We start from the raw sequence: 71842 nt of genomic DNA on the forward strand, positions 1-71842 counted from the left end.
GATGAAGCTGCCACCTCAGATCTGCATGACTCTGCCCCAGCCTCAGCCAATCTGGATGACTTAGCCACATCTGGAACACTGGACACCTGAAACACTGAGGAAGAATACACAACAGAAGTAGACAGTAGGGAGCACAGACTGGGGAGCAGACACAAGAGGAATCACAACTTCAGATTGGGAAACTGACACTTGGGCGGGCCCCAACAGGACTAGCTGAAACAGCTCCACCAACCTCTTGCTGCCCCCCACATTCCTCCTCCTCCATCCTCAGCAGTTCATCCACCACCTCTGGCTGATTATGGAGGGCCTCAGGGCAAAGGCTATAGGGGTGACCTAACTTTTTACAGAGATTACAACACATACTATTGCAGTCCTTTGCAACATGCCCTAAGCCCTGACAGAGGGAACATTTCTGCACAGAACATGAGCTTGAAAAATGCCCCTTTTCACCACAGCGATGACACAGCTTTGATTGCCCTGCATGAAAGGTAATAATCCTGTCACAACATATAAAGGCAGACAAAGGGAAGTACTTAACAACATTACCCGTGACATACGGTTTTACTAAAACTCTCCTTCCTCCAGTCCATATCCCCCTATCATCTACAACTTTCCTCAAGTGGGCTTGGACATCCGCATATCTCCCCAACCACACCACCAGATCCGCAGCAGGAATGGACTCATTATGTACTAGAATGGTGATGTTCTTGTATAATGGCTGGTGAGAGACTACTTTGGGTGACAAACCTGCCCATCTTCGGGACTCCTTCCACCTCTTATCATACCTCTCCCAAAAGACATCTAATCCTTCCGCCTTGACAAAGGAGAGATCATACTCATTATGACCCAACTGGGCTGATAAGGGTACAAATCTCCTCCACTTTAAAACCCATCCCCAGAATACGGTCCACCACATCTCTCCTATGTGGGGGGGGGGGGGCCTTCTCCAGTCCACCTCAATTGGACCACATTACAGCGTTCAAAGGAGCTACGAGATGGTGTCAGATTGGCCTGACCTTCACTCACATCACTCCTAGTGACCGCAGAATAACTGCCCCTACTCACCCTTGGGACAGGTGCAGCCAGTGCTGCAGCAGGGGAAATAATCATACTCCTTGCAACATCCCGCACATCACTTTTAGTTACAGACCTCTCTTTAGATAAAGTGGTAACAACATTATTGTCAGGAACAGATGGAGCAGAGACTCCTGAAAAATGAAATATTTACATTACCCTTGGTAATTCTTACTTCATTACCAGTAACTAAAGGGTTACCAACAGTGGAGATGTACTTATCAGCACTCTTCACAGCATAGTCTGCACACCCTTCACTGGCTTTCTGTACACAGGTGGGAGTCTCAGCCAGGAGATGAGCTTGCTCTCTGCTGCCCTCTACTGCACCATCCATAGGAACTACATCTCCATTATATTGTATAGGCAAGTCATGAACAAAAACAGCTGCTTTTCTGTCACCCGTTATTTCAAAGGTTTTGGGGGAACATCATTATCCTCTTCTTCATCTTCAGATGATCCAGACACGGCAAGCTTGCAACCATGTAAAGGTGATTCCATTTCTGAAATTAACTTTAGCATACCTGCTCCCTTCACTGCCCCTGCTGCAGTGACAAGGGCACAGAACTTCCTTGGCCCAATGACATATTGCTAGTCAAAACATTTGACTGCTGATCACCCGCAGCCTGTGTGCCAGAGCTTTCTCCACTATCTGCAGGCATACTGATATTTGCCATGGGATGCAAAGATTTTCCAGCGTGCTGGCCAGAAACACAGTCCAAGCCCACAGAAACGTTTTAGCTTTTTACTGACCTTGGTTTCTCACACTCTGTTGATGCCTGCCCTCCATTGGACTCTATGGGCCCTCTGCGCATTGCACGGAAGCGATCATCGTTGCCATACTTTCCCTTGAAAGCACCACTGGTGTCTTTCAATGGGGCCGCCACAATCTTAACACAAACCTTCTTTCTGTAGGCTGCCAGGCTTTCACCTTTAGCTGGGCCATTTTCCAGGTCCTCAAGCACTGGTATGGGAGGACCGGTACTCTGGCCATCTGGGGGGATCCTCCCCTGGGTCCACCCCAGATTCCTGCATCCACTCTGGGTATAGGGGGTAATCAAGCTCCCTGGATCAGTAGGCCTCACTGGAGTTCAGGAGATCAGCAGTAGTGCAGCCACACCCTTTGCAACTATAACAGCTTCAAGTCTTCTGGGCAAGCAAGGTCCATAAAGACATGGATGAGCGTGTTTTGGGTGGAGGAACTTGACTGGCCTGCACAGAGTCCTGATGTCAGCCCAAAGCAGAGGAAAAAGAATACACTTGATGTCCCTGGGATAGTGTACAGCTAGTTAACTAAATAATATTAATGGTGAACTGGAATTGAGTCCTGTATAGATGGTGGGATCCGGCCACTGTTGATTGGACAGTCCAGATATTCAATCACTAGTGAAACCAGATAAATCAGAACTAAAATAAGGTACAGTCCCGGAGAAGGTAGCAACTGAGGTCAATGGCCTCAAATCAGAACAGGCATGGTATTGACAAATATGAAACAGAATTGTATGGATCACTGGTCCGTTCACCCAGCCATGGTACACAGGGAATGTAGATGTTCAGGCAGGTATCTGGATGTTTCCGTGAAAGTCCACAGGTGGCTAAGTGTCATACACTGCATGGGGCTTTAACAACTGGAGTATTCTACTGCCATCTATTGTTCTGGGTGGTCTGCCTGGAGGTTCTGCTGGACGCTGTATAGTGCTGTCGGTTGTCCCAGGAGCCGTCCTATTAGCTTAGCCAAAATTGGCTGCTGCTGACTTTAAACACTGTACTGCGCATACGCTGGCGTGATGCAAAGCGTCATCGGTGACGAGAGAAGCGTCACCATCGTGGTATTAGGTCCAACATGTTTCACCAAATCAAATGGGTTTTATCAAGGATGGGAGTGGTTAGTGGTCAGCATCTATTTATACTATTCATATGCAGCACATGCTTAAAGAGGAAGTAAACCCTGATGAGTTTACTTCCTCTTTTTTTCCCTGCAAAGGTAAAGCATAATGGACTACTATGCATCGCATAGTAGCCCATTATGTGTCACTTACCTGACACAGGAGCCAGCGAAGTCGCCGCTGTCCCCTGTAGTCCGCCGCATCCATCTTGCTGGTGGCGTCTCGCAGCTCCGCCGAATGACAGCGGTGAAGCCACGATGACGTCACTCCCGCGCATGCGCACGGGAGTCGCGTCTCGCAGCTCCGCCGCTGTCATTCGGCGAAGCCGCGATGACGTCACTCCCGCGAATGCGCATGGGAGTCGACAAATGCGGCAGCTCCATTCTTGGAACTGCCGCGTTTAGTGCTCCTGCGCGCCGCTGTCTACGGCGCATGCGCCGTAGACAGCGGTGCCCATTTTCGGGCAAATATCTCCTAAACCATATAGGTTTAGGAGATATTGCTTGGACCTACAGGTAAGCCTCAATCTAGGCTTACCTGTAGGTCAAAGTGGTTTGTAAGGGTTTACAACCACTTTAATTAGGATTTGCTATTCACAGAGCCGCCACTAGATGTCAGCCTCCCATAATAAACACCACACAAATTTTACTCTGCGGCTGGTCAGAGGCACTCCAGCAATTATATAGTCATATATCCACATTCTAAAATAGTTATTTATACTATAAATTGTATAGGGGTCGAAATCAGGAGGGAAAAGAGTAAACAAAGGGTACCATAATCATTAAAAGAAAAGGATGATGATAATGAAGTGATATCAATCACAGCAATTTATAGAAAAAAATGCCAGTGATCAGTTCCTGATATCACATCAAACTGTATACTTGGAGGGTATTTAGATATCTCATTTTGAGGAGCAGTAGGTTTGCAAATGTCCTCATCATTCCAGAAAGGGGTGAAAACGACATTCTGTGTTTAAACCTAGGGGTGCAAGTGTTTTGAGGCTGAATATCCACATTTTTTCCTCCTGCAGCAGGATGGTATCAAAATCACCTCTACGTGATGGCAAATTAAGGGTATAAATCCCCTTATTATTTATTTATTTCAGTTACTTATATAGCGCCATCAATTTACGCAGTGCTTTACATATACATTGTACATTCACATCAGTCCCTACCCTCAAGGAGCTTACAATCTAAGGTCCCTAACTCACATTCATACATACTAGGGACAATTTAGACAGGTTCCAATTAACCTACCAGCATGTCTTTTGGAGTGTGGGAGGAAACCCACGCAGGCACAGGGAGAACATGCAAACTCCAGGCAGGTAGTGTCGTGGTTGGGATTCGAACCAGCAACCCTTCCTACTGCTAGGCAAAAGTGCTACCCACTACACCACTGTGCCTCTTAATTCTGATACCCATTGTGCTACCTCCGTGGAAATCTGCAAAGTGCAGTGCTAGTGGGGACATATCTTCTCTTTTTTTTATTATGGTTCTCCTTGGCTGAGTTCCTTATATTTCTCAGATGTTCAACAATGTGAGTACAAAGTTGTCTCTTGGTTTTACCAATATAGTATTTTTTATATGGACATTCCAGCATGTAAATCACTCTGGAAGTCGCACAGTTGATAAATTTATTAATACAAAAATTAACACTCTGATTTACATTGGTGAAGACTGCTGTTTTCTCCACAAACTTACACATCTGGCAGTTTCCATATGCGTACAACCCCTTAAGGGGGGGGGGGGGGGGGTAAGTCAGTCAATTTGTTTTTTCTCTGGTATATTCTGAGTGGACTAAAATGTCTTTAATGATGCGGGCTCTTCTGACGACCAATTGGGGATGAGGTCCCACAATATCTGTTAATGTCAGTGATTTTGAGAATATTCCCTAGTGCTTTTGAAGGATATTGTTGACTTGGTCCCATTGCGCCCTATAGGTAGCGATTATCCTTAAAGGGTTTTTGTTGGATATCTTTTGGGTCCCCTGCTTGCTAGTCAAAAGATCTCCCCTATTCTTCTTCCAGGCTTTTTTACCTGCCCTTTTCTATACCTTTATGAGGGTAGCCTCGATCTTTGAATCTAGCAAGTATCTCACCTGCCTCTCTATGGAAATAAACATCGCTGGAGCAATTCCTGCAAAGTCGCAGGAACTGGCCCACTGGGATTCGCCTAATCAGATGATCAGGGTGATGACTAGAGGCCTGAAGCAACGTATTTGCTGCAGTCGGTTTTCTGAAAGTACAGGTGGCTATTCTATTACCAACTATAGACATTTTTAAATTCAGAAAATAAATTGTCTGCGGGTCCACCACATGGGTTAGTCTGATGTTCCCATCATTTTTATTAAGGGCCGAAAGAAACTCTTAGAGATGTTCCTGGCCATCCAGCCATACCATAAAGATGTCATCAATGTACCTCAGCCAGGTAAGTACCCCACCTAGATACTTTGGCATCTGATAAACCATCTCTAGCTCCCAGAGGCCCAGATGGAGACATGCATATGATGGAGCCCATGTTGCTCCCATAGCTGTACCTCTAGTCTGTTGATAGAACCCCTCTAGGAACTGGAAATAGTTATTGGTTAAAGCTAACTCCAAAAGTTCCAAGATGAACTTGTTCTGTGCCCCAAAATTAGGATAGGTTACCTCCAGGAAGGAGACCACCCTGAGGCCCCAGTCGTAGGGTATCAACGTGTATAAAGATTCCACTTCGATCCCATGAGTAGGGCCCCAGGAGGGATCTCCAAATCCCGTAATTTGATAAGCACATCACGAGTATCCCTGCACATAGGATGGCAGCAGAGTAACCAGGGTTTAGATAAATCCATCCATGTATCTACCCACTCTCTCAAGAGGACCCTTGATTGCCGAGATGATGGGTCTGCCAGGTTAATCTGTGAGGGATTTGTGAATTTTTGGGATTATATAGAAGGTGGGATTGTTATATTCTCCCACCCTCAGATAATAAAATTGCTTCCTGTTCAGTAAGTTTGCTTTATGGGCAAGAGATAGTTGTTGGCTAACCTTAACAGCCAGAGCAGGAAAGGGGTTTTGTGAGATTTTGATAGGTGGAGGTATCACCCAACTCTCACCCATATAAATCACTCAACAGCAGAACCACGTTACCTCCCTTAATACTGCTCTTGACTATTAGGTCCCCTGCCTTCTCCAACTCAAACCAGGAGAGATATTAAGCTCTCCAGGGCTAGTTTCTCCTCCTTATCCTCAGGGGTCATAAGGTAGTGAACCATCATTAAGAGAAGTGTCCCTCTGACCAGCATGCCAGACTTGAAAATAGCTTTACGTAGAAATAGGTTTATATCCTTATATACAGTAAATTTGCCCATAGGTGTTTCCAGGGAGGACAGTCCTCTGCCTAGTAATTGAATATGTCTTTCCTCAAGTGGAAAGTTTGAAAGATTAATTACCCGCACTGTACTAGGGGACATTGGTAGATCCACAGTGTCCATTTCCTCTGTTTGGTACTGTGGGTTCTCATCTGTCTCTGACTTTTCCCCTGGGTGTTGCCTCCCCCTTCTCTTCCTCGTGCTCCTATGTCTAGTCTCCCCTCCTCTTTGGGAAAATCCCCTGGGGGTCCTAAATTTTCTGCTCTAGTCCCATCTGTGTACACAAAGTCAACAGTTCCCAGTGGGCCAGTTCCTGGAATTGCTCCAGCGATGTTGATGTCCATAGGGAGGCAGGTGAGATGCTTGTTAGATTCAAAGACCAAGGCTATCCTCATAATGTATTGAAAAGGGCACGGCCTTCCAGCATGTAGAGTGATCTACATGCTGGAATGCCGTGTAAAAAATACAATATTGGTAAAACCAAGAGACAACTTCATACCCACATTGGTGAGCATCTGAGAAGTATAAGGAACTCAACCAAGGAGAACCATAATAAATAAAAAAAAAAAAAATTTAAGATATGTCCCCACTAGCACACCACTTTGCAGTTTTCCACGGAGGCAGCACAAGGGGTATCAGAATTAAGGGGATTTATACTCTTAATTTGCCATCACGTAGAGGTGATTTTGATACCATTCTGCTGCAGGAGGAAAAAACTTGGATATTAAGGCTCAAAGCGCTTGCACCCCTAGGTTTAAACACAGAACGTTGTTTTCAACCTTTTCTGGAATGATGAGGACATTTGCAAACTTACTGCTCCTCAAAATGAGATATATAAATACCCTCCAAGTATACAGTTTGATGTGATATCAGGAACTGATCACTGGCATTTCTTTCTATAAATTGCTATGATTGATATTGTTTCTTAATCATCATCCTTTTCTTTTAATGATTATGGTACCCTTTGTTTACTCTTTTCCCTCCTCATTTTGATTCCTATACAATTTATAGTATAAATAACTATTTTAGAATGTGGATCTGTGACTACATAATTGCTGGAGTGCCTCTGACCAGCAGCAGAGTAAAATTTATGTGGTGTTTATTATGGGAGGCTGACATCTAGTGGCAGCTCTGTGAATAGCAAATCCTAATTAAAGCGGAGGTCCGTCCGTCCGTCCAAAAAAAAAAAAAAAAAAACCAGCAGCTACACATACTGCAGCTGGTGGCTTTTAATAATTGGAAACTTACCTGTCTTGGAGTCCAGCGATGTCGGGTGCTGCCGTCGCCATTGCGGGTAAGGTTATCTGGCAGTGCGCGAGGCCTGCTCTTCTCTCCTACTGGCCCAGCGACAGGGGGAGGAGGGAGCCCCAGCCATGACGTCGATATCTGTGGCTGAGGCTTCCGGAGGTGGGAAAGGATATATCCTGTCCCCCCGAAATTGTCGCAAAGGAGGGGGGGGGGAGGAATCAGATGAGAGGAAGTTGCACTTTTGGGTGGAACTCTGCTTTAAGCGAGTGCTGCATATGAAGAATACTATAAATAGATGCTCACCACTAACCACTCCCATCCTTGATAAAAAAACAAAAAAAAACATTTAATTGGGTGAAACATATCGGACCCAATATCATGTCATGCCAGTGTATGCGCAGTCAGCAGCGGCCATTTTTTGGCTAAGCTAATAGGACGGCTCCTGGGACAACAGACAGCGCTATACAGCGTCTAGCAGAACCCCCAGGCAGACCACCTGGAACAATAGATGGCAGTAGAATACTCCAGTTACTAAAGCCCCATGCAGTGTATGACACAGCAGACCATTGATCCATACAATTCTGCTTCATATTTGTCAATACCATGCCTGTTCTGATTTGAGGCTCTTGTCCTCAGTTGCTAACTTCTCTGGGACTGTACCTTGTTTTAGTTCTGAATTATCTGGTTTCACTAGTCATTGAATATCTGGACTGTCCAATCAACAGTGGCCAGATGCCACCTTATACAGGACCCAATTCCAGTTCACCACTAATACCATTTAGTTAGCTAGTGGTACACTATACCAAGGACCTCAAGTGTACAGCCAATTTCATCTTTACCCTTGCTTATCCCCCCAGGCGCGCGGGGTGGGGGGGGGGGGGCTTTTTTGAGCACCAATAACTGGTTAAGCACACTGATCAATGGTGAGATTCACCAGGATCTGTGTGCATATTATTTGATATTCTTTGTACTTTATTAGGTAGCTCTGTAGTGGGTATTTTATGCATGCACTCTATGTGACGTATTTGTTTTTTTAATTAGACAACGTTGTCTTTTTTTTTTTTTTTTTAAATGAGCTTAGGTGTTGGTGATGGGTACTTAGTGTTTGTAATATATACAATCGATTATATATAATATATTATATTTTTTCTACTCTGGGAAAGTGGTCATTTTTTATTAAATTTTTTTAACACATTATGATTGCTTATATCGATGAATTTCATTGGTATAAGCAACCTTTTTTACTGAATGAAAGTGATTCAGTGTCTTTCGATGTGATTAGCCAATGATAATGACATGGTAGAGATGGGCTGTGATTGGCCGTCTGTACCACGTGATCAATTACAGCTAGCAACACAATTGTATACAATGGATGGCATGAAAGGAAGCCATCCATTGTTTACAATTGTCATATGATCTGCTGGGATTGGTCACATGATTCTGGCAGTGGGCCAGTATAGTAATCAGTCATCAGCTGTGTCCAGTGACAGATCCCACCACCACTTGCCCACATGAGCAGCGCCTTCTGAGAGGATGTGCGGCCATTAATCTGCTATAGGCCAGGCAGGAAGGTGTTAAAAATAAACCAATGCAGTCACCACATGTAGCTAATATTTTTGGTTTGGGGGTCAGATACACGAAAATAAGTGAAAATTGGCAGGGTATACAAGCTTCGTCATAGATGGCCATGAAAGGGAAGTAGATTCCCACCCCGAGAGAGGTCAGAAGTTGCATTAATCCACTAGCACTAATTATGGAATACCTCTTTAACCACTTTAGCCCTGGAAGATTTTACCCCCTTCCTGACCAGAGCACTTTTTACAATTTGGCACTGCATCGTTTTAACTGACAAATTGTTTGGTCATGCGACCTTGTACCCAAACAAAATGCGTCTTTTATTCACCCACAAAATAGAGCTTTCTTTTGGTGGTATTTGATCACCTCTGCGGTTTTTATTTTTTGCTCTGTCACTCAATTCACAGAGCCTTCTGAACTACAGACAGAAAGAATTATAGGGACACAGTCGGTACAGGAATCACAACTTGCAGGCAGAAAGGTATATGTATTATAGTCCGTAGAAATGAAAGTAAATTAAAAGAAACGAGAAGCTAAAAAGCATGCAGGGAATACAGAATTTGTGAAAACACATGGTCAGCAGACAGGCAGCGCTAACCACGCGAAAGGAGATTTTGCAAGTAAGCTTACATGGGATCGTCAAAAATAAATGTTTGTATTGCTATCACAATGCTGATTTTATAAAATGAAAGTCAATGCTGTGACTGTAGATCTACTTTAAAACTGTGCATTACATAAATGCTCCCTATGTCCTTAACCACTTAAGGACCGCCGCATGCCATTGTACGTCATTACAATGGCATGTACAGGCACAAGCACGTACATGTACGTGCTTGCCTTTCAGCGGGTGGGGGGGTCCGATCGGACCCCTCCCGCTGGATGCGGCGGTCCAGTTCGCTTCAGGAGCGATCCGGGATGAGGGGATGGCCGTTGGTTTGTGGCCATCCCTTCTCGATCACTCCTGGCGAATGAGAAGCTTCCTCCCACTGTGTATTGTATACACAGGCAGGGAGGAAGTGATGTCATTCTCCTCGGGGCGGTCTTATTGACCGGACTACGAGGAGAAGACACAGTAAGTCTGCACCAAACACTACACTGACACTAAATAACACACAGGCACACAACCCCCCCCCCCCCGATCGCCCCCCGATGTGCCCCCGCCCCCCTCCCAGTCACAGTGTCACTGATTGCAGTGATCATTTATTTACTGATCATTGCATTCAGTGTCAGTTGTAAAAGTAAAAACTGTCAGGGCAGTTAGTGTTAGGTCCAGGGTAGCCCCCTACCACCCCCCAATAAATATTTAACCCCCTGATTGCCCTTAGAGTTAACCCTTTCACCCCCTTTTGCCAGTGTCACTAAGCGATCATTTTTCTGATCGCTGCATTAGTGTCGCTAGGTAGCTAGTTATTTTTTTTAGGTTCACCGCCAGGTTTTTATAGCGCTAGGTACCCCGATATACTACCCAATAACGGTTTTAACCCCCCGATTGCCCCTAGTTAACCCTTTCACCCCCATTTGCCAGTGTCACTAAGCGATCATTTTTCTGATCGCTGCATTAGTGTCACTAGTGTCGCTAGGTAGCTAGTTATTTTTTTAGGTTCACCGCCAGGTTTTTATAGCGCTAGGTACCCCCATATACTACCCAATAATGGTTTTAACCCCCTGATTGCCCCTAGTTAACCCTTTCACCAGCGATCACAGTATAAGTGTCACTGGTGACGCTGGTTAGCCAGTTAGTTATTTAGGTTCCCCGTCAGGTTTTTATATAGCGCCAGGGACCCCCATATACTACCTAATAAAAATTTGAACCCCCTGATTGCCCCTAGTTAACCCTTTCACCAGTGATCACCGTATAAGTGTTACGGGTGACTCTGGTTAGTTAGTTTGCTTTTTATAGCATCAGGGCACCCACCATTTATTACCCAATAAAGGTTTAACCCCCTGATCACCCGGCGGGTGATATCAATTAGGTTTTAGGGTCAGGGTCTGCGTTGCCGCAGGCAGCGCTAGGTTAGTGCCAGTACCGCTAACACCCACGTGCAAAGCATAAACCTCCCGTAGTGGTATAGAATCTGAACAGATCAATATCTGATCTGATCAGATCTATACTAGCGTCCCCAGCAGTTTAGGGTTCCAAAAAAAACGCATTGTTAGCGGGATCAGCCCAGATACCTGTTAGCACCTGCGTTTTGCCCCTCTGCCCAGCCCACCCAAGTGCAGCATCGATCGATCACTGTCACTTACAAAACACTAAACACATAACTACAGCGATCGCAGAGTCAGGCCTGATCCCTGCGATCGCTAACAGTTTTTTTTGGTAGCGTTTTATATTTAAATCCGGAAGGCAGTGCTTGGTTTTCGGGGTCCCGTACGTGGATAGGCTCCCAAAAAGTCCCCCACATGTGGTATCCCCGTACTCAGGAGAAGCAGCAGAATTTATTTTGGGGTGTAATTTGACTTATGCCCATAGCATGTGTGAGCAATATATCATTTAGTGACAACTTTGTGCAAAAAAAAAAAAAAAAAAAAAAGGTAATATTCCTGCAACTTGTGGCAAAATATAAAATATTTAATGGACTCAACATGCCTCTCAATAAATAGCTTGTGGTGTCTACTTTCCAAAATGGGGTCATTTTGGGGGGTTTTGTGTTATTTTCGCATTTTATGGCCTTCGAAACTGTGATAGGTAGTGAGGAGTGAAATCAAAAATTTGCACCCTTAGAAATCCTGAAGGCAGTGATTGGTTTTCGGGGTGCCGTACGCAGCTAAACTCCCAAAAAGTCCCACATATGTGGTATCCCCGTACTCAGGAGAAGCAGCAAAATATATTTTGGGGTGCAATTCCACATATAACTATGGCATGTGTGAGCAATATATCATTTAGTGACAACTTTTTGTAAATTTTTATTTATTTTTTTTTTTTTTTTTGTGTCATTATTCAATCACTTGGGACAAAAAAAAAATATTCAATGGGCTCAACATGCCTCTCAGAAATTTCCTTGGGGTGTCTACTTTCCAAAATGGGGTCATTTTGGGGGGGGGGGGGGGGGGGTTGTACTGCCCTGCCATTTTAGCACCTCAAGAAATTAGATAGGCAATCATAAATTAAAAGCTGTGTAAATTACAGAAAATGTACTCTAGTTTGTAGACGCTATAACTTTTGCGCAAACCAAAAAATATACGCTTATTGACATTTTTTTTTACTAAAGGACATGTGGCTGAATACATTTTGCCCTAAATGTATGACTAAAATTTAGTTTATTCGATTATTCTTATAACAAAAAGTAGAAAATATATTTTTCTCAACATTTTCGGTCTTTTTCCATTTATATCGCAAAAAATAAAAATCGCAGAGGCAATCAAATACCACCAAAAGAAAGCTCTATTTGTGGGAAGGAAAGGACGCAAATTTTGTTTGGGTACAACATTGCATGACCGCGCAATTACCAGTTAAAGCAGTGCAGTGCGAAATTGTAAAAAGACCTCTGGTCCTTAGGCTGTTAATTGGTCCGGGGCTGAAGTGGTTAAGAAACCATTTTAAAGTTTTCTGGTACACAAATTAGTAACATTTCTTTTTAAGTCAACCGACACATACCGCCCCTGTTAAAATATGTCCTGAGCTTCTAGGAACCAGAGACATCTGGTAAAAAAAAAAAAGGGTTAAATAAAATGTATACCTACAGTGCCTTGCGAAAGTATTCGGCCCCCTTGAACTTTTCAACCTTTTGCCACATTTCAGGCTTCAAACATAAATATATAAAATTTTTATTTTTTGTGAAGAATCACCAACAAGTGGGACACAATTGCGAAGTGGAACGAAATCTATTGGATTTTTTTAAACTTTTTTAACTAATAAAAAAATGAAAAGTGGGGCGTGCAAAATTATTCAGCCCCCCTTGCGTTAATACTTTGTAGAGCCACCTTTTGCTGCGATTTCAGCTGCAAGTCGCTTGGGGTATGTCTCTATCAGTTTTGCACATCAAGAGACAAATTCTTGCCCATTCTTCCTTGCAAAACAGCTCGAGCTCAATGAGGTTGGATGGAGAGCATTTGTGAACAGCAGTTTTCAGCTCTTTCCACAGATTCTCAATTGGATTCAGGTCTGGACTTTGACTTGGCCATTCTAACACCTGGATACGTTTATTTGTGAACCATTCCTTTGTAGATTTTGCTGTATGTTTGGGATCATTGTCTTGTTGGAAGATAAATCTCCGTCCCAGTTTCAGGTCTTTTGCAGACTCCAACAGGTTTTCATCCAGAATGGTCCTGTATTTGGCTGCATCCATCTTCCCCTCAATTTTAACCATCTTCCCTGTCCCTGCTGAAGAAAGGCAGGCCCAAACCATGATGCTGCCACCACCATGTTTGACAGTGGGGATGGTGTGTTGAGGGTGATGAGCTGTGTTGCTTTTACGCCAAACATATCATTTTGCATTGTGGGCAAAAAGTTGTTTTGGTTTCATCTGACCAGAGCACCTTCTTCCACATGTTTGGTGTGTCTCCCAGGTGGCTTGTGGCAAACTTTAGACAAGACTTTTTATGGATAACTTTGAGAAATTGCTTTCTCCTTGCCACTCTTCCATTAAGGCCAGATTTGTGCAGTGTACGACTGATTGTTGTCCTATGGACAGACTCTCCCACCTCAGCTGTAGTTCTCTGCAGTTCATCCAGAGTGATCATGGGCCTCTTGGCTGCATCTCTGATCAGTCTTCTCCTTGTCTGAGCTGAAAGTTTAGAGGGACGGCCAGGTCTTGGTAGATTTGCAGTGGTCTGATACTCCTTCCATTTCAAAATGATCTCTTGCACAGTGCTCCTTGGGATGTTTAAAGCTTGGGAGATCTTTTTGTATCCAAATCCGGCTTTAAACTTCTCCACAACAGTATTATGGACCTGCCTGGTGTGTTCCTTGGTCTTCATGATGCTCTCTGCGCTTTCAACAGAACCCTGAGACTATCACAGAGCAGGTGCATTTATACAGAGACTTGATTACATACAGGTGGATTCTATTTATCACCATCAGTAATTTAGGACAACATTGGATCATTCAGAGATCCTCGCTGAACTTCTGGAGTGAGTTTGCTGCACTGAAAGTAAAGGGGCCGAATAATTTTGCACGCACCACTTTTCAGTTTTTTATTTGCTAAAAAAGTTTAAAATATCCAATAGATTTCGTTCCACTTCACAATTGTGTCCAACTTGTTGGTGATTCTTCACAAAAAATTCAAATTTTATATCTTTATGTTTGAAGCCTGAAATGTGGCAAAAGGTTGAAAAGTTCAAGGGGGCCGAATACTTTCGCAAGGCACTGTATATATTCTTGCTCTGAATACAGTAACCAAACACAGTACCATAGTTATTGATGCCAGTATTTATTCTTTATTTCAAGCATTAAACCAAACATATTCATTTCTGAGCTCTATTGAAAATTGTGCAGGCACTCTTCATTAAATAGTGTGTAAGTTTATTTAATGCATTAAAAAGAGAAACTTATTAAAACTAGCTGTGAGGCTGAATGATGTACAGATGCCCTTTCCACCCGGAAGACAGGATAGTATAGAGTGTGTTGATCAATCTGGCAAACCAATATATTGACAAAGAAATTGTGATTGGGACAATGACATTTAGTGCAATTTCTGGCAGTAAAAGGAAACTGGGCCCTACAACTGGATGCAGACCATGTTTGGAATATCAATCTCCTGATACAGAAAATGGTCAGATCCCCCAGATTCCGGATAAGGTTGTGCGGCTGTATCTGGAAGAAGGGGGCACTTTAAAGAAAAATAATTAAATAGACTGTATATAATGTACTGCGGCCATAGTTGGCTGCAAACACAACCTCCATCATAGACAGGCCAATGTACAATAGCTACTGGCACGTTCTGGTGCCTTTTCCCTCAGTGTTGCAATACATTCATTTGCCTTCAAATCACAGACTCCAAAGCATAGCGACTGCTTTGCAGATGCCAACGTCATGATAATTGAAATAACACAGGCCAGCAAATGTCAGGGACGAGAGAGCCAGAAGTCCACTATTGGCCAGCTTGATCTTGGTATCTCCATGAACATAGTCAGTCAGTACTTGTCCAACACCCCTAAAAAAAATTAAAAAAAAAAAAAAAAAATTGGAGGTAGATATATATATAAAATATTCATACACACACATTTTTCTAAAATACAAAGCATGGTATATTTACCTGATCTGTGTAATGGTATTTAACCACTTAAAGAACAAGGCTTTTCTGGATTTTTTTTTTTTTTTTTCTTTTTTTACAAATTTTTGCTAGAAAATTACTAAATGTATACTTTTAACAGAGACCATAGAGAATAAAATGGCGATCATTGGAATATTTTATGTCACAAGGTATGTGTGCAGCAGGTCTTTCAAATGTTTTTGGGGAAAAATACACTTTAATAAAAAAAAAAAAAATAAAATCATTAGTTGCCACAATTTTTTTTGCATAATGTGAAAGATGATGTTAGGCCAATTAAAGATACCCGGGGGGGGAGTGACCGGATGTGTGTGGAGCGTGGTGCGCAGGGTGCGCTGTGAGAATGCAGAGGGGCTGATGTGAGTGTGACGCCGCCACGCTGTCTCCTCCGCCCTGAGATGTAAGACGCAGCCCGTGAAAGATCGACGTAAGCTGAGGGAGGTACCAGGCTGGAGCATCCAGGGTGAGCCTCGAGGCATTGCGAAAGAGCACGCCGAACACCGCCGGGAACGGCCAAGAGTTACAGACGCCAGCCGAAGCTGACCGAGGATACTCCGGATAGCTCGGATAAGTGCAGGAGCGGAGACATGGCTATATGCTGACCGCGGTATTCGTGAGTACCCCCGTCGGGGGAAAATAGCTTAGGAGGAGACCTCCAGTGGTGAGGGCAAGTTGTAATTGAGGTACCCGGTCCATAAATCATTTAAGCCTGTTTATCTGATGTTAAGGGAGACGAGGCAGCAGGATACAGGTTACCATCTCTTTGCCTGGCTATCTTTATATTTATTTCTCTCTCCCAGAACTGTATGGAACTGTATGGTGTAAATGCCTATATAGGTACCTGTCAGCTGCTCGTCTAGTGTGGTCTCCCTCTGGAACGCAAGAACTCTTTTACTACCATTTAATGATACTCCAGTGGTAGGCTTTAGAACACACTCCTGCTTTTTTTTGTTTTTTTTTATTTGAATAAGATATAAAGAAAGTAACGGACGACACAGCAATACATTTTATTAAAAAAAAAGGAAGGAAAGCGAAAGAAAAGGGGGAAAAAAAAAAAAAAATCTCAGATTATACTATATTTATCCGTAAATAGTAGCCTGTAAGAGACTCTTTTTCCTTTCCTTTTTTTTTTCCCTCTCCTTCCCCTCTTTTCCCCTTTATGTAGCACGAAATTATAACTACAGCCGAAGGGACTTAATACCCGGGATCTCCCAGATTACCTTTTGGGTTTCACCCGGGGAGGGGGAACCATCTGTCCCTCTGTCCCTGGTCTCCCTTTATTTGTGTTTTTTTTTTTTTTTTTTTTTTTTTTCTTCCCTTCCCGGGGTTTTTTTTTCCTCCTCTCCCTTTCCTTTCCCCCTCACCAGCTTGGATTTAGACGGGGGGATTTCCCCCTTCTTGCAAAAGTTAAAAAAAAAAAAAAAATGTCAAGACAACGAGGAGAGGATCAGTCGCAGCAGGAAGGCACGGGGTCACAACATCTCCGCTCTTCTAAAGAAAAGGAAAAAAATAACCAGGCAGCAATCACAGCTGCAGCAAAATTGGAGCGATTTGTGCATACCCCGGTTCAAACTCCAACAAAGGGGGGACAGATGGTACAAACTAAAATTCAACATGGGGGCCCCACTGATAGAAAAAGCCAAGGCCAATCGGCATCTTTGGCCATGACAGTATCCGAATGTAAGGGCAAAAGTAGTAAGAGTCAGCGGGACACCCATGGCGACTTGGACCCAGCTGTGAGTAATGGTACATCGGAGGAGGAGGCCCCAACATTGAAGGATGTTCTGCAAGCGGTAAACGCATGTAAATTGTCCTTGGGGGAGCTGGCAGTTCAGTTTACAGGAATGAAGGAGGAAATATCACTAGCACGCCAAGATATTCAAAAAGTAGTTGAAAGAACAACGGTGCTGGAAACGAGAATAAGTCAAGTAGAAGATGACATTTATCCACTACAGCTGGAAGTTAAGAATATGAAAAAACAAATGGACAGCTATGCTACTAAACTAGACGAATTAGAAAATAGATCTCGTAGGGATAATATTAGGATGTTGGGGTTGCCCGAGAAATGTGAAGGCCCGGACGCAATAAAATTCCTGGAGTCCTGGTTTGTAGATACGTTTGGAAGAGAAGGGTTTTCACCATTTTTTGCGATAGAAAGAGCTCATCGGCTCCCCTTTAGAGCCCCGCCGCCTGGAGGCCGCCCTAGACCTATGTTGTTGAAGCTCTTTAATTACAAAGATAAGGTGACACTAATGCGTAAGGCGAGGGAAATGGGGAATACTTCCTTTAAAGGTTCAAGGATCTCATTTTACCCAGATTACTCCCCTGAATTGCAGAGACGCAGAGCGGAATTTCAGGCAATTAAAGCTACCCTACAGCAATACAAAGTAACATACGCACTGCTATACCCAGCAAGATTGCGCGTGATGACCCCGGAGGGGGCACAGATCTTTGAGTCAACCGAGACTGCATTACACTGGCTGGAAGTTAATAAGGAGTCTCTACGGAGTAGCCAAGGGGAGGGGGAGGGTAGATAGCGAGGGAGAGGGGAGGTTACAAGGAAAGGAGGGGGAGGGGAGGGGGAGGGGAGGGGAAGGGGAGAAGGAAAGAAATTTACTCGGTTTTGGAACACGTGTGATGGGACGGGGGGGGGGGGACAGCGGGGACGGTGGTTGTGAGTGTGAGCATAGGTGGGGTATGGATGTTACGGTCACGGTAAACCCCTTAAGGGAGCACCTTGATAGGTGGAGGGCAGGGAGGGAAGGTCGGGTAGCGGGGGAGGGGGGGGTAAAAGGGAGGGAAAGGGGAGAGGGGTGGTTTGGGGGTTGCTGGGGGGCGGATAGGGCGGGGAGGGGAAAAATGTTTAAAGAAAATCACGTGAAGGTAAAACATGATTATAGCACGATAAACGCACAGCAGAATAAGATAAATAAGATAAATAATATTAAGTTATGCTACTGGGTAACACATTTAAGGGCTAAATTTAAATTTAAATTTAAGGCACAAATACAAGTACACCAAATTTGGAAAACTTCATTGGAGGTGAAATCGGGGTTGGTGTATTTATTGAAGAAGGGTACACTGGTAGGGTTTACGCATTTCAAGTTGTATATACAATTGTGTTATTTAGCTGTGTGGAGTCCCCCTCTTCTTGGCCTGTTTTTTCTCTCACCTGATTGCATAGATGACACAGGCTAAAATTCTTAATGTTGGGTCCTGGAATGTGAGGGGCCTGGGTACCCCAGTAAAAAAGGCGGCAGTGTTTGCTGTGTTGGAGAGGTTCGATGTGGGGCTGGTCTGCCTGCAGGAGACCCACCTAACAAATGTGTCTAAACTACAACTGAACAACAGGAGATTTCAACAGCAGTATCACTCAGTATATTCCTCTTATTCAAGAGGGGTGAGTGTGTTAATAAAAGAGGGGGTGAGCTTCTCCTGCAGGCAGGTCAGCATTGACGAACTAGGTCGCTATGTTTTTTTATATGGTAAATTGGAGGGTAGCTACTGCATCCTGGCAAATATATACATACCCCCACCGTTTAAAATGGAGGTTGTATATAAATTGATGGAATTTATTGGGGATAAAGAAAGTATCCCGATTATAGTGCTGGGAGACTTCAACGAAGTTCTCGATGTAGATATGGACAGATTTCCCCCTAAAGTGCGACCCCGGGGTATGGGAGAAACTAGATTGAGTTTTTTTTTTAAGGAAATTGGGTTAATGGACCTGTGGAGAGAGAGAAATCCGAAAGTTAAGCAATACTCCTGCCTGTCGGGAACCTACGCCACCCTCTCCAGAATAGATATGGCATTAGGAAACACAGAGATGGCACAAAACGTAAGAGATATAGAATATATGCCCAGGGGGATATCGGACCACTCCTTGGTAAGGGTAGTATTAAGCACAGGGGTGAAAAAAACTCAACCGAACTGGAAGATTAGTCCCTTTTGGTTGGAACTAATAAAGGATAAAGAGGAAGTTATGTCAAAAATACGCGAGTTTATCGGTTTTAACGTGGGTACCGCCCCAATTACCGTAATCTGGGATACCTTAAAGGCCTTTCTTAGAGGTACCTTGATCCAGCAGGTAGCAAGGATGAAGCGAAAATCCAGGATGTGGGAGGAGTGTATTAGGAAGGAAGTATTAGAGGCGGAAAACAACTATGTAAAGGATCCAACCCCAGAAAATCAAAAAATATGGTTAAACAAACAACAAGGTTATAAGACAGCAATCATAAAAAAAGAAGAAAGTAAACTAATTTTTTTGAAACAACGGTATTTTGGAGAAGGAGAGGGGGTGGGCAGACTGCTTGCTCAGCTGGTAAAAACAAACGCCCCTCCCTCAGCCATTACTAGCATCAGAGCCCCAAATGGGGAACCGACCCAAAGGGGAGAGGAGATAGTAGAAATATTCGGGAATTTTTATAGGGAGCTATACCGATCACAAGGAGCAGGGGAAGAAGGGGAAATAGATAGATTTCTGCAAGGCCTGGAAATGGTGACTCTTACCCAGGAGGAGAGGGAAGTATTAGATGCCCCGATAACTATTGAGGAATTACAGCAAGCAGTGGCTGGGATGCCCAATCAAAAGGCCCCGGGCCCGGATGGACTCCCGGTAGAAATATATAAACATTATGGAGAATTGCTGCTCCCAGAGTTACATAAGACCTTAATGGGTACACTGGGGGAAGGACAACTGCCTGACTCAATGACGGAGGCAACTATCATTGTGATCCCCAAAGCGGATAAGGACCCTCTGGAAGTGGCCTCATACAGGCCAATCTCGTTATTAAATACGGATGAAAAAATCTTGGCCAAGGTACTTTCAAATAGGCTGAATCATTTCATCACAAAGTTAGTACACCCTGACCAAACGGGATTTATCCCGGGAAGGTCTACTAGCATGAACATCAGAAGGACTTTTTTAAACATGCAGACCCCCTCAGAGAATATAGGGGCAAGGGCTATAATGTCCCTGGATGTAACAAAGGCCTTTGATAGCCTGGAGTGGAAGTATCTTTGGCGTGTGCTAGAGAAAATAGGTCTGGGCCCTTCCTTTGTTGGTTGGGTCAAATTGATGTATAACGCCCCAAGCGCTAGGGTAAGGGTTAATGGCAGGTATTCTGAAAAGATCGAAATGAGCAGAGGGACAAGGCAAGGTTGCCCGCTGTCCCCTCTGCTCTTTGCGTTGGCTATAGAGCCATTGGCAATAGCGATTAGGGAAAGCCCCGGGATTAAAGGATTTCAAGGAAAGGGGGAGAGACAGGAAAAGATTGCCTTATACGCGGACGATGTCCTACTCTTCCTGGGGGATACGGGTCCGTCATTGAGTCAGGCAGTTACCTTAGTAGAGGGCTTTGGAAAATTTTCAGGATTGGCCATAAATTGGGGGAAGTCTGAGCTGCTCCGGGTCGACCCCCTGGATGGGGCGGCTGCGCCGGGGGGGATACAGGTGAGGGTGGTAGATGCTATGAAGTATCTTGGTGTATATTTGACAGTGAACCCTAATCAGTACATCAATAAAAATTTAATTCCACTGCTGAATAGATTTAGGTCTAAGTGTGACGTCTGGAGTAGGCTGCCGTTATCTGCGACGGGTCGCTCCAGCCTGATAAAGATGATATGGATGCCACAATTGCTATATGTCTTACACAATGCACCGGTATGGATATGCAAAAAGTGGTTCAAAAAACTGGACACCCTCTTCCGGGAGCTTATTTGGAAGAAGGGCACAGCCCGGATACGACTCCAGACGTTACAGTTACCGTTAGATAGAGGAGGTTTGGCGGTGCCACACCCTAGGAATTACTACCTGGCGGCGCAGCTGCAGCATCTGGCGGGTTGCGACTCGGAGCAGGGAAGAAAGTTAAGGGGAGGGATCAGGATGGTAGGAGCCCCACACGAACTTGTGGCCGAGGCCTTGGAGGCAGAATCCTTTCAGCACAGTAACTCTGTAACTAAGATGCTGGGCAAGATATGGAAAACGGTGAAATTAAAAATGGGCTACACTGGGCTGCCAGAATTTACACCACTCTGGGACAATAAAAACCTACCGGAATTATTTAAAATAGGTAAGATTAAAAGGTGGGAAGTGGAAGGCATAACCAAATTGATCCAACTCTACGACGGAGGGGCCCTAAGAACATTCCCGGACTTAAAGCAGATCTATGATATACCCCAACAATCATATTTTAGTTATCTACAGGTGAGACATGCCTTAGTAGCACAGTTCGGGGGGCACACGATACGGTGGGATAAAACACCCCTACTTTGGAAATTACTTACAACGGATAGGGCAAGTGGGTGTATATCAGAAATTTATAACCAGCTAGGTATGAACCGAAACCTGGAAGTTGATCACCCGAACTTAAAAAGGAAGTGGGAAGAGGACATAGGGGAAATATCAGAGGTACAGTGGAGGAGAATAATGGAGCTTGGGCCGGTGACGTCGGTCTCCCCCTCTCAAAGGATCTCACATTTGATGTTAATACACAGGGCCTATTATACACCCAAGAGACTATGCCTGTTTGGCAGGAGAGCCGACGACAACTGCCCTAGATGTCGGGGACAGGGGGACCTTCTCCACATGATGTGGCGCTGCCCAAAGTTATTTTGGTATTGGAGGGAGGTGGTGGACACTATTAATAAGATCTACGAGTTAGAATTGGTAATGAACCCGATCCTGTGTGTGCTGGGTTGTAGACAGGAGCGGAGAGAATCAAAAAGTACTACAGCGGCAGTGGTACGTTGCTTGTTCCAAGCACGTAGGCTGATCGCGCAAAGATGGCAAGCTGAGAGGGCCCCGCTGGTGAGTGAATGGACCCAAAGTATTAATGAATTAGTATGGAAAGAGAAGACACTATATGTAAAGAGAGGGAATTTTAGAGAGTGGAAAGAAATCTGGAGGCCCTGGATAAATGAGATGGGTTATCCTATTGATTAAAAGGAATTAGCAGAGGGTGATACAGGTGTTGTGGTGGTGGTTTACCGTAATTCTCGTGCTTATGTGAGGGAGGGGGGAGGGGGTGGGTTGGGGGGGGCAGGGGAAGGAGGGGGAGGGAGGAGGGGATTGGGGGGGGAGAGGGGAGGGTGGAAAGGAGAATGGGGGGAAAAGTTGAAGGAGTAAAATTGGGCTGTTGTTGTTAGTTAGTTTCTTTGTTTTTAGAACGTTTTGTAACCTTTGATGGAAAACTTAATAAAGAAGATTGGAAATAATCATTATAAGCCACGATGATGAGGAATCATGCTGAGACATAAATGAGCTGAAAGGTGATTAAGTCTCCTGCATAGGATTTCTGATGTGGAAAAAAAAAAAAAAATAAATAAATAAAAAAGATACCCAAAATGCCATGCTTTAAAATTTGCGCACGCTGGTGGAATAGCGACAAACTTCGTTACTTAAAAAACGCCAAAGGCGATGCTTTAAACATTTTTACAGGTTACCCGTTTAGATTTAGGGGTATTGCGCTAGAATTAACAATCGTGGCGATACCTCTTGAACACCGTTAAATATGTGGGTGTGACTTATGTATGCTTTCTCTTCTGCATGCAAGCTCGATGGGATAGGACACTTTACTTTTTTTTCTTATATTACACTGTCCCTTTTATTGTATTTTTTTGATCACTTTTATTCCTATTACAATGAATATAAAACATCCCTTGTAATAGAAATAAGGATGACAGGTCCTCTTTATTGAGAGATCCGGTGACAAAAAGACCCAAAATCTTTTACCTCTAAAAGCAAAAAGAAAAAAAATTTATTTTTGCATTTTTTACTTTTTTTTTTATTATTTGTTTTGGCCCGAGAAACTAAAGTGACGTCAGGAGTCGATCTGGTCAACCAAGAGCATAGAGCGGAATTGACTTCCTGCCCAGCAACGGCCACATCGGATAGCTCCCGGGCTTGACTGATGGGTCTGGTAAGCCCAGAAACAATCTTCCAAAAGTGATGCTGCGGCGAATCCGCCTGATGGACCATTTTTATCTGACGCAGAACCAGCCATAGTAAAAAAAAATAAGACCAGGCAGCTTGTTGCTGCCAGAACAAACGTCAAAGTAATGACATTTTTACAATGGGCCAGTCGGCAAGTGGTTATTAAAAGGAGAAGTCCAGCCTGAGATTTTTAGGTTGGCCTTTTTCAGCGGAGATCGGTCTGAAGTCCGCTCTCTGCTGATTTCACTGCCATACGTTGAGGCACCGCGTCACCCCAACTTCCAAGTCTGGATTCACCAGCTGCCTTAATTGATGGCAGTTCAGTCAGCCTCTCCCCACCCCTCCACAGCTCATCGCTCCAATAAGCATGAAAGATCAGAGCAGGATCGATGCCGACTGACATTCAGCATTCAGTACGATTATGCAAAAAACAAAAACAAAAAACATACATACTTCTCTTTTAACAGAGTGGCCCCAAGCCTCCTATTCTGGGTTCCCCTTTCAGCGCACTAAGCTCCTCCTCTTCTTTGTGCAGCACCATAGCAAGCTGCTTGCAACAGGGAGCATATGTGCAGGTTCACTCCCAAGCCAGGCTGTGTGCATCCAAAAACACACAACACACTGGGCAGCTCAGCCCTGTCCCCTGTCCCCTGCCCCCTCCTTACAGGGTTTGGTTCACAGTAGCAGGAGCCAGCCGATACTGGTTGAATTTCAATTAGGGATGCACCGAATGGGTTTTTTGGTGCCGAAACCGATACCGAAAATGAAAAATACACTAGGCCGAAAACCGAAACCGATACCGAAAAAATAGTTTTTAAAAAATATTTTTATACAGGAGATGGTCAGAGACTGCGGACTCACAGGGGAGGGGACTGCGGACGTGGTACAGGAGATGGTCAGAGACTGCGGACGTGGTACAGGAGATGGTCAGAAATTGCACACATGATACATGATACAATTGATACAATGCAGCCAGCCAGGGACGTGGTACAGGAGATGGTCAGAGACTGGGGACGTGGTACAGGAGATGGTCAGAGACTGGGGACGTGGTACAGGAGATGGTCAGAGACTGGGGACGTGGTACAGGAGATGGTCAGAGACTGGGGACGTGGTACAGGAGATGGTCAGAGACTGGGGACGTGGTACAGGAGATGGTCAGAGACTGGGGACGTGGTACAGGAGATGGTCAGAGACTGGGGACGTGGTACAGGAGATGGTCAGAGACTGGGGACGTGGTACAGGGGATGGTCAGAGACTGGGGACGTGGTACAGGGGATGGTCAGAGACTGGGGACGTGGTACAGGGGATGGTCAGAGACTGGGGACGTGGTACAGGGGATGGTCAGAGACTGGGGACGTGGTACAGGGGATGGTCAGAGACTGGGGACGTGGTACAGGGGATGGTCAGAGACTGGGGACGTGGTACAGGGGATGGTCAGAGACTGGGGACGTGGTACAGGGGATGGTCAGAGACTGGGGACGTGGTACAGGAGATGGTCAGAGACTGGGGACGTGGTACAGGAGATGGTCAGAGACTGGGGACGTGGTACAGGAGATGGTCAGAGACTGGGGACGTGGTACAGGAGATGGTCAGAGACTGGGGACGTGGTACAGGAGATGGTCAGAGACTGGGGACGTGGTACAGGAGATGGTCAGAGACTGGGGACGTGGTACAGGAGATGGTCAGAGACTGGGGACGTGGTACAGGAGATGGTCAGAGACTGGGGACGTGGTACAGGAGATGGTCAGAGACTGGGGACGTGGTACAGGAGATGGTCAGAGACTGGGGACGTGGTACAGGAGATGGTCAGAGACTGGGGACGTGGTACAGGAGATGGTCAGAGACTGGGGACGTGGTACAGGAGATGGTCAGAGACTGGGGACGTGGTACAGGAGATGGTCAGAGACTGGGGACGTGGTACAGGAGATGGTCAGGGACTGGGGACGTGGTACAGGAGATGGTCAGAGACTGGGGACGTGGTACAGGAGATGGTCAGAGACTGGGGACGTGGTACAGGAGATGGTCAGAGACTGGGGACGTGGTACAGGAGATGGTCAGAGACTGGGGACGTGGTACAGGAGATGGTCAGAGACTGGGGACGTGGTACAGGAGATGGTCAGAGACTGGGGACGTGGTACAGGAGATGGTCAGAGACTGGGGACGTGGTACAGGAGATGGTCAGAGACTGGGGACGTGGTACAGGAGATGGTCAGAGACTGCGGACGTGGTACAGGAGATGGTCAGAGACTGCGGACGTGGTACAGGAGATGGTCAGAAATTGCACACATGATACATGATACAATTGATACAATGCAGCCAGCCAGTGTGTCCCCTCACATAGCAGCCAGCCAGTGTGTCCCCTCACATAGCAGCCAGCCAGTGTGTCCCCTCACATAGCAGCCAGCCAGTGTGTCCCCTCACATAGCAGCCAGCCAGTGTGTCCCCTCACATAGCAGCCAGCCAGTGTGTCCCCTCACATAGCAGCCAGCCAGTGTGTCCCCTCACATAGCAGCCAGCCAGTGTGTCCCCTCACATAGCAGCCAGCCAGTGTGTCCCCTCACATAGCAGCCAGCCAGTGTGTCCCCTCACATAGCAGCCAGCCATTGTGTCCCCTCTAATAGCAGCCAGCCAGTGTGTCCCCTCTAATAGCAGCCAGCCAGTGTGTCCCCTCTAATAGCAGCCAGCCAGTGTGTCCCCTCTAATAGCAGCCAGCCAGTGTGTCCCCTCTAATAGCAGCCAGCCAGTGTCCCCTCATAGCAGCCAGCCAGTGTCCCCTCATAGCAGCTAACCTGTGAAGAGAAGAGGAGGAGAGTCGCCTCCGCCGCCTGTTTGATCACAGCAGGGGAACATCACAGCTTTCAGTTCAATAGCTGTGTGTTCCCGGCCGCGCACCGTCACGTACAGCCCCTCCCCCTTGTCAGGGCACTTTGATAGACAGATCATCCGTCCAATCCTACGGGTGATCTGTCTATCAAAGTGCCCTGACAAGGGGGAGGGGCTGTACGTGATGGCGCGCGGCCGGGAACACACAGCTATTGAACTGAAAGCTGTGATGTTCCCGCGCTGTGATCAAACAGGCGGCGGAGACGGCTCTCCCGCACTATATAGATATAGCTTTTCATGATGGGCGCACCAGGGGCGGGGGGCGGAGCCCCGCCCCCTACCCTGGCCCCACCCCATTTTCGGCTCCATTATCGGCCGTTTTTCTCTTTCGGCAAATTGCCGAAAAGGGCATTTTCGGCCGATATGTTTCGGCGGCCGAAATTTCGGTGCATCCCTAATTTCAATACAATTTATAGGCAGGCTGATTGCACCCAAGTTGATTGATCGACTAGCAGTAATCATTGTATTCTGCTGGACGGGAAATCTCTCTGCGCCACCAGCAATTCTCTTGTGCAACATAATGTGCAATGTCCCCTATAAAACACTCTTAATTATATAACACTCAAAGTGTTCAGAACATGCTTCCTCTCTTCCTATGACAGGTGTGTTACTTTTGCAAAAGTACCCTGTCCATGATCCAACCATGTAACAGAATAAACATTCAATGCAATTGCACAATCCCCTTCATGCAAATCTCAATTTCTGCTGTGTGCCCACCACCTCCTTATCCAAGCAACTCACCAGACATTTAGAGCCCTGTACACCACTCCTGACGATGCTGAATAACGAAACATGTAGGGTGGAGTCTAGGCTTGTGACATAAGCCCACACAGGATACTTAGTTTCCACAGAGTAGAGATAGCCGGTGGAACTGGCGTCTACACAATACTTATGCTATTCTTTTAGTGCCGAGGCCTGCCACCGACAAATGTGAGTTTATTGAAGCGTTTTTATTATTGATTTGAAATAAAACTATTACACTACTGTGTAGAAAGTGGTCTCCTCTTGTTCCTATGTCATATTGAGGACAGTGAATGATGGTCACATTCCTGGTGTTTTAAAAGCGCTAATGACTGATTCTAATACAAGAATCTAAAAATCTGGCAAGTGGTTTGGATAAGGTGGTGGTGGCCACACAGCAGAGATGGCAAATTGCATTAAAAAGTGTTACTAAATGTAAAAAATGTTTTTAACTAATGTATTGTTTGCATTAAAAGGTAAAAAAAAAAAAAAAAAAAAAAAAAAATCTCAATTTCCCTGTGCCCTCCCTTCCCTGTGTGAAGAATAAGAGAGGGGAGAAGAGATCAGCGCTGTGTACGGCTGCATCTATTCTCCCCGTACTTCCTCTTCACACAGCATTAGAGAAGCAGCATGAGTAATAGGCTCTTGCTGCTGTCAATCAAATGCAGTGAAGAGGAAGTGCGGATGGACCTAAGTCCCGCTGTGTAAGTCTATGGAGAGCGGCTCCATAGACACAGCTGGTGAGCATGCAGACCGCGCTTCTCCCCATAGCAAACGGCTGACTATGATGAATGTAAGAAGAGGAGGGGCCAAGATATCGCCACCGGGGACCCCAGGAGGAGGATCGGGGCAACTCTGTGCAATACCACTGACAGAGTGGGCAAGTATAACATGTTTGTTATAATAATAATAAAATATGACTTTAGTAACACTTTTAGGCCTCATGCACACTGTATGTTTTTGCAGTAGCCATTTTTTGGCTTCAGACATTTTTTCTACAGTCAAACTCCCCATCAAGTTATCCTGTGTGTTCATGCACACACAGGCTGCTATCAGCAGTTTTTGGCTTTAAAAAAGCAAAACAAAAACGAGTGCGTTCCGAGGGGAAGTTTTTTTTTCACGGTTTCTTTAGCTGTAAAAACACTCCAACGTAAAAATAAATGCTGATAAACACTCAAAAACACGTTTACCATTTTTGATCCATTCATAACGTCCAGTGTGCATGAGGCCTAAGGGGAGTGTGCGATAGCACTGAATGTTTATTTTGATACACTGAATATTTTAGGACTTTTGCAAAAGTAACAGCTGTCATAAGAAGAAAGAGCACGTTTGGATACTTTTGTTAAATGTTATATATTTAAAGTGTGCACACTGCACTTTATGTTGGGTTTGCACAAGAGAATGGCTTTTTGCAGATTGTTTTTACACTAAGAAATGTTTATAGGGATATAAACAAGATACATTTTTGGTGAAGCGCTGTACAGTACACAATGGAAAGCATACATAGGAGCGGGTTTACCTTTTATTTTATTTTGCACTTCATTCACCCTACCGTCTTCACTCTCCTACACTCCTGAAGCCTCCTGGAATATGCACCTTACATATCCCAAACAGACATCAGCTTCAACACAGCAGCAGCATGATGGTGCACATTATCAGGGCGCCAGTTGCTTGAATCACAAAGAGACAGACGGCTCCCAATGACTTCAGAAAAGAAAGATGGCTGTGTGGGAGCTGATCACAGAAGGATAGCGCTGGATTTTCTAGGCATGCGAGTATGTTTTTTGAGAAAAACCCAGCAGAAAAGACAAGGAGGAATGAAAAAAAATATATACAGGAGGAGTGAAGTACCTCTTTCGACTCAAAACAAAATATTCTAAGAACGATCGGCTTACCAATGGCCGTGTAGAGTGACTGCAGCAGCCAACGAGTAGTCCATGACAGCTCCTGGATACATGTAAGCGGCAGGGAGGAGACCCAGGAGGGCCACACTCAGCACTCTCTCCCCTGTCCAATGGAGGGAGGCTCCTTTGGATCCTGCTGCTAAAAACAGAGAGCACAATCAGAATTTTAAAAATCATCTTTCTATCCTGGATGACCGTTCTGTTACAAATCCCTACATTGTAAAAATACTAATTTTCAAAATCCCTTAATTCATAAGTTTTAGTTAATTTAATTAAAAGAGGACTTAAGATTGTCTTGTACCACTGTAGAATTATCAAGTATTCTATTTTCTGTGTCAGATGATTTGTTGTACAACATAGTGCTTCTAGTTCAATGCACACACAATATACTGCAATAAAGCTCAAAACATAGTTCAAATTTTCATATTTTTTTCTCTGAAAAGGTGAACTTATACTTTAAGCTCTTCCCACGAACATGTTGCATATATGCATCCTTATGTAAACACTTTAGGCTGCATTCACACCTAGGCAATTCTGATCGCGGGCAGCATTGCCACGATTATGATTTAAAAAGGTGTAGGAGGTTCTTCTGGGCGACAGTGCTGATTTTGCTGTGATTGCAGTGAGATTTATTGCAGAACAACCACAGCAAAATTGAACCATGATATGGGTTCCATTTACAAGTAATGGCACTGCAATCGTGGCGATGCTGCCCGCGATCAGAATTGCCAAGGTGTGAATGCAGCCTTACTGTCCTGGGAGCATGCAGGGAGTAACCGACGGGTACCAGATATCTTCCGATGCATACTTTGTGACTGCCAACCACAGCGGTCACATGATTGGAATGCCTGCCTCCACCTCCCAGCATTTAGAACCTGTTAAAAGGGACGGGAGGACGACTCTCTCACGGGTTCCTTTCTCCTCCAGAGGGGCACCCGGCAGGGATGCCCGCTGTCTCCTAGCCTTTTTGCCTTGGCTCTGGAGCCGCTGGCGGCTCTGGTCAGGCAGTCCGACCGGATAGTCGGATTCAAGGTGGGCCCTCTGGAGGAGAAAATTTCCCTATACGCAGACGATGCCCTATTGTATTTGCAGGATGCTGAGGCATCTTTACAGGCTGCCCTTGAGACGTTTGACGAGTTTGGGAGGTTTTCGGGTATACGGATTAATTGGTCCAAGTCAGTACTATTCCCACTAGATGTACAGGCGACGGGTCTGGAGCCTCGGCTGTCGCTGCGATGGGTTGAGGAGTTTACTTACCTGGGCATTAAAGTAACACGGGACCTCCAGTCATACCACCATCTGAATGTCCGCCCCCTGATGCAGCAACTAAAGGATCATTGTGCCAAATGGACCTCTCTCCCTTTGAATTTATTGGGACGTATTAGCATTATTAAAATGGTTTATCTGCCTAAATTTCTTTATTTCTTTCGTAACTGCCCTGTGGGGTTGCCCCGCTCTCTTTTCAGAGAACTGGAGGGATACTTGGGAGGTTTTCTATGGCAGGGCTCCCCCCCTAGATTGGCCAAGGCTACGTTACAGCTGCCGGTCAGCGGAGGGGGGCTGGCAATGCCCAACCTGTTGCTGTATTACTGGGCGGCCGTGCTAGTCACGGTGCGACGGTGGCTTGATGGGAACAGGGGAAATGCTGCAGTTCGTCTGGAGGCAGCTATGGTAGGACCCATACTGGAGCTGAGTGGGGTGATACACTCGGGTGCAGCACATCGCCCTGCGCTTGCGGGCCCCACCAGGTCGGTGGTGCGGATCTGGGGGGCCGCGGTGAAGCGGTTCACTAGTCCTCATAGGTGGTCCCCCCGCTGTCCTTTGTGGGGTAACCCATTACTTCCCCACTTCAGAACCATCCCGGACCCGCAGCTGTGGATCAGGTATGGTATTAGGACCCTGGGAGATGTCATTTCCAATGGGACTCTGGTCCCTTTCCGGGAGCTGGTTAGGAGGCATGCTGTACCTGGTAGCATGCTTTTTCGGTATTGGCAGTTGCAGCATGCCTTTAGAGCACAATTTCGGGAACCGCCATCTCTTGAACTCGATGCACTTGAGGACCTCTTAGCTCGAGACTCACTTAGGAAGCCCCTTTCTGAACTATACTTAGTGTTAATTAATAACTCATCCCCTAGATTGGAAACTCTATGGGACAAATGGAGTGGAGACATTCCAACTTTAGACAGAGAAGATTGGGAGGACTGCCTAGAAGAGAGTGTCAGGCTGCTAATATCTTCTAAAGACAGGTTGATACAAACGAAGATCTTACACAGGATACACTTCACGCCTCAGAGGCTACACAGAGTCTTTCCAGATAGGTCATCACTCTGCCCCAGATGTCGCTCCTCTGCGGGCTCCTTCTTGCATATGTTCTGGACGTGTCCGCGCATATCGCACTACTGGTCTGCGGTGATGGACTGTATTAATGCGCGGCTTCAGCTAAGTGTCCCGTTGACAGCTGAGCTGGCACTCTTGGCCATACATGATGACGTACAGAGGCCCAGACACACCAAAACCTTGATTTCGCTATTGCTATTTATGCCAAAAAGCAAATTCTTCTTAAATGGATCTCGCCTCTCCCGCCTACTAGGAGAGCCTGGGAAAAGGCTGTGGATGCTGTACTACCGATGTATAAACTGACTTACGCTAGTAGGGGCTGCCCGCAGAAATTTACACGAGTGTGGCAACCGTGGGTGGGCTCAATGGAGTAATTGATTTTGTTCTCATTTTCCTAACTCCTGGAGAGATGGGGTGCGCGGGATGCCTGTCTCTCTAGCTCGGCTCCCCCCCCCCCCCTTTTTCTTTCCTCCCCCACCTTTTTCCTCTTCACTACTACTGCCCCTCTTTGTCGCCTTGCCCCCCTCTTTTATCCTCTTTCTCTTGTCTTTCATCTGGGGGGAAGAGACTCCGGTGTTAGTAAGACGGATGAATCTCTGGCTATTCGTTCTGATATGTAATATACTTTGCATCTGTGCTATGTATTGTCTCTGTGTACTACTTGTCACTTCTTTGTTCTATTGCAAATAAAGACCAACCCTTTTTGTTAAAAGGGACGGGAGGCAGTGGCAAGAAGGGGTTATCGTTAAAATAAATTATACAACACATTAATTCCTGTTGAACGCCCCAGGTATTTGCACTATAATGGCAACAGGCTTTCTGTCATTTACTGAGCTTTTTTAGCACAGGTAGTGAAAGCCCATGTGGTCGCTCTGGTTTCAAAAAGGATGCAACTGCTTTAATGTACGTCTAGCATCAGAAATATATAATCAGTATGCCTGGTATTAGATAGGGCTGGACTGGGACAGAAATTTGTCCCTGGACTTCATCCAGACCGGCCCACTTACATTTTGAGTGTCCCATGAGCAGCCCCCTTACATCAGAGTGTCCCATGAGCAGCCCCCTTACATCAGAGTGTCCCATCAGCACCCCCTTATATCAGAGTGGCCCACTGAGCCATCGGCCCACCGGGAAACTCCCGGTAGTCCTGATGGCCAGTACATGCCTGGTATTACATAACAGACAGCCTGCCCACAGCAAAAAAAAAAAAAAAAAAATCATAACACACAGTGCTTCACTTTTCCACATTTTGTGGCCTTATTCCAAAATGGATTCAATTCATTATTTTCCTCAAAATTCTACAAACAATACCCCATAATTACAACATAAAAGAAGTTTGTTTAAAATCTTTGCAAATTTATAAAAAAAAACTAAAAAAAAAACAAACACAAACGCATGTACATAAGTATTTACAGTCTTTGCTCAATACTTTGTTGAAGCACCTTTGGCACCAATTACAGCCTCAAGTCTTTTTGCTCAGGGTCATTGTCCCGTTGGAGGATGAACGTTTGCCCCAGTCTGAGACCCAGAGCAGGTTTTCATCAATCTCTGTACATTGATCAATTCATCTTTCCCTCGATCCTGACTAGTCTCCCAGTTCCTGCCGCTGAAAAACATCATCACAGCATGATGATGCCACCACCATGCTTCACTGTAGGGATGGCATTGGCCAGGTGATGAGCAGTGCCTGGTTTCTTTCAGACATGACGCTTGCCATTCAGGCCAAAGAGTTTATACTTTGTTTTATAAAAAAATTAATTAATTTTGTTTCTCATGGTCCTTCAGGTGCCTTTTGGCAAACTCCAGGTGGGCTGTCATGTGCCTTTTACTGAGGAGTGTATTCCGTCTTGCCACTCTACTATACAGGCCTGATTGGTGGAGTGCTGCAGAGATGGTTGTTCTTCTGGAAGGTTCTCCTTTCTCCACAGAAAAAGACTCCCATGATCACTCAGTTTGGCCAGGTGGCCTGCTCTAGGAAGAGTCCTGGTGGTTCCAAACTTCTTCCATTTATGGATGATGGAGGCCACTGTGCTCATTGGGACGTTCAATGCTACAGAAATTTTTCTGTACCCTTCCCCAGATCTGTGCCTCCATACAATCCTGTCTCGGAGGTCTACAGAAAATTACTTGGACTTCATGGGTTGGTTTGTGCTCTGACATGCACTGTTAACTGTGGGACCTTATATAGACGACATGTGTGCGCCTTTCCAAATCACGTCCAGATAACCGAATTTACCACAGGTGGACTCCAGTCAAGTTGTAGAAACATCTCAAGGATGATCCGTGGAAACAGAATGCACCTGAGCTAAATTTTGAGCATCATGGCAAAGGCTGTGAATACTTGTGTGATTTTTTTTTTTTTTAAACACATTTGCAAAGATTTCAAATAAACTTCTTTCACATTGTCATTATGGGGTATTGTTTGTAGAATGTTGAGGGAAATAATGCATTGAATCCAAACAGTCACCGGAAGCGACGTCAGTGTACGAGCTCGCCGTTCGTGGTGAATATCTCTTAGCTTTGTTTGTGATGCGAGTACCACAGCTGTTTTTATAATAAAGTATCTAGTTTTACATACTGCACTATTTGGAACCCCACTTCCTCCATATCATATACGGACCAACCTGGCAGGGACACCATCGCCGTCTACTGGCACAAAGGAAGTTTACATATAGTAAGTGAGGGGAAACACCTATCAGTATCAAGAGGCCCCCCTAGATTTCCACTACATACCATCTATAAGAAACCCATAGCGTGATTCCCCTTACCATCCAGGCTCTTCACTGTTATTTGCATACGCTGTTACCTTACAGCTTTTAGGTAAGGGGACACCCTGGACTGAGGTGTTATTGCATAGAAGAGGAAAAGTCACCAAATATACTGCACTTATTTGCAGTGTTAGAGGTAATCCAGCACTCGTCTTCACTCTCCCTCCATCATACATTTATCATTTTAGGATCATTTGTCTATTTTTGGATTTTATCATCACGTAGTACTCTATCTACATTTTTTATTTGATATATATTTTTGGGCTTTATCATGTTTTATATTGTCACTTCAAGCATACAGCACTTTACCTATGTTTTTTGCAATATATTATTGATATATTGTTATTATATGTACCTGATTATCACTTACAGCATTCATTTTATACAAATTATAGTTGGGGGGGGGGGGGGGTGCATGCCCTTAGTTCACCTTTTTAATTGTTCTGAAAAGTTAAAATATATATATATATATATATATTTTATCTATCACACACAATTATATATACATATACACACACACACATACATACATACATACATACATACGTGTGTGTGTGTGTGTGTGTGTGTGTGTACACACACACACACACACACACACACACACACACGTTCATTCCTGTTGTACTCCCCGGGTATTTGTACTATAATGGCAGCAGCCTTGCTTTTGTCATCTCCTTAGCTTTCTTTGTACAGATAGGGAGAGCCCATACAGGTTTCAAATAGGGTGCAACTCCTTAGATATATTTCTGATGCTAGATGTACTTGTCCTAGACACGGGACACAGGATTGAATATTAAGACATACAAAAAAAAACTGCCACCACACAATCTCTCTCTGCAGAGCAACATGCTCAGTTTTTTCCACGTTTTACAAGACTTTGAAAGGGACCCCTGTGAATGCAGTTACCCCTTGCTATTCTGAACAATCAACAGAACCATAATTATCCTGTGATAATGAATTTCTCAGGTACACATTGTACCCTTTTCTAGCCAAATTGTCTTTCCCAGTCCTCACATCACTTGTGTGCTAAAAACCTCCTAAAATGCTTGTTCCATCAACAAGACTTTTAGAACTAGATGTTACAGAGCCTCCAGATTTTTACATCATTCCATTTAAAACAGGTCAAAGTACAGCAATCAACGCAAGTGTCTACACAGGCCAGCTACTTCTCTTACCTTGTCTATTGGATGAAACATGGATTAATGAACCTTGAAACGAAGGACGATCTTGCGGTAAAACTGCCGCTGGTCTGATCAGGAAAGAATTCCCAAAAGCTGAAAACAGAAGTGATTAAAAGGTTGTTGACATTTATAAAGCATCTAAAAATAATTTGAAAGAAAAAAAAACCTTGTTCGCTTTTTAATGCAAACAAGAGGTAACAATATGAAGATATTACAATATGAACAAAGTTGCTGTAACTCTATCATGAAGCTTATGCTGGCAAAAAATGCTGAGCTTCAACCACTGCCCAATGAAAACATCTCCCAGAACTAGAGGTACGCCGAATGGAAATTTTGGTGCCAAAATCGAAAATGTGGGATGCACTTGGCCAAAAAAACAAAAAATGTAAGTTTTTAAAAAAAACATACATTTTTATATATTAGTTGTATTAATATCATCAATTTAAATGAATATAGATTTGGCACCTTTAACACAAGAAAAGCTCAAGAAAAATGTATCCCTTTAAATTCTATGTATGTCTGCACACTGGTCTGTTGGGCTTCCATTGTGGTGTTAAAAATTCAGCTTGGTGCATTTTCAGTCAGTTAAAGAAAAAAAAAAAAAAAAAAAGCACCTCCCTATTCAAATACATTGAAAACGCAGCAGGAACGCATCACTAACGCGCCCGTGTTACGTTTTTGATTCAGTTTTCAAGTCACATGACCTATGAAAAGCACACCTTAAGCACAGAAAATCATAGTAGAATCGTCCCAAAATCACAGTGAATTTGTGGTTAAATCGTGCTTCGTTTTCCGTGCCATTATCGGTACCTTTTTCCCTTATTGATAATACTTTTATTCAGTGCATCTCTTTTCAGAAAATTAACCTCTTCGCACCAGCCGTACGCATATATGTGCCTCTTGGCAGGTGAGCCTTAAAGGGGTTGTAAAGGTTTGTGTTTTTTCACCTTAATGCATCCTGTCAGTGAACATCCTGTCAGTTTTACTTACCCAAACCCTCGAACTTGTCCCATCTCTCCGCTAGGGGGTTCTTGGCTGTTGATTGGATAGATTGATAGCAGCGCATCCGCTGGCTCCCGCTGCTGTCAATCAAATCCAATGACATGGCCGCCAGGGGGAGGGGCCGAGTCCAGCATTCGGCGTCTATGGACGCCAAATGCTGGACTCAAGAGCGTGCCTGCAAGGTAACCCCCTGTGAGAATCTCCCAGGGGTTATCTGCTGTGGGGAGGAGCCGTGACAGCCGCCGAGGGACCCCAAAAGATGAGGTTCGGGGCCACTCTGTGCAAAACGAGCTGCACAGTGGAGGTAAGTATGTTTGCTATTTAAAACAAAACAAAACAAAAAAACAAAACAAAACCTGAACCTTTAGTGTCACTTTAACGCCGGGAAGCCATATATATGCGTACCAGAATGTGAACAGAGCTGTGCCGAGAGCACAGTTACCGGCGGCTAACGGAAAGCTCCCAATCTTTATTTGCGTTTGGGAGCTTTCCAATCATGTCACTGCTGTGACAGCCAATCAAGGTGGCCACATGATCAGAAACCAAGCCCCGCCTCCTGGCATTCTAAACCTCATGGCACCCATGTTAAAGGGTTAAAGTTGACCTGAAATCAACCACTGAAATTCTGCCGCTATCTCCAAGAAATGTTGATTGTGTCCAAGCACTACCCTAAAGACTTAGGCCAGCCATAGACGGAGTGATTCCCCCATCAACACAGTGTGGATAAGGGAGTCCCTCCTGTGGAGCCATTGTCTGTTCTCCCAATGGGGAGGGCTATAACAACCGTAAGCAATATTCACATGTACAAACCCACAGGCTGGTTTACCCAAGTTGATGAATCGATCAGCTTGGGTACATTCAGCCTGCCCATACATGGCTCAAATCTCGGCCGGTTCCTGCTAAACCGAACAAGATTCAAACAAACAGATTATGGTTGTCCTTACTTTGTCTCCGGTGTATGTCCTCTGCCTACACCCTCATAGTTGTGTACCTACAGGTTGCGTTAATCAGACTGTTAGGGCGGCCATACACAGATCAAAATGAGTCTGCTTCAGCAGGGGCCAGCCGGATGTCAATCCATCAAGGGGAAGGGCTGGTTTTACAGAAGTCAGTTTAAAGATCGACTTCTGTACAACCAGGCTGTCTGGCTTTTCCTGAATAAACAGTTCCACCGGCTGAAGAGGAAGCTGTACCTGATGTCCTGCAAGGATTTCTCTGCTTTTTTAATTCTGTAGATTTGTGCTTCATTCACCTCTCCTGCTGCTTCTTAAATATTCCCCCCCAAATCACGGGGCAGCATTTGGCACCTTCCAGGGTGAACGGTACCTGTTTTTGACAAGTACCCTTCTCCACTTCCTGGAGACAGCGCCATCCCTTGGAAGTTTGACCCCCCCTCCTCCTTCACCCGCCGCATAGACAATTAGAAGGTGCAGCATGCATGTGCAGTAGGGAACCGGCTGTGAAACCGAAAGGCTTCACTGCCGGTTTCCCTTATTGCGAATGGCGGCAGCAGCACCCTACAGCCTTTCCGAAAATCAGCTGGGGTGCCGACATCGCAGGCTCCCTGGACAGGTAAGTGTCTATATAATTAAAGTCAGCAGCTACAGTATTTGCAGCTGTTGATTTTTGACTTCATTTTTTTTCTTCCCCAGGTGGAACACCGCTTTAAGAAGTGACTCCAAAAGTGAGACAACAAAAAGGTATGAGGAATTACTCTGGCACACTGGCTACCTAGCTCATGGTACTTGTCCCAGTCTGCATTAGGACATACCAACTAAAGAAATGATTCCTATGAGAAGTCAATAACAATGTAATCCTATAACATGATGACAACATAATGAGTCACTCAATGGTTTTGGAATGAAAAAACCTCTTGCTGAGGGGTGTGAGCAGGGAACGTAAGCAAACTGAAAATGCATTTAGGTCTAACGGTCCATATTATTTGGATAAGAAATTAGGGAATGAAGAAAGGAGAATCAGATGTGACGCCAAGGGAATACCACATAACACACCATGGATGGTGCAGATTTATAATAAAACTAAAGAACCCACACATCAGAATACATTCTATAACTTAAAGGAGTTGTAAAGGCAGTAGTTTTTTTTTATCTTAATGTATTCTATGCATTAAGATTAAAAACCATTTGTGTGTAGCAGCCCCCCCAGCACCCCCCTAATTACTTACCTGAGCCCCTTCTCTCACCAGCGACATCCACAAATGTCTAAGCCATCTGGGACACTCCTCCTGATTGGCCAAGACACAGCAACGGCGCCATTGGCTCCCGCAGCTGTCAAAGTCAGTCAGCAGAATCAGAGGAGAGAGGGGACGGGGCCAGGTCGGGCTCCGTATCTGAATGGACTTTTGGAACATCTTTTTGATGGGGGTGTGAAGTACCTAATTTTGACAGGTACCCACTCCCCACTTCTGCTTGAATCGCCTAGGCAATTCCACCAGTTTGCTCCCCTCCTCCCTCCCTGCAATCGTCTGAGACACGTCACAGGACCCAGAAGGCTGCGGAACCACTCGCAGCACAGTGTGGATCGCAGGCTTCACAGCTGGCTTCCCACACTGGGGACCCAAAGACCAGCGATGAACCAGCCTGCATTTGTACAGTGCTGGATAGGTAAGAGTCTTATTAGTAAAGGTCAGCAGCTACCGTATTTGTAGCTGCTGACTTTTGTTTTACAAAGTGATTGGAGAACCGCTTTAATGAGCCTTGGTCACCCAAGACCCTGTCAATAGTTCTCCATCAATGGACCACTTCTGGAAGGTGTTGACCACTGCAGACGGGGAACATCCCAGAAGAGCTGTAGTTCCAGAGTTGCTCTGACCCGGTCGTCTAGTCATTAAAATTTGTCACTTGTCAAAGTCACTCATGTTTGTCCCTTTTTTCCTGCTCAACAATTTAGCTTCAAGGACAGCATGTTCACTTGCTGCCTAATATATCCTATTCACTTTCGCTACTGTAATGAAATAATCAATGTTATTCACTTTACCTGTTGATGATCAGAATATTATGGCTAATCAGTGTATGAGAGCTATTTTATCTGACAAAGCATTTCTATCCTGTGTTCATCCACTCTGGAGATTTACACAGCACAGTTCTGTCTAGCAGGGTTAAAGGCCTGATCTTTCTCTGCCGCAGGTTCACTTTAAATTGCAGGTCTCTTCCCCCACACCTCAGCCTGGACAGTGAAAGGAGAAGAGGCGCAGTGATGAGCTCATCTCTCTGTCACTCCGCTTCTTCCTCCTATCGGCATGCTTCTAGCACTGCAACACATCTGGCTCCTTATGCTGCTCCTGCTTCCCTCTCTGAGCCGATGCACAGGGTTTGTGCAGCAGCCTAAAAAAATGATGCTTCAGGTGAATGATGAAGTTCAGGTTCCAGTACTTGCTTGCATGATAAAACTGCATTCAATCATGTAATAACATGATGTATGACAGCCAGAGGACTGGCATGTTCATAGAAGTGCTCAGCAATGGTAGCCTTCATACTTCATTTAGGTTTACTTTAAAAAACAAATAAATAAAAATGTAGCTTTCTTTTCTTTTAAACATATACAATTTTTTAATTGTATCCCAATAGGGGACTATTGAAAGTCCTTATTTGATACTTTTAAGATAGGTGGGATATCCCACACACTGCTAAGACACGTAAACCCCCAATCTTGCCTGTTCAGGAAGCAAACAATATGTTTTATATATGCTGCAGCTAACTGTGTATAACGATGGAAGTCCCGGATATGAACGTTGGCCAAACAAACGAGTCACTAGAGGATCTGTGTGGGGATGGTAAAAAAAAATTGAACAGTACCACATTCATGTTCCATTGCACAGATAAGTATCCACAACTAATCATTGGCCAGATTCTTGGGATTGTATTCTACAATAGCCACTCTGTCCTCACCACTTATTATGGAATTTCCCAACAATATCTCCATCTAAAATTATTTTTGCAGCGTTGACATGTGAAAAGAGTCAATGCTATGTTACCCCAGGTTCACACCTATGTATTTTTTAGTACAGTTTGCAGAAATGCACTACAGCCCATTTAACATGGTTCCTATAATACACGTTTACATTATTATTATTATTATACAGGAGTTATATAGCGCCGACAGTTTACGCAATGCTTACAACATTAGGGCAGACATTACAATACAATTCAAGACAGGGAAACATCTATGCGTTTTGCAGCCAGTGCGTTTTTGGAAAGCGTCTGGGACTTTTCCCCTACGTTTTGTGTGTAATAGACTTCAATAGAAGCATGCCAGAAACGCAGATATTGTGTTTATAATGTGATTTTTTTTAATGCGCTTTTCATTTATTTTTCCATTTTAAAACTGTATATAGCTGGTTGCTAAAGAGCGGGCTGGGAAGCCGGACGCTGCATTCTTAACAACTGATGAGTCATCAGCTGTCAGCGGGGTGCCCCACTAACAGCTGAACGTAAAAAATTAAAATTAAAAAAAAAGGTAGCAGCAAAAAAACTAAAATATATGTGCAAATAAAAAAATAAAAACGACATGGGGTCCTCCCCAAAATCAATACTAGACCCATATGCGACCATGTAGACGGCAGGCCAGAAAAGGGAGGGGGGAGCAAGCGTGACGTCACAAGGGGTGGGATCTCTGGATGCCCATGGCTAGATAAGAAATGCCAGACAGCGGTAGCCGATGCAACACAAGCAAACAGCACTGGAGGAAGTTTGTTACTTTTAGCAGGCAGCGGACGAAGAAGATGACGACCTTACTGGAGTAAAAAAAGCAGTGGAGGGAGAAGAGGAAACACCGGAGGGAGAAGACGGAGGAAGATGACATGATTTTTAATAAAGGACTTGTCGAAAAACCGTCTCTTGCATTTTGTAATACCACATTTTTTTTTTTGTGAATGGGTAGGGGTACCCCCTACTCATTCACATGGGGGGGCAGGGATCTGGGGGCCTCCACAACCACCACCCAGGGTTGTTGCGAAGAGGCCCTAGTCCCCAACAAGAGCCCCCCCCTGTATGCTTGGGGGTACGCCCACTTGTCCCCTCTCTTTCCTGACCTGCCAGGCTGCATGGTCAGATAAGGGTCTGGTATGGATTTTGGAGGGGGGGGGGGGGGGGGGTGACGACACCATGCCATTTTGGTTTTCTTCTTTTTACATTTTGGGCATGGGGGTGTCCACTCCAAATCCATATCAGACCCCTGGTATGGACTTGGGGGGGGGGGGGGGGAACCCAATGCTGTTTTTTTTTCACGATTTTTCATTGGTTTTACATTCAGCCGTCAGTTGGGAACCCTGTCGACAGCTGAAGACTCATCAGTTGTTAAGGATGCAGTGGCTGGCTTCCTGACCCGGTCCTTAGCAACCAGCTATATACAGTGTATTTGCACCGTGTTTAAAGAGAAAAAAACCTTTAAAAAAATTGTCGTGCAGACGGCAGAGTTCAGGGGTGTGCTGTGTAAACAGTGCAGGGTTGAGGAGTGTGCTACATACAGAGTGTAGGGTTCATCTCTCTATCACAGGCTGTCCACATCTCACTTACACCCCCTCCCTCATCCTCCTCAGCGTCAACCTCTGCCCAGATCTCCACTTTGTCCTCTTTCCTTAGTTCTCACCATTATGTTGAGGTGGTAAATAAAAAAAAAATAAAAAAAGTAGGCCATGCATCACTTTTTTCATGGCAGAGTGTTGCAATGTGCTACTGTAAATAAATGGAATGTCATTTTTTTCATATTCCAAAAAAGTTGATAAAGGTAAAGTTTAGTCCGCCCCTCAGGGTTTACTTCCTCTTTAAGATACATTATGAGAGAAGCATGAAGGCTGCCATGGCTGACCTTTCCTCCTGGCAATACAAGTTCCTTGTCTGTCATGCTGACCTTTTGTTCTAATACTTTTAAACACTAATCTGACACAAGTATGCAGATAGGGAATGTAGGCCTAGAAGTATGCAGAACTTGCCTCATGTACAGTACACTGCTGCTGCTAAACAGAGGCATTTTGTACAGCTGCCCCTGAACTCTCCTCTGTTATCTCATCAGTACATATATGTACACACGGTCATTTCTAGGCAGTTGAGTTTAGAGGCCTTTTTTGGAAAGCAAGCGAGTTTTAAGTTTAGAGGCATTTCAAGTGCTAAACGCTTCTAAATGCGGTAACTTGCGTTTAGCTGCGTTTCATTTACAGGCGTTTTTCATTTTTGGCTACCGTATATACTCGAGTATAGGCCGACCCGAATATAAGCCGAGGCCCCCAATTTACCCCCAAAAAAACTGGCAAACTTATTGACTCGTGTATAAGCCGAGGGTGAGATATGCCTGTCCATCCCTGTGTGTGTGTCCGTCCCTGTGTGTCCGTCCATCCCTGTGTGTGTGTGTGTCCATCCATCCATCCATCCCTGTGTGTGTGTGTCTCCATCCATCCATCCCTGTGTGTGTGTGTCTCCATCCATCCATCCATCCCTGTGTGTGTGTGTCTCCATCCATCCATCCATCCCTGTGTGTGTGTGTCTCCATCCATCCCTGTGTGTGTCCATGTGTGTGTGTCCGTGTGTGTGTGTGTGTGTGTGTGTGTGTGTGTGTGTGTGTGTGTGTCCAGCCTACCTGTGTCCCGAGCCTCCGTCCCGTGCCTTGCCTCCTTGCCTCCGTCCCGTGCCGTGCCTTGCCTCCGTCCCGTGCCGTGCCTTGCCTCCTTGCCTCCGTCCCGTGCCGTGCCTTGCCTCCTTGCCTCCGTCCCGTGTCGTGTCGTGTCGTGCCTTGCCTCCGTCCCGTCCCGTGCCGTGCCTTGCCTCCGTCCCGTGCCTTGCCAGGATCGCCTCGGCGGCCATTCTAAAATTCAAAAGCCCCGCCTCCGCCTCCGCCTGTGATAGGCGGAACACTGAATTTCCCAGCAGCCTGTGTTCCGCCTATCACCGATATCGTCTCATCCTCGTACTACGGACGAGGATGAGACGATGTCCGTGATAGGCGGAACACAGGCTGCTGGGAAATTCAGTGTTCCGCCTATCACAGGCGGAGGCGGAGAAGGAGGCGCGGCTTTCAAATTGTAGTATGTCCGCCGTCTGTCTGCTCGATACGCTGATCGAGCAGTCAGACGGCGATGACTCGAGTATAAGCCGAGGGGGGCACTTTCAGCCTCAAAAAAGAGGCTGAAAATCTCGGCTTATACTCGAGTATATACGGTATTTTAAATACGCTTCTATAAGGCTTCTAACCGCAAACATGGCAAAACAGACATTTTAAGCGCGGGTTACCACCTGTCAAGTTAAATCGTTCAGGAGAGGTTGTAAAAATGTCCTGTGCACATTAAAGTGGGGTACCCCCTAAAAAAAAAAAAATTAAAGTCAGCAGCTACAAATACTGCAGCTGCTGGCTTTTAATAATCGGACACTTACCTGCCCCAGGGTCCAGCGATGCGGGGGAACGAAGCCCCCCTCGCTCCCCGCTCCGCTCGCGGCGCCGTCATGCATACTGTGGGCACCCGGCTGTGGCTTCACAGCCGGGCACCCACTGCGCATGCGCGAGCGGCGCAGGGCGCCGTGATACGCCGTACAGTCACCTGGGACACATGACAGGTCCCAGGTGAATGTGCGGCGCGAGGGGAAGTGATGTCACCAGCCCGGGCAATGAGGAAGGCAGATTACGAGGGACCCCCTAGCAACCGGTATTTAGAGGTGAGTAAAAAATTTTTTTTTTGCCAATTATTTTTTTTTAATTTTTTTTACGAATTTTAAGCAGTTTTAATTTTTTGGTGGCAACACCACTTTAAGCCTAAAGAGGAAGTAAACCCTGATGTGTTTTACTTCCTCTTTTGTCCTTGCAGGTTTAGGAGGTATTTCCAATACTTACAGGAAAGCCGCCTTATAGGTAAAAGTGATGTAACTAGGCTCCCAACCACTTTAAGATCAGAATCTCAGAAAGTACTCAAGCATAAGGCCTCATGCACACTGGATGTTATAATAACGTTATAAAAATGCCAGTAGCTTTCCAGTGAATATTTCAATGTTTCAGCATTTTTGTAATAGCGTTTTTCACTTTTTTTTTATTCAATGGGATCAAAAACGCTGATAAGCAGCGTTTTCAAGTGTTTATTGGCATTTTTACAGCTGAAAAACTCCTCTCAGAACCTACTAGTTTTGGAGGTTTTTACAGCCGAAAAACTAACAGAAGTGGAGTAACTTTTTAAAGCTCATTCACATGGGTGGCCTGGGGGTGGTAAACACAGGTGGCTGAGCTGTCGACTACTTACCTAAAAAAAAAAGGACATAGAGCCACTCAGGGTTGTACACATGCAGCAGCCACAACGATACCCTTTGTCCCATTCAACAACATTGTCAAATGTAACCCATTGAAGTGAATTGGGACACACTGGAACCATGTTGTAACCCGTGATAGTGGTTTGTCCTTTTCAGGGTTACAACAGGAGGTGACATATAGGGGGTTGATTTACTAAAGGCAAATCCACTTTGCACTACAAGTGCACTTCAGATCTAAAGTGGGGAGGGGGGGTAGGAGGATCTCAAGTGGGGGGGGGGTAGGAGGATCTCAAGTGAGGGGGGGGGGGAAGGATCTCAGTTGAGGGGGGGGGGGGAGGATCTCAAGTGAGGGGGGGGGGAAGGATCTCAAGTGAGGGGGGGGGAGGGATCTCAAGTGAGGGGGGGGGGAAGGATCTCAAGTGAGGGGGGGGAAGGATCTCAAGTGAGGGGGGGGAAGGATCTCAAGTGAGGGGGGGGAAGGATCTCAAGTGAGGGGGGGGGGAAGGATCTCAAGTGAGGGGGGGGGAAGGATCTCAAGTGAGGGGGGGGGGAAGGATCTCAAGTGAGGGGGGGGGAAGGATCTCAAGTGAGGGGGGGGGGGAAGGATCTCAAGTGAGGGGGGGGGGGAAGGATCTCAAGTGAGGGGGGGGGAAGGATCTCAAGTGAGGGGGGGGAAGGATCTCAAGTGAGGGGGGGGAAGGATCTCAAGTGAGGGGGGGGGGGGGGAAGGATCTCAAGTGAGGGGGGGGGGGGGAAGGATCTCAAGTGAGGGGGGGGGGGGGAAGGATCTCAAGTGAGGGGGGGAAGGGAAGGATCTCAAGTGAGGGGGGGAAGGGAAGGATCTCAAGTGAGGGGGGGGAAGGATCTCAAGTGAGGGGGGGAAGAATCTCAAGTGAGGGGGGGAAGAATCTCAAGTGAGGGGGGGAAGAATCTCAAGTGAGGGGGGGAAGAATCTCAAGTGAGGGGGGGAAGAATCTCAAGTGAGGGGGGGGGAGGATCTGAAGTGAGGGGGGGGGGGAGGATCTGAAGTGAGGGGGGGAGGATCTGAAGTGAGGGGGGGAGGATCTGAAGTGAGGGGGGGAGGATCTGAAGTGAGGGGGGGGGGATCTGAAGTGAGGGTGGAGAACTGAGGGGAGGGGAGATTGATTTTATCATCCAATCATGTGAAAGCAAAAATGCTGTTTTTTATTTTCCTTGCATGTCCCCCTCAGATCTATAGCATCTGCACTTGTAGGGAAAAGTGGATTTGTCTTTAGTAAATAACCCCCATAGTCTCCTAGCCATGGCAAGGGCTGTGGCACATCTGAACGTGATCTTAGAATGTCGGCTGGTGTGAATGAGCCCTAACACATGTGTAGGGTGGGGCGTTGTGCTGTTACAATGCATGTCACCATTTACCTTTTTTTTACCTTATTGAAATGTCAGAAAAAGACATTTCATTCAAATATTTACATGGCAGCACATTGCGACACACTGCAATGACATGCAGCGTATTGTGCTTTGTATGCAGCACACAAAGTGAACAGATCCCATAGTGCAGTGGTCGCCAAATTGTGGCCCTTCGCTAGCCTTTACCCACCCCTCGGGGCACTATTCCTCCCACTGACACCAACAATAGGGCAGAATTCCTGTCACCGATACAAGGACATTACCTAATCCTGCTGGACACCGTCTGAAGGACAGGAAGCTGGCCCTTTGTTAATAAAGTTTAAAGCCCTCTGACAGAGAAACAGAAAGAAAAGACTAGTACACATGGGCCGAATGTCAGGCGGCATTGTCCGGCTCAACAGAAACTGAGGCACGACCCCCGGACCAACGGAAGGAGGGGCGCGACCCCCAGACCAGGGTGGATTTGATTTAAATCATGAATTAAATCACTAGTGAAATAGCTCGATTTAAATCATAATTTTTAAAGAGCAACTGTCATCTCCTCAGGCCCGCTGTTGACTCACCGACAGTCCCATTCACGTTAATGGGACGGCTGGTGATGCGGCAGTGACACAAGGTGAGGGATGTGGCGGCAGCAGCAGGTGAGTGGATGCCCGCTAACAGGCACTGCCATGATGGATCTGAAGTGACAGGTGCTATTTGAATGTAAGGACTTATTCTTGCTGGTAGTTGGAATCTTTAATATTTCCAAACAAATGAAGGTTTCCTATTCAGAATAATAAGCTGTCAGGTTAGTAAGGCTGGATTCACACCTATGCAGTTTTAGTGCATTTTGCAGATTTGCACTACAGAACGCGTTCCATAGGAAACCATGGTAAATGGACTGCAGTGCCAATCTGCAAAAAGCACTAAAACTGCATAGGTGTGAATCCAGCCTAAAACAGCGAAAATCAGAACCGATTCAATCATACAAATTGTTGTACATAGATTTTCAAAACAATAGGATAAAGGAATATTCCTGAACTTTGGTTTATCTCATGGTCATTGTGTGAATGCATCGATGCAGTGCGTGCTATCCCAGCTCACAGAGCTTGGATTTGTTGAATGAGTTTACCAAAAATATAAATATTGCAGGATATACAACCTCATGCTACATTACTAAGATCCATTTCATGCTGAATACACTAAATTATTCATGTTAAATTCAATTATTAATCTTAACCACTTCACAGCTTGTAGACTCTCTAACTTTCACAAAGACCAAATAATATTCACTAATTTGGGTTATTTTTACCAAAGACATGTAGCAGTATAAATTGTGGCCAAAATGTATGAAGAAAAATTAATAATTTGCAAAAAAAAAAAAAAGTTTTTTTTCAGAATTATCATTTATAGTGCAAAAAATAAAAAAAACCAGGAGGTGATCAAATACCACCAAAAGAAAGTGCTATTTTTTTTGGGGGGGGGGGGGGGGTGGAGGACAAAAAATTTGGGTGCAGTGTTACATGACTGAGTAATTGTCATTCAAAGTGTGAGACCACCGAAAGCTGAAAATTGGTCTGGGCGGGAGGGGGGTTTAAGTGCCCAGTTGTCAGGTTGGTTAAAGAGGGATTCCACCAAAAAAAAATATATATATTAAAAGCCAGCAGCTATAAATACTACAGCTGCTGACTTTTAATAAATGGACACTCAGCTGTCCCGGGTTCCAGCGATGCCGGCAGCCGAGGCCGATTGATCGCTCGGCTCTCGGCTGCCGCAGTCACCATTCTAGGTGAGGGAATCAGGAAGTGAAGCGAATCGGCTTCACTTCCCGGTTCCCTACTGCGCATGCGCGAGCCGTGCCGCGCAATAGGAAATCTCCGCGCTGTCACTGGGACCCGTGTGTGTCCCAGCAGACAGCACGGCAAGGCAGGAAATGGCGTAGACTCCCACGGGAGTCTATGCCCGGAAGTGGGTGAAAATACCTGTCTTTGACAGGTATCTCCACCCCCCTCCCCCCTGAAAGGTGTCAATTGTGACACCGGAGGGGGGGAGGGATCCGATCAGCGGAGGTTCCACTTTAGGGTGGAATACCGCTTTAAATAGTAAACTTAAAAATCTTTAGATATAGTTTTACAGTAAAATTCTTTTATTAAAATAAAATTTGATAAACAAAAATACAGATTTAAATAAAAAATAAATGTTAAAAAAAAAAAAAAGATTTATCACCTCCTTGCCCCCAGACTAATGGAAGAGAACTGAACTAAGAAAAAGAAGAACTTTATAGCCTAAGAGTCTATCTTATAACTACATTCTGTGTATAGGGAGATATTATGTCAGCATTGCTCCATCTTCCCATACACACACAGACACTTATATATAATAGAAGGCTCACCTCTGCCTCCCCTGCACAGCGAGCCCAACTTCAACAGAGCAGCCATCTTTCCCAACACACAACCAAGGTGCCCCTGTCACCCGGAAGTAAACCATTCACCCGCCACTAGAGGGAGAACTCGGGCTTCCCCAGTACAGACCCTCCGTGTATAGAGGAATCACGAATTCTTGTATCTATATCTCACCCGAGAACTCGCTAAAGCTTTGTGACTAGACATAGCAGATAATACCGTCAATTCAGAGTAAGAGGGTATACAGCGGCGAACTGCTTAGCCAATTAGAATCAGCTTAGGTGAAACGCATACTTCCGCGTTCCACGCCTCGCACAGAGGCATACTGCTCAGCCAATCAGGGCGCGACATTCTGTGACCCGTTTTTGGGGCGGAGCTGTGTCTATTGCGTCAAATTAAGCGACCCGTCAGATTGTGTAGAGGAAGTGACATTTTGTAGCCGCCATCTTGCTACGCCTTCCCCTCCTCTACAGTAAGGCTATACTGAGAAGGGGGCAAGCGGACATTTTGTTACACCCTCCGGAGTTTTGCATTTTACACTTTTTTTTACCAGTAAACTGAGTTTATATAGTGAAAAATAGTACGTACAAATCGTACGAATGTTTACATGTTGAATTTTAAAAGCAGCGAACTTCTGTCCAATTAGCAAACCTGTGAGATCCACAGGCTTGCCCCATTTTTTAAAATTCAACATCTATACGGTAAGACGGAGTTCTAAGTACTGTATTTCACTATATAAACTCAGTTTACTGTTATAAAAACGTATAAAATGCAAAACTCCAGTGGGTGTAACAAGATGTCCGCTTGCCGCCTTCTCATTGTAGCTTTACTGTGGATAGGTGTAGGGTGTAGCAAGATGGCGGCGACCAAACGTCACTTCCGTTACATATTCTGACGGGTTGCCTAATCTGGCGAAACATACCGGGCGTGCAGCAGCTGAAGGTCGTGCTGGTAGACATGGCGGACTTTGATTCTGAAATTGACCTGTCCGGTCTGGGCGCCAGTGCCTCGGATAAGGCGGACCTGCAGAGGATGCTGGCGGTGGAGCAGCAGAAGGCTCAGTTTACGGCTCAGGTGAGGAGATGTGCTGGGAGGGAGATGGAGTGTGGCACATGGCTGGGGCTCAGCATGGTCATCATCATAGTTGAGGCATTGTTCACAGCTCCCAACTGTCCCTCTTTCCTTCTCATGTGTCCCTCATTTTGGTCTGATCTTTATAGTTGTATATAAAATGCACTTATTCAAAAAGTGTTCCCCAGTGCTAAACCTTTCATTCAATTTCTAAATTGCTGTATTTGTACATTTTAAAAGACAATATAAAGGAATAGCAGTGGTAAACAAAAAAAAAAAGTTACAACCACAAGTGTTTTAATTCTCCTTTAAGGGGTGTGTCCGATGCCTACATACATTTATTAGTAGATGTCCCTCATTCCCATCTCAAAATGTTGGAATGTATACATTGCTGGGCCCAGATCTCCAGATATCAGGAGAGGTGGGGGCAGTGCTCATGGAATCCTATTCCCCCTATGCAGTCATAGCCAGGTCTTCGATCATGGGCAGTATCCAGGCCTCCTTCACATGGAGGCTAATACTGGTCTCTTATCTCATCCAGCAATGCGCACAAAAGCAACAGCTACAGTCGCTCTCCTCATTGGACAGATTGATAGCAGCATGAGCCATTGGCTCCCACTGCTGTCAATCAAAAATTATGATGCTGGGGGCGGAGCCAAGTCCAGCTGTCTGTGACAATGGACGAAGCAACGGGACTCTGGAGTGAGCAAGTGCGGGTGTCCCCATAGATAGCGGCTTTGTGTGGGGGCACCCGATGAAGAGGAGGGGCTTGGAGCGCTGACAGGGGGAACCCCATAAGAGGAATGGGGGCGCTCTGTGCAAAGCCATTCCACAGAGCAGGTAGCTATAGTTTATTTTTATTTAACCACTTGCTGACCGTATACTGTGTATGTATATAATATATATTACACACACAGGCAATGCGGCTCTCCTGAACAGGATCATGTATCTTGTACATGATCCTGCACGTCCAGATCTGTGGCACACGCTGCTAACGGCCCTCTTCCACTGTTATTAGACACTGCAGGAGCTGATCGGCGGGTATGGCAGCCCAGAATGGCCACTCTCGCGTGATCGCAGACGCGCTGTATTGCTAGGAATCTTTAACAATGTGATCGGCTGTGTCCAATCGCAGCAGGTCACATGTAAACACGGAGATGCTGGTAATCAGCTCTCCTCGCCTCACACTGACAGAGTGTGATGAGAGGAGAGCCAATCTGCGGCATCTCCTCACAGGGGGACATCTAGGGATGTAATCTGGGCACTGATCATCAGTGCCCTGATTACAATAAATAAAGTGTAAAATACAGTGCCACACATCAGTGCCCATTAGCCATGCCAGTTAGTGCCGCCCACCAGTGCCACCTCATCAGCGCACCTCAGTGAAGGCAAAAAAATTACTACGTTACAAAATTTACCTACAGAAAAAAGTAAAAAAAAAAAAACTTTTCTTTTGGTCTCTATTTAAAAACAAAACAAAAAAAACAGCATTGATTAAATACCACCAAAAGAAAGCTCTATTTGGGTGAAGAAAATGATAAAACATTTGTTTGGATACAGGGTTGTATGACCGCACAGTTGTCATTCAAAGTGTGACAGCACTAAGAGCTGAATGACCTGGGCAGGAAGGGGGTGTAAGTGCCCGGTAGGCAAGTGGTTAAACTAATACTTTGTTGAAGTATCTTTTGATCTTATTACAACACTCAGTCTTTTTAGTTATGAGTCTATCAGCATGGCACATCTTGACACTCTTCTTTGAAAAAAGACTCCAAATCTGTCAGATTGTGAGGGCATCTCCTGTGCACAGCCCTCTTCAGATCACCCCACAGATTTTCACTTGGATTCAGGTCTGGGCTCTGGCTAGGCCATTCCAAAACTTTAATCTTCTGGTGAAGCCATTCCTTTGTTTTGGATGTATGTTTTGGGTGGTTGTCATGCTGAAAGATGGAAGTTCCTCCTCATGTTCAGCTTTCTAGCAGATGCCTGAAGGTTTTGTACCAATATTGACTGGTATTTGGAACTGTTCATAATTCCCTCTACCCTGACTGAGGTCCCTGTCCCAGCTGAAGAAAAACAGCCCCAAAGCATGATGCTGCCACCACCATGCTTCGCGGTGGGTATGGTGTTCTTTTGGTGATGTGCAGTATTGTTTTTGCGCCAAACAAATCTTTTGAAAATATGGCCAAAACGTTCAACCTTGGTTTCATCAAGCCATAAGGGCCGGGTCACACTGCTGCGTGGTGTGAGCATGTGATTCGCACCGCACTGCAAATCACATGCGATGTCCATGCGATGCAATTTTAGCCGTACAGATAGTATGGCTGAAATCTCATCGCATTCGGACTAAACTCACACAGGACCCTTTTTTTTTTTTTTTTTTTTGGTCCGTAACCAGAATCGGATCGCATGGGTGTTCGAACCTATGCGATCCGATTCATGTCCGAACTGACAGTTTGCTATTCAAGCTGAAATGGGGGTGTCATTAACAATGTATTGACACTTCCAGCAGTTTGTATGTGGCAGTGTGAACTGCCATGCGAGTCGGTGTGATGCAGAAACCCACAGTAGATTCGCAGGGTTCCTGCATCGCAGCAGTGTGAACCGTGCCTAACATTTTCCCACAAGATTTTGGGAGATTTTTAGGACCTACTAGGACAGCTGACCTTTTATTTGGGGTTGATCAGAGGCACTTTAAATGATGGCAGATGTGTACTGACTCCTATTTATCATGAGTTTGAATGTGATTGCTTAATTCTGAACACAGCTACATCCCCATGTTTTTCAAAAGAGTATTACAATTTATAGATCACATTAAAGGTGGAAAAAGTGCTGAAATGATTCTTGACTTTTTTTATACATCACAGAAACCTGACATTTTAACAGGCGTGTAGACTTTTTATATCCATTGTGTATGTATAACATATACAGTTGTGCTCATAAGTTTACATACCCTGGCAGAATGTATGATTTCTTGGCCATTTTTCAGAGAATATGAATGATAACACAAAAAAAATATTTCACTCTTGGTTAGTGTTTGGCTGAAGCCATTTATTATCAATCAACTGTTTACTCTTTTTAAAGAGGAAGTAAACCCTGATGGGTTTACTTCCTCTTTTTTTCCCTGCAAAGGTAAAGCATAATGGACTACTATGCATCGCATAGTAGCTCATTATGTGTCACTTACCTGACACAGGAGCCAGCGAAGTCGCCGCTGTCCCCTGTAGTCTGCCGCATCCATGTTGCTGGTGGCGTCTCGCAGCTCCGACGAATCACAGCGGCGCAGCCGCGATGACGTCACTCCCGCGCATGCGCACGGGAGTCGCGTCTCGCAGCTCCGCCGCTGCCGTACGGCGAAGCCGCGATGACGTCACTCCCGCGCATGCGCACGGGAGTCGACAAATTAGGCAAATCCATTCTTGGATTTGCCGCATTTAGTGCGCCTGCGCGCCGCTGTCTACGGCGCATGCGCCGTAGACAGCAGTGCCCATTTTCGGGCAAATATCTCCTAAACCATATAGGTTTAGGAGATATTGCTTGGACCTACAGGTAAGCCTTAATCTAGGCTTACCTATAGGTCCAAGTTGTTTGGAAGGGTTTACTTCCTCTTTAAATCATAATAATAACAGAAACTACCCAAATTACCCTGATCAAAAGTTTGATAACATGCACACAAGTTGACACAAAGGGGTTTGAATGGCTATTAAAGGTAACCGTCCTCACCTGTGATCTGTTTGCTTGTAATTAGTTTGTGTGTATAAAAGGGTCAATGAGTTTCTGGACTCCTGACAGACCCTTGCATCTTTCATCCAGTGCTGCACTGACGTTTCTGGATTCTGAGTCATGGGGAAAGGAAAAGAATTGTCAAAGGATCTACGGGAAAAGGTAGTTGAACTGTATAAAACAGGAAAGGGATATAAAACGATATCCAAGGTATTGAGAATGTCAATCACCAGTGTTCAAACTCTAATCAAGAAGTGGAAAATGAGGGGTTCTGTTGAAACCAAACCACGGTCAGGTAGACCAACTAAAATTTCGGCCACAACTACCAGGAAAATTGTTTGGGATGCAAAGAAAAACCCACAAATCACTTCAGGTGAAATACAGGACTCTGAAATGTGCATCTTGAAATGTGTGGCTGTTTCAAGATGCACAATAAGGAGGTACTTGAATAAAGATGGGCTGCATGGTTGAGTCACCAGAAGAAAGCCATTACTATGCAAAGTATCCCGCTTACAGCACAGAGACAAGCCCCAAACCTTCTGGCACAAAGTAAAACTTGTGTGCATGTTATCAATTTGGAGCGATGAGACCAACATTGAGCTTTTTGGCCACAACAACATTTGGAGAGAAGTCAACAAGGCTTATGATGAAAGGTACACCATTTCTACTGTGAAACACGGAGGTGGAGCGTTGATGTTTTGGGGACCTGAGAGCTACAAAGGCACAGGAAATTTGGTTAAAATTGTTGGCAAGATGAATGCAGTATGTCATCAAAAAATACTGGAGGAACATTTGCATTCATCAGCCAGGAAGCTGTGCATGGGACGTACTTGGACAGTCCAACATGATGATGATCCGAAACACAAGGCCAAGTCGACCTGTCATTGGCTACAGAAGAATAAAGTGAGGGTTCTGGAGTGGCCATCTCAGTCTCCGGACCTCAATATCATTGAGCCACTCTAGGGAGTTCTCAAATGTGCAGTTCATGCAAAACAGCCCAAGAATTTACAGGAACTGGAGGCTTTTTGCCAAGAGGAATGGGCAGCTTTACCATCTGAGAAGATAAAGAGCCTCGTCCACAAATACCACAAAAGACTTCAAGCTGTCATTGATGTTAAAAGGGGCAATACATGGCATTAACCACTTGCCTACAGGCCACTTAAACCCCCCTCCTGCCCAGACCAATTTTCAGCTTTTGGTGCTCTCACACTTTGAATAACAATTACTCAGTCATGTAACACTGTACCCAAATGAATTTTGTCCTTTTTTTTTTTTTTTTCCCCACAAATAGAGCTTTCTTTTGGTGGTATTTGATCACCTCTGGGTTTATTTTTTGCGCTATAAATTAAAAAAAGACCGAAAATTTGGAAAAAAACTTTTTTTTGTTTCTGTGGTAAAATTATGCAAATTATTTTTCTTCATAAATTTTGGCCACAATTTTATACTGCTACATGTCTTTGGTAAAAAATAACCCAAATTAGTGGATATTATTTGGTCTTTGTGAAAGTTAGAGAGTCTACAAGCTGTGGTGCGAATCATACAAAATTGATCACACCTGATGTATTGGTGGCCTATCTCATTTCTTGTGACTCGAACAAACCAGGAAAGTACAAATACCCCCAAATTACCCTTTTTTTTTTTTTTTTTTTTTTTTTTTTTTTTTTTTTTGAAAGTAGACATTCCAAGGTATTTAGTAAGAGGCATGGTGAGCTTTTTGATCTTGTAATTTTTTACCACAATTCCAAAATGAAGAAATTGTCATTGTAATAGGTCATTTCTCTCACATGGCCTGTGTATACCACAAATGACACCCCAAAATAATTTCTGCTACTCCTGAGTATTACGATACCACATGTGTGGGACTTTTCCACAGCTTGGCCACTTAAAGAGACCCAACATGTAGGGAGCGCCGTCACGTGTTCTAGGAGCATAAATTAGACATCTAACTTGTTGACTACCTATTACACTTTTGAAGGCCTTGGAGCACCAGGACAATGACACGTGACACTGATGTGACACTGACAGATGGCTCTAATACGTGTCACTGGTGACACTTATACGTGGCACTGGCGACAGGTGGCAGTGAGGGAAGATGGCAGTTTTACTTTTTTTTTTTTTTTGTGTGGAAATTACGGCCACTGCAGCCGTTCATCTCTCCCTCACACGCTGTCTCTGTGTGAGGAGGGAGAGCGGCGCTGAGAGATTATCTCATATGTTTACATATGAGATCATCTCTCATTGAACACGCCAATCGCGCTGTAAACAGCCGCTGTGATTGGCTGTGTCCAAGGGACACGGCCAGCACAGAACTTCCCCGATGTGCGCTCTCAGGAACGCGCATTGCGGAAATAGGAGGACATCCAGGGACGCCCTCCCGGCAGGTAGCGTCCACGCTGTAGCCGTCTTTTGACTATAGCGTGGGCGCGAAGTGGTTAAGAACTGGGATATGTAAACTTTAGATCAGGGTCATTTGGGTAGTTTGATTTTAAAAAGAGTAAACACAGTTGATTGATAATAAATGGGTTCAGACAAAAATGTTTGTGTTATTCCTATTTTCTGAAAAACGGCAAAGAAATCATAACTTCTGCCAGGGTATGTATGAGCACAACTGTATATATAATAAATTAATTGAGTTACTGTTGATAAATGTTTTTTTCTCTAAATGTTCATGTTTTTGCTCCATGTTGAAAATGATCTTAATGGCATGTATAAAATGAAAAGGTCCGGCTGTATCGGCCTCACTCTTACTATATATTTATATTATTTTTACTTTTTTCCTAGGTGCACACCTTTATGGATGTCTGCTGGGATAAATGTATGGACAGGCCTAGCAACAAGCTGGACTCAAGAACCGAGAGTTGCTTAGTGAACTGTGTGGACCGATTTATTGACACAACCCTTTCCATCACCAATCGCTTTTCTCAGATTGTTCAGAAAGGGACACACTGACTTCTCTTTCCTAATTTTATGGACTCAAAATCATTTCTGTTAGAAAATACCAATTAATTCTGCTTCTTGAAACTTCAGCAATTGGAGCCTGGCTCATTGTACTAATATATGTGATTTCAGTTTTAAGAGTCAGAACCTAAATACGCTAAATCTGTTTTAGGGTGTCAAATAAAATGCTGAGAGCTATTGTTACACATACTTGACAGTGTTTTATTCATCATTGAACATTCCTATAGTATACAAAAAAATAAGGCTTCTAATCATTTTGTTTTAGCATGGACTCTATAGTGGTTTTGGGTAAAAGGGATGCACCTTTTGCAACCTTTTTTGAAACCAGTTGCGGAAAAAAAATTAGCATTTATTATTTTTTGCATTGGGTGCAATGCTCTGATTCCTCTTCCAGCTGCTGGTACATGGTTAGCAGGCGATCGGGTGGGATATGCCCCCTCCTGCACATCTGCTTGTAGAGGGATTTCACATTAAAATCCCTCTTCACTGTGCTGCAACCATGTTCATATTATGCGGTTGCGGCTCTGTCCACTTTACCTCTATGGGCCATAGTGGCAAACAGTATTTCCCAATGTTTTTGAAGCTGTGTCCACGCCTGATCTAAAAAACGACTTTGTAGGTTTTTGATCCAGGCCTTGATCGCTTTACCCACCAAAGTTAGGACCACTGCAGGTCAACGGGTAATCCTGCTGCATTATAAATCTTTAAATTGGCATTGTGTCTCCGATAGCTAGCCACCCCAATACAGTGTTGCTATACCAGTGCCGTCAGTGTCCCTGATTGCTGACACACTAGTACAGTGTTGCCAGATCAGTGTAGCCAGCCACAGTGTTGCTGATTATTGCCACACCATTGTAGCCTTCAACAGTGTTTCTGATCACCACCACATCAGTCCCAGGGTCACCAGACCATTGTAGCCTTCAATAGTGTTCCTGATCACCACCACACCAGTCCCAGGGTCACCAGAGAAGTGTAAACTAGCATCAGTGTTCCTGATCACCACCACATCAGTCCCAGGGTCACCAGACCAGTGCAGCCAGCAACAATTTTCCTGATCCCACCACACAGGTTTCAGTATCGCCAGGCCAGTGTAAACTAGAAACCATGTTCCTGATCACTGCCCCACCAGACCTAGTGTCGCCAGATCGGTGCAGCCAGCAAGATTGTTCCTGATTGCCACCAGACCCGTGCAGCTAGCAATAGTGTTCCTGATCACCGCCTTACTAGTTCCAGTGTTGCTAAACCAGTGTAAGCCAGCAACAGTATTGCTGATGACCTCCACACCAGTAAAGTATCACTTGACTGGTGTAAGCCAGCAACATTGTTTTTCTCATCACCACCATATGGGTCCCAGTATTACCAAACTGGTGTAACTCAGAAACAGTGTTCCTAATTGCTACCACAAAAGTCTGTGTTGCCAGACCAGTGCAGCCAGCAATAGTGTTCCTAATTGCTAGCCACATCAGTTTTGCGATCCCCAGACTGGTGTAAGCCAACAACAGTGTTCCAGATTGCCTCAACACCAATGCCAGTGTTGCCAGACCAGTGCAGCTAACAACCAAATTCTGATCGCTACCACACCAGTGACTGTGTTCCTGTTTCAGTGTACAGAATGTCGTTGCATAATTATTCTAAACATTAAAAGAAGTCTCACATGTGGTATCGCCATACTCGGGAGAGGTAGCAGAATGTGTTTTGCTTTGTAGTTCTAATTATGCCCATGCTGTGTGTGAGAAATATCTTAAGTTGACAACTTTGTGTAAAAAAAAAAAAAAAAAATGAATTTTCATTCCACATCTTCCAAAAACTTGTGGCAAAAAGTGAAGTTTCCAAGACCCACTGTGTCTCTTAACGTGGACCTTTAGTCAGAAAACAAAGTCCTGCTAGCTCACTTCAAGCTGGCCCCATTTGCAGGTATGGCCCTGTTTCGCCCTGCTCTCTGCACATGCTCAGTTGCTGTCCATTTATAGGCACTGACACATTTTTAGAGGCGAATCTGCTGACAGCCTTAAGCGAAATTAAACCCTCCCATCCTTTACAGCCAAGGAAGCTGCTTCTGTTTGATCTGCAACTGCCATGGTTCTGTTTGTGGCCAGTTATGACACCAGCCATTTGGTTTAACAGTTTGGTTGAGGACACAAGCAAATGTGACAGTTAGCAATCCCGGCATTCCAGAAATGTAACTTTTATTTAAACTCTTTCATCAATTGGCTTAGTTCCTCTTTGATTTACTGCTGTTCAGGGGCTCTGCTTCAGCAAAATGGCAGCCTCCAGCAAGAAAAAACGAGCAATGCTAGAGGCAATTTACAGCACACACTAATTTGGTAGCATAATTATTGATGTGGAATGCACATTATATTACCAAAAGAATTGGGACACCTGCCTTTACACGCACATGAACATTAATGACACCCCAGTCTTAGTCCGTAGCGTTCATAATTGAGTTGGCCCAATGTTTTCAGCTATAACAGCTTCAACTCTACTGGGAAGGCTGTCCACAAGGTTTAGGAGTGTGTCTATGGGAATGTTTGGCCATTCTTTCAGAAGTGCAGGTCAGGCACTGATTATGGACAGAAGGCCTGGCTCACAGTCTCCACTATAATTCATCCCTAAGGTGTTCTATGGGGTTGAGGTCAGGACACTGTGCAGGTCAGTCAAGTTCCTCCACCCCAAACTCGCTCATCAGTGACTTTATGGACCTTGCTTTGTGCACTGGTGTGCAGTCATGTTGGAACTGGAAGGGGCCATCCCCAAACTGTTCCCACAAAGTTGGGAGCATGAAATTGTCCAAAATGTTTCGATATGTTGACACCTTAATGCCCCATACACACGATCAGACATTCCGACAACAAAATCCATTATCTTTTTTTCTTGATGGATTTTGGCCCAACCTTGTCTTGCATACACACGGTCGCACAAAGTTGTTGGAAAATCCGATCGTTCTGAACGCGGTGACGTAAACCACATACGACAAGGACTATAAACAGGCCAGTAGCCAATAGCTTTCGTCTCAGAATTTATTCTTAGTATGCGTGGCATTTTGTCCGTCAGAATTTAGACGATTGGATTTTGTTGTCGGATATTTTAGATCCAGCTTTCAAACTTTGTGTCGGAATTTCCGGAAAAAGTCCAATTGAGCCCACAAATTATTAGATTTTCAGACAACACAATATGATCGGACATTTTCCGTCGGAAAGTTCGACCATGTGTACAGGGCATTTGTTTCCTTCACTGGAACTAAGGGGCTAAGCCCAACCCCTGGAAAACAACCCCACACCATAATCCACCCTCTATGAAATGATTTGGACCAATGCACACAGCAAGGTCCATCAATACATGGATGAGTGAGTTTGGGGTGGAGGAACTTGACTGGGCCTGCACAGAGTCCTGACCTCAACCCGATAGAACACCTTTCGGTAGAATTAGAGTGCAGACTGCAAGCCAGGCCTCCTCTCCAACATCAGTGCCTGACCTCACAAATGTGCTTCTGGAAAAAAAAAAATTCCCATACACACTCTTAACCACTTAAGGACCAGGCCTCTTTTTCAGACTTGGTGTTTACATGTTTAAAACAGTTTTTTTTGCTAGAAAATTACTTGGAACCCCCAGAGAATAAAATGGCGGTCATTGAAATACTTTTTTTCACACCGTATTTGCGCAGCGGTCTTACAAGCGCACTTTTTTTGGAAAAAATTCACTTTTTTGAATAACAAAATAAGACAACAGTAAAATTAGCCCAATTTTTTTTATATTGTGAAAGATAATGGTACGCCGAGTAAATTGATACCCAACATGTCACGCTTCAAAATTGCGCCCGCTCGTGGAATGGCGTCAAACTTTTAGCCTCAAAAATCTCCATAAGCGACATTTAAAAAATTCTACAGGTTGCATTTTTTGCGTTACAGAGGAGGTCTAGGGCTAGAATTATTGCTCTCGCTCTACCGATCGCGGCGATACCTCACATGTGTGGTTTTACCACCGTTTTCATATGCGGGCGCTACTCACGTATGCGCTCGCTTCTGTGCGCAAGCTCGTCGTGACGGGGTGTTTTAAAAAAAATTTCATTTTTTTTTCTTATTTATTTTAATTGATTTTATTTATTACACTGTTTAAAAAAAAAAAAAAAAATGGATCACTTTTATTCCTATTACAAGGAATGTAAACATCCCTTGTAATAGAAAAAAGCATGACAGGTCCTCTTAAATATGAGATCTGGGGTCAAAAAGTCCTCAGATCTCATATTTGGGCTAAAATGCAACAAAAAAAAAAAAGAAAATCTGACATCTAAAAAAAATATACCTTTAAGAGGTATGGGCGGAAGTGACGTTTTGACGTCGCTTCCGCCCTCCTATGGTATAGAGACGAGTGGGGGCCATCTTAGCCTCACTTGTCTATGCCCAGCAGACGAAAGGACCTGATCGCCTCCGCCGCTACCGACGGCTCCGGTAAGCGGCGGGAGGGCGGCACGATACACACGATCAGAAATTCTGCCAGCAAAAATCGGATGTGAGCTTTTGGTCAGAATTTCCGACCGTGTGTATGCTCCATCGGACTTTTGCTGGCAGAATTCCAGCCAGCAAAAGAGTGAGAGCAGGTTCTCTATTTTTCGGTTGGAAAAAGTTCCGATCGTCTGTTCAAATTCCCGTGCTCAAAATTCCTACGCATGCTCGGAAGCATTGAACTTAATTTTTCTCAGCTCGTTGTAGTGTTGCACATCACTGCATTCTTGATGGTCAAAAGTTCAGAGACCTTTTATGTGACCGTGTGTATGCAAGCCAAGCTTGAGCGGAATTCCGTCGGAAAAAACAACTACGTTTTTCTGACAGAAAATTTGCTCATGTGTATGGGGCATAAGACCCCATACACACTATCAGTTTTTTTTGCTGATTTTTTTGCTTCAGATTTACCAAAACCATATAATATGAGGTCAAACCTTAGGAATTTCAATTTGTATGTTATCAGGCAGGCCCTTGCACTACATGGTTTTGCTAAATCTGAAGGAAAAACTCAGCAGAAAATCTGATAGTGTGTATGGGGCTTTAAGGTTTTACCTCATATTATATGGTTTTGGTAAATATGAAGACAAAAATCTGTAGAAAATCTAATCGTGTGTATGTATAAGAGAGGAAAAATTGTCACCGGCCCTAACACCTAACACTCCTGCTACTTGAACCTAAACATCAAAAAATAAATGCATAATTAATCCATACATATCGATTGGCACACCAGAAAGCTTCAGTTAAAATCTTTCTTTTATTAATCCATTTGATGCATTTCTGCTCAACAGAGCCTTAAGCCTCATACACACGATCAGACTTTGTACAAACTTTCCCGTGGATTTTTGTACAAAAGGCGTCGGCCCTGAACTTGTATTGCATACACACGGCAGGACTTTCAGCCAACTTTCACCAAATCACGTGTTTTTTTTGCCCTTTATCGCCACCTTTGGTCAACTTCTGTATTGTTGTCTGATCTTTTGCATTGGTTCTGAGCATGCCTGTTTGTACTTTGTACAAAAGTCCTATGGTTTTTTGTACACACGATTGGACTTTGCTCCATCAGACTTTTGGTGCCGGAAAGTTTGTCCGTTCGCACAGCCAACAAAATTCTGATGAAAACCAAAAAAGTTTGTCTGATGGAGCGTACACACAGATGTTGCCTTAAAACAGCTAATTTGCATGTTTGTTGTCAAAAAGTCAGATTGCGTGTATGGGCCTTTAGTCATAGCAAACAATGGTAAAACAGCACATTATATGGGTAACGACTAGTGAGGAAGGGAGGTGCAAAGAATGCAGGAAATTAACTCTCTGCAGCTTAGCTGGCTGTATACCATTACAGTGCCTTGAAAAATTATTCATACCCCTTGACATTTTCCACATTGTCATGTTACAACCAAAAAACAAATTTATTTCATTGGGATTTTTTGTGATGGACCAGGGGTCTCTAAACTGCAGCCCAATGTGGCCCTTTGCTAGCCTTTATCTGGCCCTTGGGAAACTAACTATTCCTCCCACTGATACCAACAACGGAGCACTATTTCTTACACCAATATCAATGATGGGATACTATTCCTGCTACTAATTAGGGGCACTCCTAGTGATCACCAACCCTGAGGCCATATTTATTCTCACTGATGCTGGCCCGTTACATTTTCTGCCCCCACTGGGCACAATCTGGCCCTCCTAAAGTCTGAAGGCCAATAAACTGACCCTTCGTTTGGAAACCCATGTGATAGACCAACACAAAGTGGCAGGAAAATGATAAATGGCTTTAAACATTTTGGGGTGCATTTGTATAGCGCTCCCCTGAGTCAATACTTTGTAGAACCTCCTTTCACTGCAATTACAGCTGTAAATCGTTTTGGGGATGTCTCTACCAGCTTTGCACATCTAGAGAGTGACATTTCTGTCCATTTTTCTTTGCAAAATAGCTCAAGCTCCATGAGATTGGATGGAGAGCATCTGAACAGCAATTTTCAAGTCTTGCCACAGATTCTCAATTGGATTTAGGTCTAGACATTGATACATGAATTTGCTTTGATCTAAAGCAGTGATGGGCAACCTTTTTGGCGTTGTGTGTCAAAAATCGGCAAAAAACTTGCGTGGTGTGTCACTTCGACAAAAAAAACATAATTTTGCGCAATTTATATAACTATAATATAGTTTAAACTACAAAAATGTATAATTGCAATATATCATTGTATTTTTTAAACCAAAAACAAATTATTTAACATACCTGCTTAGTAACTTCTTTGTTCATCAGTCGATTTCGTAGTAGTATAGGTTATGGTGCAACATGCTTGGAGTTGTAGTTTTGGCTCAGCTGCACTGCTGCAGAGCCATAGGCTGTATGAGGGCATGCTGGGCGTTGTAGTTACTAACTGCACCTCCCGGCATGCCCTCATACAGCCTATGGCTCTGCAGCAGTGCAGCTGAGCCAAAACTACAATGCCCAACATGATCTTATACAGCCTATGGCTCTGCAGCAGTTCAGCTGAGCCAAAACTACAATGCCCAGCATGCCCTGATAGGTTTGGGGTCTGCTGCAGACCCCAAACCTAAGTAGCATTATTGCTAATAATGATAATCTTTCCCCACTTTCCTTCCCCTGCTTACTGTGAAGGTCAGTCTGGCAGTGACTGCATTGCGGCCTGACTGGAGAGAGGCGCGCACTGTTCCCGCACTCCTCTCCTGCGGGTCCTCCCTAACGTCCTTGCCGCGCTGATGACGTGTGTGCGCACGGCACGCACGCCTTACCAGCAGCCCCTGCGCTCAGAAAGGGGCTGTGCTTCACTGTCAGGCGGCGGCGATACAGTAAGTGAGTGTGGGTGGGGGAGATCACACGCCCCCCCCCCCCCCCCCCCCGTTCCTCCAGCACAGATTCTTTCATCGGCGGCCGTGCAGGAGCCGAGGATCAATCGCATGAAATCCTGCACGTGTCACCCCAAATGACTATGCGTGTCAGCACTGACACGCGTGTCATAGGTTCGCCATCACGGATCTAAAGCATTCCATTGTAGCTCAGGCTGTATGTTTACAATCATTGTCCTGCTGGAAGGTGGATTGCTCTGTATTTGGCTCCATCCATCTTCATATCAATTCTGACCAGCTTCCCTGACCCTGCTCAAGAAAAACATCCCCACAACATGATGCTGCCACCACCATGTTTTGCGGTAAGGCTGGTGTAGTCAGGGTGATGTGCAGTGTTAGTTTTCCATCACACATAGCATTTTGCTTTTAGGCCAAAATGTAAAATTTTGGTCTCATCTGACCAGAGCACCTTCTTCCACATGTTTCGCTGTGTCCCCCACATGGTTTCTCTCAAACTGCAGATGGGACTTCTTATGGCTTTCTTTTAACAATGGTTTTCTTTTTGCCACTCTTCCATAAAAGGCCAGATTTGTGGAGTGCACGACTAATTGTTGTCCTGTGGCCAGATTCTTCAAAGTTACCATGGGCCTCTTGGCTGCTTCTCTGATTAATGCTCTGCTTGCTTGACCTGTCAGTTTAGGTGGACGGTCATGTCTTGGTAGGTTTGCAGTTGTGCCATACTCTTTCCATTTTCGGATGATGGATTGAACAGTGCTCCGTGAGATGTTCAAATCTTGGGATATTTTTTTATAACCTAACCCTGCTTTAAACTTCTCCACAACTTTATCCCTGACCTGTCTGGTGTGTTCCTTGACCTTCATGATGCTGTTTGTTCATCTAGGTTCTCTAACAAACCTCCGAGGACTTCACAGAACAGCTGTATTTATACAAAGTGTTCAATCGTTTACACTATTTACTAATTAGATGACTTCTGAAGGCAGTTGGTTCCACTAGGTTTTAGTTAGGGGTATCAGAGTAAAGGGGTCTGAATACAAATGAACGCCACACTTTTCAGATATTTATTTGTAAAAAAAATGTTGAAAACCATTTATAATTTTCCTTCCACTTCACAATTACAGTATGCTCACTTCATCCCACACAGGCGCTCCATAGATACACATAAAAGCATAAACATGTACAAAATGTTACAAGGTAATAAAAAAAGTATTACAAAAATGTTACAAAATATTGTAAGGAGAGACAAGAGGCTGTTGCAAAGGGAATAGTAAAGTGGTTTAGTGAGAATGAATGCCTGAAAAGAGGAAAACCCTCGCAATGTAGCTCTGGGTCCCACCTGCGATTTAACCCTTGTGGTACTCTGGAGTGTAATTAAAAAATTCACAGGGCTTTGCAATAAACATCTCTGGGGGTCACCACCTCTCAGTGCAGACTCCACCCGTTCTGTGCAGCAGAATTCAAAGCTGGACTTCATCTCTACACTGACCACAGTTCCTATGACCATAGGGATTTGCTTGCTCGGCCTTGTGGGCTCACTTGTTTTCCTCCTAGCAACCAAGACCATCATATAGGTCTGCTGTTATTCTACGCGAGGAACACCATAGTACTGAAATGGAAATTGAAGGAGGCACCCTCTCTCAACGTTTGGAAATTCCTAGTTAAAGTGGTTGTAAACTCTGTTACACCACTTGTACAAACAGGTATGCCTATAATAAGGCTTACCTGTGGGTACTGTGAATACCTCTTAAACTTGCAGTGTAGGAGATATTCAGAGTGCAAGCAACCGATGACATCATTGACACATGTGCTCTAAATGTCCCACTTACAGTGCCAGATCTTCAGAGCCCGTGCTGGAAACGGCGGCTCCCGCGCGCATGTGTGGTAATGACGTCATCACGGCTTTGGCCACTCACTGCACTGCACCACTAGAAGGGCTTCGTTGTAACGTACGTTTTTCGTATTGTGCTAGTATGCGATGCATACTAGCACATTATGCTGTTGTCTTTCAGGTTTTTTTATTTTATTACAAATGCTTTAATTCCTCCATCCCCTTGTACAAGGCCACATACTACTCACATGGCTGCCCTGTCAAATTTGGTAAAGTATGGAACATTTGGACAGACTCTCTTACTAATGTCACCCAATAACTATTACCAATTCACTTGGTCTCTGACCTAGCAGCTAGAACCTATGGGCATTCCCCAGCTCAGCACATACATCAAAATAAAAGGTAAAAAGGTACATAACAACAGGCTACCACCTAAACAAAAGCACTACTAACACTATACTGCTTGGGTCCACTAACTAGTAGAGTATGATAGATTTGGCACTACAAATAGATACACTCAACTCACGATTAAGAGAAGAAGAATTAAATGCAAGTGTCTAGAAATTGTCATCTGAGATAATGAGGGGTAATAATATAAAAAAACAAGAGGCTTCAGCTCATGGCATATATACCTTTAGGCCCCTTTCACACGGGCGGATAGAATGGTGCTTTTAGCTGCGGATTTTCTTCATTTCTACCGCAGCTAAATGCACACAATGCTTTCCTATGGCCCCATTCACACACAGCGTTTAGCGGCGATTTCGTTACATGCGGTTCGGTGCGAATAGAAAAAATAGAATTGTATGCGTCCAGGTGCGATGTAGCGCAGCTATAAGCACATAACCGCAGGTAATCGCAGTCTTTTGTGTCAATTGCGGCCAGCAGCGTGAAAGAAGAAAAAAAAAACCCGGAAGCACATCCTATACAGCAGGTGTACCTGGGAAATGACACAGGAAGTTGAGAGGGATGAAAGGGGAGAAGACAGCATGGCGGCAAGAGACATCTCACACGAGGCCATCATCGCACTGGTGCAAGCCCGACCAGAGTTATGGGACTCAGAATGCCCAGGATATGCAGACCGAGTGCTGAAGAGAGCAAAGTGGGAAGAAGTCTACAAATATGTCACACCGAACTGGGACGAGATGTCTGCAACTGAACAGGATAACCGAGGTGAGTGCAAGGTTTGTTGTGTCTATGCAGCAGGGTACACATGCATCCTAGTAAAGATTTTACCCCCTAATGACCAGGCCATTGTATGTTTTTTTTATATATTGCAGGAAAGGAGGTTTATACACGTTGGAGGTCCCTGCGCGACCGTTACAAAAAAGAAGTCAACGAAGAGAAGGCTGCGGAGAGAAGCGGAGCACCCTCAACTCGTCGCAGGCCTAACCCCCATGCAGAGGCTTTGTCTTTTTTGAGGCGCACCACTGAGATGCGCACGTAAGTATATCCATTTATTTTACTTAGCGATTTGTGACCATTAAAGGCATATTCATGTTCACTTTTTTTTTAAACGTGTAATCTTTATTGTTACCTAGAACTGTGTCAAGTGTCCCTGTGAGAGCAAGCGCAAGGCGCGAAAGTTCGTCGCCATCACCATCAGGAGACGCTGACACCAGTCAAGAAACCACAGAAACAGTGTCATCCCAAGAATATCATCCATCCACTCAAGAACCTGCGGTATGTATTTTAAAAATGTCACAATTTCTGTCCACAAAAGACGTTACATTTTGAAAAGGCAGCTGGTGTTGGCACAAATGTTGTAGAAACAACAACGACTTGTTTTTTTGGGCAAGGTGTGACTTGTTCTTCTGGCTTTGGAGGTCTTCAGTGAGATCAGGTTTTTGCAACAAAACAAGTACCTGTGTGTGATCTATTCTAAACAGGTGCTGCAATATTTGTGCAAGCCATCATATGCTGTTCAGTGTGACCTCAGTATCAGATGCATAATCTATATATTATAATATTGCAGGCAAATCCAGATAGGAGAGTCCGGTCTACTACTACCACCCGTCGAACACGTACTCAACAAGAGACACCTTTTGAGGAATATTTCAACCGTATCATTGAAGAAATGAGAAACCAATCACAAAACCAGGCAAAAGATGATGAATTCCTCAACATCTCAGACCCCGATGTTATGTTTTTAAGAATGTTGCTTTGTGTAATCAGGGAGATTCCTGCAGATAAGCGCACTGAGGTCAGGGGTGATATACATGCCTATTTAACGTATATTGTGTCCGCTTGCAAAGAGCAACGCCCATATCCTAAATTTCAGCCATGGGCTATGGGTTTTAATTCACCTAGTGGGTCTTTCAGTAGACCAATGCCCAGTCAGCAGTGCCATGACACAACATCTGCCATTAACCCTTATGTAGGACCCCCACCACTGTATACATCTTACCCGTCTAATCCTGGTTACCAAAGGATGCATGTGCAGCCACACCCAGTGTCTTCACCCTCATCTTCCCATTCAGGATCACCCATAGATGTTGGCAGTGAACCAAGCCATTCTTCCCTGCGTAACCCTAATTATTCAATATATGAAAACTTATAGTATTCCTATGGCAGTGATATGACGGTTGTATTTTTCTTGTTGTGTAATGTTACTTAATGTTTTACCTACACTACTTAATGTTTTACCTACACGAACTAATGTTTACAACAAACCCCAGATTCCTCCATGTACACTGAACTGTACGCACAGAAGAATCTCCCACTGTCCCAAGCTTATACATGTTGCTACTTGGCCCCACTTGCTCTCACAATACCTGAACTTTCTGTTTGCGTGCTAGCATTGTTTAGGTTGAGAGACTTGGCCCAGTGGGAGATTACCCCATCTACACAGTGGAGTGTACATGGCGACATCTTTTGCACTTTCTCCATCTAGCCAAATATTTCAGAACTGTTTACCGCACTCAGTGCCCATCTTTGGCCCCTTTCACACGGGGCGGATCAGTAATGATCTGCCCCGTGATGATCCGCTCGCTCAGCGGGATTGCTCCGTTGTCCCCGCTGAGCCGGCTGCGGACAGGGCGGTCTCCGCACACTGTGCAGGGACCGCCCTGTCAGCTCTCCACTCTCCTCTATGGTGATCGGACGAGCACGGACTGTCTGTCTGTGTCCATCCGATCGGCTCTGCAGACGGATAGAATAGGTTTTTACTCCGTCTGCAGAATCGGACTGTTGCGGAGGCGGACGATATCGGGTGCCACCGCAATTGTCCGATTCTGTAGACGGAGGGAAATCCAATTTTTCTAGCCATCTGCAGAGCGGATTGGATGAACACGGACAGATGGTACGTGCTCTTCCGATCCCCATAGAAGAGAACAGAGAGCTCACAGGGCACAGTGTGCCGGGACAGCCCTGTCTGCCACCGGCTCAGTGGGGACAATGGAACAATCCCTGCCGACCAAGCGGATCTTCACGGGACGGATCATTACTGATCTGCCCTGTGTGAAAGGGGCCTGACAGCACTTCAGGAATACTGTAACCTTTTTTTTTTTTACGGGGGGTAGTGGGGGATATTTTGTGGACTCGTTATCTGTTGCACTTGAAATTCAATACTTTAAACTAAAAGGAGATTTTATATATATATATCTCTATATATATATATATATATATCTCTATATATATATATATATATCTCTATATATATTCCAAAGGAATTAAAAAACATTTTTCTATACTTGCAAGCATTCAATGTTTTTGTAAGGTTTTTCTATTTTTTTTATACACCCTGTGCAGTGCAGGAATACTGTAACCTTTTTTTTTTTTTACGGGGGGTAGTGGGGGATATTTTGTGGACTCGTTATCTGTTGCACTTGAAATTCAATACTTGAAACTAAAAGGAGATTTTATATATATATATATTCCAAAGGAATTAAAAAACATTTTTCTATACTTGCAAGCATTCAATGTTTTTGTAAGGTTTTTCTATTTTTTTTATACACCCTGTGCAGTGCAGGAATACTGTAACCTTTTTTTTTTTTTACGGGGGGTAGTGGGGGATATTTTGTGGACTCGTTATCTGTTGCACTTGAAATTCAATACTTGAAACTAAAAGGAGATTTTATATATATATATTCCAAAGTAATTAAAAAACATTTTTCTATACTTGCAAGCATTCAATGTTTTTGTAATGTTTTTCAATTTTTTAAATACACCCTGTGCATTGCAAACGATAGAAATAAAAACAATTTAAATTGTTGAAAATTGTCGACTACTTTATTTAAGGCAAACGTGAAAACTGACACAAAAACCTGAAATATGTGATGAAAAAAACATGCAACAATGGTTAAAAATTTATACATAGTCCAATTGCCATGGCAGCTGTCCATCTTCACTCAAAAAATAATCAGTGAAATGTTCACGGACTTGTAGGGCCTGATTACTTGGACGAGTGCCAGTAACAGGACCTATGGGTTCCTCATAAACAGGGGTTTCGGTGGCCACGATCTCCTTACCCCTCAAAAAATTGTGGAGAACACAACTCGCTAGAACCACATTGACGGCATGCTCAACTTCCAGATGCATGGCTGTCATCAAAACACGCCATTTGGCAGCGCAAATGCCAAATGCGCACTCCACCATTCTTCGAGCTCTGCTGAGTCTATAGTTAAAAATTTGCCTCCTGGCAGTGAGACCATGCCTGGTATAGGGCCTTAGCAGGTGCGTGGTTAAGGCAAATGCCTCATCTCCCAGCACTACAAGTGGAAGATCTGGTCCAGTAGTACCAGGGAGAGGCCTTGACTGTGGCACCTGAAATTCGCCATGTTGAAAACGCCGCCCCATTACGGAATTTCTGAAAATTCTCGAATCTCCAGAACTCCCATACGCTCCAACATCCACAGCGATGAACTTCATATTTGCATCGCTGAGTCCCAGAAGCACAATAGAAAAGTATTTCTTATAATTGAAAAAGCGGGAACCGGATTTTGGAGGCTTGATGAGCCGGATGTGTTTCCCATCTAATGCCCCAATGCAGTTTGGGAAGTTGGTCTTCTCCCAAAATTCCTCCGCTATTTCCTCCCACAGACTGGATGTTGGCTCCGGCATGACTGATGTTCTCAGTTCTTCCCAGATGACGTAACAGGTATCATGCACAATGGTGGATACGGTGGAAATTCCCATCAGAAATTGATGATGGAGGGAGGTGAAACTGGCACCAGTGGCAAGGTATCTGCAATACAAAATTGATAACAATTCAGAAAATATAAAATATAGTAAAATAAATAAAATTAAAAAAAAAAATCAATATACATATGGAGTTCTACATGGTAACAAATAAACATCAGCATCTAGATAAGCTGATGACTTTTAACACATTGCAGCCCAAAGATAAATCCCTCGGCTCTGGTAGTAGGTGCTGGCATCCAAACAGGAAGCCTGGTGGTGGGTTGGTCTAGTACAAAATATTATTTGGTGGTACCTTGCTTGTTAATGCAAAACTCTGCCTTTGTGTTCAGAGCTCACCTACATAATGAGAAACTACTGAAATTTGATGACGTTTCCTATTTGCAAAAAATAAAACTGACTGTGCAAGGCACGATAGATAGTTTTCAAGGATAAAAAATAATGGTAATGGGAGTAATGTGCGAAAAATCGCTGTTGTGATATAGATTAGGTTATAGATTCATCTATATATATATATATATATATATATATATATATATATATACACACATATACATATACATATACATACATACATACACACACACTATTGCCAATATTGCCTAAGCCTGCATGTACATGAATTTAAGCATTTGTTCAACATATGGAAAACCTACCTTAACGTAAGTAACAGCCGTTCTTCTGGACTAATGCTTCTTCGCATATTGGTCGTGGTTCTGGTCAGGCGTCCTCTAACAAGTCCCAACAGCTCATCGAAGCATGCCACCGACATCCTGGTGTAATTGTGGAACTTGTCCCCATGAGTCCTCAGCTCACCGAACATGAGGGCAAAGTAGCCGATCGATAGGCGCTGAGACGTTAGGGGATGGACCCAGTAACGACGAGGACGTCGCCTACTCTGGATCGCTCTTCTTCTCTTCATCCTCATCATCAGCAAAATGAGCATTGCAAGCAAACTACCCATATTTGCATTCATTTTTCAAAAAAACTGGCACAAAACTCAGCACTCCTCTCCACTCCTGCAAAACTCCAACACACACTCAGCCAGAGAACAAAGAAACAGGTTTAAATATAGAGGACTGCAATGCATCATGGGTACATTCCAGGGAACAAAAACATAAATAAATAAAAGGGTTGCTATGGGAATAAAACTGCAGTTAAACGCAACCGCATAAAAACGCATGTAAACGCTGGTAAACGCACTGTGCAAACGCAGCTGATCGCTGTGCCTGGAGCCTTGAATTTTGTAGAAAAAAATAAACATGATTCCTGCGGCAGAACAGCCGCCCGTGTGAAAGGGGCCTAAATGTTCTCTCTTCAGTCAATAAAAAGAATAAAAAAAAAAATGAAAAAAAGCTGACCATGCTACCCCATAACATTCCTTAAAGTGACGAGAAGCGTTCAAAAGTAATTTTACATTGGGATTAGCGTAGTCACACACGTTCCCCTATTCTGGTTCTCATGTATAAATACATAGTTACATAGTTAGTCAGGTTGAAAAAAGACACATGTCCATCAAGTTCAACCACAAAAAAAAAAAAAAAAAATTAATAATAATATCATACAATCCCATATACCCAATTCTATACCAAGAGTTGATCCAGAGGAAGGCAAAAAAACCCCAGCAGAGCATGATCCAATTTGCTAAAGCAGGGGAAATAATTCCTTCCTGATCCCCCGAGAGGCAATCAGACTT

General features: G+C 44.5%; 3 protein-coding genes across 4 annotated transcripts; 2 read left to right on the top strand and 1 right to left on the bottom strand.

Annotated features, from left to right (window-relative positions):
• Positions 1-14484: 14484 nt before the first annotated feature.
• On the bottom strand, positions 14485-48247 carry SDHD (succinate dehydrogenase complex subunit D). Of its 2 annotated transcripts, none has more exons than XM_077457709.1 (4): positions 48096-48247; positions 35082-35180; positions 28793-28937; positions 14485-15223 (listed from the first exon to the last, which is right to left on the bottom strand). In XM_077457709.1, the coding sequence occupies exons 1-4, from the start codon at positions 48139-48141 to the stop codon at positions 15058-15060; spliced, it is 456 nt and encodes a 151-aa protein (XP_077313835.1). In that variant the 5' UTR covers positions 48142-48247; the 3' UTR covers positions 14485-15057. The 2 variants fall into 2 exon arrangements, with proteins under 2 accessions (XP_077313835.1, XP_077313834.1); XM_077457708.1 differs by having other exon boundaries at positions 28793-28940.
• A 754-nt stretch (positions 48248-49001) lies between these two features.
• TIMM8B (translocase of inner mitochondrial membrane 8 homolog B) lies at positions 49002-56043 on the top strand. Its single transcript, XM_077457710.1, has 2 exons — positions 49002-49179; positions 55678-56043. The coding sequence occupies exons 1-2, from the start codon at positions 49063-49065 to the stop codon at positions 55843-55845; spliced, it is 285 nt and encodes a 94-aa protein (XP_077313836.1). The 5' UTR covers positions 49002-49062; the 3' UTR covers positions 55846-56043.
• Positions 56044-65715: 9672 nt separating this feature from the next.
• LOC143934257 (uncharacterized) lies at positions 65716-68592 on the top strand. Its single transcript, XM_077457711.1, has 4 exons — positions 65716-66180; positions 66288-66450; positions 66549-66690; positions 66983-68592. The coding sequence occupies exons 1-4, from the start codon at positions 65955-65957 to the stop codon at positions 67565-67567; spliced, it is 1116 nt and encodes a 371-aa protein (XP_077313837.1). The 5' UTR covers positions 65716-65954; the 3' UTR covers positions 67568-68592.
• The last annotated feature ends 3250 nt before the right edge of the window (positions 68593-71842 follow it).

Source organism: Lithobates pipiens, unplaced genomic scaffold (genome assembly GCF_037356315.1).
Source record: "Lithobates pipiens isolate NorthernLeopardFrog02 unplaced genomic scaffold, aLitPip1_a1.2 Scaffold_27, whole genome shotgun sequence".
Classification (NCBI taxonomy): Eukaryota; Metazoa; Chordata; class Amphibia; order Anura; family Ranidae; genus Lithobates; species Lithobates pipiens.

What these genes read in the sequence shown, in the direction of transcription:
- LOC143934257 (XM_077457711.1), top strand. Translation starts at nt 65,955, where the DNA reads ATGACACAGGAAGTTGAGAGGGATGAAAGGGGAGAAGACAGCATGGCG. An exon ending in AACTGAACAGGATAACCGAG is followed by an intron (nt 66,181 to 66,287) that starts GTGAGTGCAAGG and finishes TATATATTGCAG; the next exon opens with GAAAGGAGGTTTATACACGT. An exon ending in CATCCACTCAAGAACCTGCG is followed by an intron (nt 66,691 to 66,982) that starts GTATGTATTTTA and finishes ATAATATTGCAG; the next exon opens with GCAAATCCAGATAGGAGAGT.
- TIMM8B (XM_077457710.1), top strand. Translation starts at nt 49,063, where the DNA reads ATGGCGGACTTTGATTCTGAAATTGACCTGTCCGGTCTGGGCGCCAGT. An exon ending in AGGCTCAGTTTACGGCTCAG is followed by an intron (nt 49,180 to 55,677) that starts GTGAGGAGATGT and finishes CTTTTTTCCTAG; the next exon opens with GTGCACACCTTTATGGATGT.
- SDHD (XM_077457708.1), bottom strand. Translation starts at nt 48,141, where the DNA reads ATGGCTGCTCTGTTGAAGTTGGGCTCGCTGTGCAGGGGAGGCAGAG. An exon ending in GCTGTGCAGGGGAGGCAGAG is followed by an intron (nt 35,181 to 48,095) that starts GTGAGCCTTCTA and finishes TTCTGTTTTCAG; the next exon opens with CTTTTGGGAATTCTTTCCTG. An exon ending in TGTTTCATCCAATAGACAAG is followed by an intron (nt 28,941 to 35,081) that starts GTAAGAGAAGTA and finishes CTCTGTTTTTAG; the next exon opens with CAGCAGGATCCAAAGGAGCC.